The 72,089-nt window shown below is 39.3% G+C and overlaps 1 protein-coding gene across 1 annotated transcript; it reads left to right on the top strand.

Annotated features, from left to right (window-relative positions):
• Positions 1 to 27,957: 27,957 nt before the first annotated feature.
• Positions 27,958 to 64,087, top strand: LAMP2 (lysosomal associated membrane protein 2). The gene is made up of 7 exons (XM_037820890.1): positions 27,958 to 28,227; positions 38,142 to 38,260; positions 39,537 to 39,778; positions 56,233 to 56,344; positions 58,573 to 58,687; positions 59,075 to 59,254; positions 61,671 to 64,087. The coding sequence occupies exons 1-7, from the start codon at positions 28,158 to 28,160 to the stop codon at positions 61,808 to 61,810; spliced, it is 978 nt and encodes a 325-aa protein (XP_037676818.1). The 5' UTR covers positions 27,958 to 28,157; the 3' UTR covers positions 61,811 to 64,087.
• The last annotated feature ends 8,002 nt before the right edge of the window (positions 64,088 to 72,089 follow it).

The raw sequence follows: 72,089 nt of genomic DNA, 5'->3' as shown, positions 1-72,089 counted from the left end.
TGAAGTTGAGCATTTTTTCATATGTTTTTGAGCCATTTGTATTTCCTCTTCAGAAAAGTGTCTGTCCATGTCTTTTGCCCATTTTTTAATTGGGTTGTTCGTCTTTCTGTTGTTGAGTTGTAGGATTGCTTTATATATTTGGGATATTAAACCCTTATCTGATTTATTGTTTCCAAATATTGTCTCCCATTGTGTAGGCTGCCTTTTTACTTTTTCAACAAAGTCCTTTGATTTACAAAACTGTTTAATTTTGAGGAGATCCCATTTGTCTATTTGTTCTTTTGTTGCTTGCGCTTTGGGTGTAAGGTCTATGAAACCATCTCCTATCACAAGATCTTTGAGATATTGCCCTATGTTTTCTTCTCAGAGTCTTATGGTCTTAGCACTTATGTTTAGGTCTTTGATCCACTTGGAGTCCTCTTTCATTCTTTTGGAAATGGATATCCAGTTCTCCAAGCAACATTTATTGAAGAGGCTGCTCTGTCCCAGTTGCTTTGGCTTGACTGCCTTAACAAAGATCAATTGTCTGTAGATGTGGTAGTCTATTTCTGAAAACTGAATTTGATTCCATTGGTTGATGTCTCTGTCCTTATGCCAGTACCATGCTGTTTTGAGAACTGTAGCTTTGTAATATTCTTCAAAGTCAGGTAGTGTGAGACCTCCCACTTCGTTCCTCTTTCTCAAGATATTTTTGGCTATTCAGGGCACCTTGCCCTTTCAAATAAATTTGGTTACTGGTTTTTCTATTTCTGCAAAGCAAGTTGTTGGGATTTTAATTGTTATTGCATTGAATCTATAAATCAGTTTAGGTAGAGTTGACATCTTAATTATTTTTAGTCTTCCAATCCATGAACATGGTATGTTCTTCCATTTCTTTTTTTTTAGGTCCTGTTCTATTTCTTTTAGCAGTTTCTTATAGTTTTCTTTGTATAGGTCTTTTGTGGCCTTCGTTAAGTTCATTCCTAAATACTTGATTCTTTTGGTTGCTATTGTAAATGGAATTTCTAAAAAAATTTCTTCCTCTTGTTGCACATTACTTGTGTATAAGAACACTACAAGTGTTGCATGTTGATCTTGTAGCCTGCCACTTTGCAGTATTCATAGATTAGCTCTAATAGCTTTGCTGTAGATTTTTGTGGATTTTCTACATATAGAATCATGTCATCTGCAAAGAGTGAAAGTTTTACTTCTTCCTCTCCCATTTGGATGAATTTTATTTCTTTTTCTTGCCTAATTGCTCTAGCTAGAACTTCCAGCACAATGGTAAATAACAGTAGTGACAGTGGGCATCCCCGTCTTGTTCCTGATCTTAGAGGGAAAGCTTTCAGTCTCTCCCCATTGAGTATGATGTTAGCTGTGGGTTTTTCATATATGGCCTTTATCATATTGAGAAAATTCCCCTCTATTCCTATCCTTTGAAGTGTTTTCATCAAGAAAGGATGTTGAATTTTGTCAAATGCCTTTTCTGCATCAATCAAGATGATCAAGTGGTTCTTTTTCTTTGATTGATTGATGTCTATTACATTAATTGATTTTCTTGTGTTGAACCAGCCTTGCATACCTGGGATAAACCCCACTTAGTTGTGGTGTACAATTCTTTTAATGTGCTGCTGGATTTGATTTGCAAGTATTTTGTTGAGGATTTTTGCATCTATATTCATTAAAGAGATTGGTCTACAATTTTTTTTTTTTTGTAGTATCTGTCTGATTTTGGAGTTAGGTTGGTGTTGGCTTCATAGAATGAGTTGGGTAGTTTTCCCTCCTCTTCAATCTTTTTCAAGCGTTTGAGCAGGATTGGTATTAATTCTTTCTTGAATGCTTGGTAGAATTCACATGTGATGCCATCTGGTCCTGGGCTTTTCTTTTTTGGGAGCTTTTTGATGACTGACTCAATCTCTTTGTTTGTGATTGGTTTGTTGAGGTCATCTATTTCTTCTCATGTCAATGTTGGTGGTTTATGCTTTTCTAGGAAGTTGTCCATTTCATGTAAGTTTCCAGTTTATTAGCATATAGTTATTCATAGTATCTTCCCATTATCTCTTTTATTTCTGCAGGGTTAGTAGTTATGTTTCCTTTCCCATTTCTGATTGCATTTATTTGCATCTGCTTTTATTTTTTGTTAGCCTATGTAGGGGTCCATCAATTTTATTGGTTTTCTCAAAGAACCAGCTTCTGATTTTGTTGATTCTCTCCATTGTTTTCCTGTTCTCAGTTTCATATATTTCTGCTCTAATCTTTGTTATTTCTTCCCTTTTGTTTGCTTTGGAGTTTATTTGCTGTTCTTTCTCTAGTTCCTCCAGGTGGATAGTTAATTCCTCAATTTTTCCTCTCTCTTCTCTTTTAATATAGGCATTTAGGGCAATAAATTTCCCTCTCAGCCTTGCCTTTGCTGCCTCCCATAAGTTTTGATATGTTGTGTTTTCATTGTCATTTGCCTCGAGGTATTTACTAATTTCTCTTTTAATTTCTTCCTTTACCCACTGGTTTTCAAAGAGTGTGTTGTTTACTCTCCATATATTTGTGAATTTTACAATCTTCTGCCTGTTATTTATTTCTAACTTCATTCCATTATGATCTGAGATAGTGCTTTTTATAATAGCAATATTTTTAAATTTGTTGAGACTTGCTTTGTGACCCAGCATGTGGTCTATCCTAGAGAATGTTCCATGAGCACTTGAGAAAAAATGTGTATCCTGCTGTTGTGGGGTGTAGTGTCCAATAAATGTCTCATAAGTCTAGTTCATTTATCATACAATTCAACATCTCTGTTTCCTTCTTGATCCTCTGTCTAGATGTTCTGTCCATTTATTTGAGTGGTGTATTGAAGTCTCCAACTATTATTGTGGAGTTATCTACTTCTCCTTTCAGTGTTCTCAGTGTTTTCCTCATGAATTTTGGGGCACTCCGGCTTGGTGCATAAATATTTATATTGTTATGTTTTCTGGATGAATTGACCCTTTTGTTAATATATATTGTCCTTCTTTGTCTCTTTTAATTGTTTTACCTTTGAAGTCTAGTTTGTCTGATATTAATATAGCTTCTCCTGCTTTTTTCTGGTTGCTGTTTGCATGAAGTATCTTTTTCCAACCTTTCACTTTCAGCCTATGTTTGTCCTTGTGTCTAAGGTGACTTTCTTGTAGACAGCATATAGATGGGTCCTGTTTTTTAATCCATTTTGCCAGTCTGTGTCTTTTTATTGGGGAGTTTAATCCATTAACATTTAGTGTTATTACTGTAAGGGCAGTACTTTCTTCTATCATTTTGTCTTTTGGATTTTATACATCATGCCTTATTTTTTTCTCTCTCCCTTTTTAGCCTTCTTGATAAATCTTCATTTCTACACTCTTCTCCAAACCTCTTTCTCCTGTCTTTTCCTATCAGCCTATAGCACTCCCTTTCATATTTCTTGTAGCGCCAGTCTCTTATTCATGAACTCTCTCAATGTGGGTTTGCCTGGAAATATTTTAATCTCTCCCTCAATTTTTTAATATTCAGCTTTATTGAGATATATTCACATACTAGACAATCATCCATGGTGTACAATAAACTGTTAACAGTACCATCATATAGTTTTGCATTCATCACCCCAATCTATTTTTAAATATTTTCCTTACACCAGAAAGAATCAGAATAAGAGTAAAAAATAAAAGTAAAAAAGAACACCCAAATCATCCCCCCATCCCACCCTATTTTTCATTTAGTTTTTGTCCCTATTTGTCTACTCATCCATCCATACACTGGATAAAGGGAGTGTGATCCACATGGTTTTCACAGTCACACTGTCATCCCCTGTAATCTACATTATTATACAATCATCTTCAAGAGTCAAGGTCACTGAGTTGGAATTTGGTAGTTTCAGGTATTTACTTCTAGCTCTTCCAATACATTAAAACCTAAAAAGTGTTATCTATATAGTGCATAAAAATGTCCACCAGAGTGACCTCTCAACCCCATTTGAAATCTCTCAGCCACTGAAGCTTTATTTCATTTCACTTTGCATCTTCTTTTTGGTCAAGAAGATGTTCTCAGTCCCACAATGCTGGGTCCAGATTCATCCCCGGGAGTCATATCCTGTGTTGCCAGGGAGATTTATACCCCCGAGAGTCAGGTCCCATGTAGTGGGGAGAGATGAGAGATCACCTGCCAAGGTGGCTTAGTTAGAGAGAGAGAGGACCACATCTGAGCAACAAAGAGGCACTCAAGGGGATCTTTCCCTCATTTTTGAAGGACAGTTTTGCCGGATATAGAATTCTTGGTTGGCAGTTCTTCTCTTTCAGTATCTTAAATATATCATACTACTGTCTTCTCACCTCCATGGTTTCTGCAGATAAATCTGTATATAGTCTTATCATGCTTCCCTTGTATGTGATGGATTGCTTTTCTCTTGCTGATTTCAGAATTCTCTCTTTGTCTTTGACGTTAGACAATCTGATCAGTAAGTGTCCTGGAGTAGGTCTATTGGAGTCTATTCTGTTTGGGGTGTGCTGTACTTCTTGAATCTCTAATTTTTTGTCTTTATAAGAGTTGGGAAATTTTCAGTGATTATTTCTTCTATTATTCTTTCTGCCCACTTTCGCCTCTGTTCTCCCCTGGGACACCCATAACATGTATATTTGTGCATTTCACGTTGTCACTCAGGTCCCTAAGATCTTTGTCATATTTTTCCATTCTTTTCACAATCTGTTCTTTCATGTGTGTGAATTCAGATGTCTGGTCTTGCAATGCACTGATCCTTTCTTCTGCCTGTTGAAATCCACTCTTGTATCCCTCCCTTGTCTTTTTCATCTCCTCCATTATGCCCTTCATTCCCATAAGTTCTGCCATTTTGCTTTTCAAGTTTATGAATTGTTCCTTATGTTCATCCAGTGTCCTCCTTATATCCTTCATCTCTTTTATGTCTTCTCTCAGTTCATTGACTTGATTTTTAAAATGATTTAGCTTTGTTTGAACATCTCCAATTAGTTCTTCCTTTGTTCATTGAATTGATTTAGCAATAATTGCTTCAACTCCTGTGTCTCAGTTGAACTATTAGTTTGTTCCTTTGGTTGGTCCATATTTTTGTGTTTCCTAGTATGGCTCATTATCTTAGCTGTCAAGGCATCTGACTTTCTTGATTAGTTTATTCTGGAGCTTGTTTTTACTCTTTTACCTAAGGTTTTCTTGTTGGTTGCCTTTGTTCTCTAACCTTTGGTGTTCAGTTCATCCTATTCTAGGCCTTTAACTTAGATTTTGTTTAGTTGGTCAGAGTTTTTCAACTCTTGTTTTTCTGTTTCTTGCCCTGCTTCTATGTAGCCTTCTTGTGTGACGGTCTCCTCAGATAGGGTCAATCCCAGTCAGGTTTTCCTAGTCCAGAGAGGCTCATGTCTCAGGAGGAGGGTATGGAGTTTCCTTGAGAATGAGTCCCTCTTGTGAGGCCTTTAGAGTCTCTGCTTCTCCTATGCTGTCCAGCAGGTGGCATTTGCCAGCCTGCAATTACCCCACCAGTGTAAGGAGCCATAGAGCCTTTAGTTCTCCAGATGATCCTGACCCTGTCAGGGGTGTGATTGACTGCAGCTGGTTTCTGAATTCCAGCCCCTGGGATCTGAGTTCCCCAAAGGAGGGCTACCACTGAAGCTGGGCCACACTCCCCTCTTCTTGGTAAGTTATGGTGTTTAGTGAATTTTCTCCACCATTAGACTTACTGCTTTGTCTCTCAGAGCTATCTTAGATCTGCTCTTGCCTGGGCCCAAACTGCAAGTCTTTGAGGCTTTCTATAGTGGGTTTCTTAGAATAATTATTTTAGAAAAAGAGAAAAATACATAAAAAAACAAAAAAACAAAAAAAAAGAGAAAGAGAAAGAAAATGAAGGGCCCAGTATGGACTATTTGCAGTCCTTGCAGATCTAATGGGCTATTGAAATGCTAAAAGACAAGGAGTTGAGGGCGATTAAGGAATAGTCAAGAAAGCAGAGAAACCAACTTTCAGACAAGGGTCCTCACCCCCTGGATTTGCATATGCACCTGATTCTGTTTGAGTGCTGCCCTTCTCTGTATTATGTTCACCTGAACTCCAAAAAGTCTCTGTTTTTATTTTTGGGTTTTCTTTGCTGTCTTTACCAGCCCTATCACCTCTCTGCCGGGCAGACTGCCCCCAGATTCTCTGGTGTCTGGTCTCAGTCTATCTATGTTTGGAGTTTTTGATCAGCAGTCTGAGTTTTCAATCAGAGATGCAACTGCAGTTCTCCCCCCTTGTTCCCAGCACCGATGGCCCCACCTCCCACAGGACTGTGCCTGGCAGGGAGGGGCGTGTGCCCCCTGACCAGGAGAACTTACAAATTTCATGGATCTCAGCTGTTCCACGCATTTGTGTTTTATGAAGTATGTCTAATGTCAAATTGCTCTGTGGTGTCTCATCCACACAGTTCCTGGATTTCTACCAACTGCCCTGGAGGAGTAACAAAAACACACACCTCAACACTCCACCATCTTGCCCTGCCCTCTAGCCAGAGGTTTTTAAATTTTTTCTGCCATGGACCCCTTTAAGAGTTTGATGAAGCCTATATAGCCTGACTTTGAATTGCATTTTATTAATGCATAAAATATATATGATTACAAAGAAAACAAATTATATCAAAATACAGTTATGAAAATATTTAATAAGAAATGTGTGTTACAATAAAACATGTGCTGTTCTACCAACACATTAAACATCAAGATGTGGAGGTAGATCTAAAAAGCAACATAATTTTGAAGTACTGATGAGCATAAACCATATTTCAAGATATTCACATTAACAATAATGTGATAGTGGAGAACCTAAGATGGCGGCTAGGAGAGACAGAGCAAAAAAACATCTCCATGAAAAATACTAGATAAAAGCCAGAAAGTGACCCAGAACACCAGTTCCAGTGAAGCACCAGCTGGACAATGTCTGCTAAATCCACAGAGACTGTGCACTTAGTGAAACCGGGAGTCTGTATTCTGCAATGAGTAAGCTGCTGAATATCTGGCAGCCACTCTGTGGTGTGGAGAAACTGAGGGTTAGTGTTTGGAGGTGGACTAGTTCTTTTTTTAAAAAAAAAACAAAAGCGGCTGCAGATACGGCAGCGAGAATCGCACAGTGAAACATGGCAGGAATGAGCTGTGCAAACACCTCAATATCTGGTGCGGAAGATAGCCTTTTGCGCACCCACTGCTAACTGTCTCAGAGTGAGGAAGGCAGAGGTTAGCCAAAAGGGGAAAAATACCACGCCCCTTGCAGCATTTTCCCGGTGGGCTGGGAATGCTTCTGCCCAGTGCTGGGGCCACAGCCCAGAGCCGTGCCAAGAAACCCAGTGTGATGGGGGTGTTTCCAGTGGCACATGGACACACCACAATGTTGGGCATGGACAATACCCTTTTGCACACCCACAACTAATTGTTCTGGAGCTGGGAAGGCAGAGCTGTGCCAAAAGGGGGAAATTGGCATGCCCCATACAGCCATCCTTACAGCAGGCTGGGAATGCACCTACACAGCCCGGTGGCCCAGAACTTCCCTTGAGGGATGGCATGCACTTGTGATGTAGCACAACCTTCCCTCAGCAGAGGCCCTAGAAGGGCATGGCTTGGAAGAGGGACCCACTTGGAAATCCCAGGGACCATGCACCAATACCAAAGACTTGTGGGTCAGTGGCAGAGACAATCTGTGGGGAGACTGAAATGAAGGTTTAGACTCTTGAAACAGCCTTGAATCTTCAGGAACACCTGCAAGGTTTGATTATTAAAGCTGCCCTCCCTCCCTAACCACTCAGACACATGCCCCACATTCAGGGCGGACAGCACCAACAACATACCCAAACTTGGTGCACCAATTGGACCCCACAAGAATCAGACCCCCACACACTACAAAGACAAAGTTGGGGAAAACTGACTTGAGGGAAATAGGTGACTTGCAGATGCCAAAGTGTACGCCACCAAGCTGTAGATCTGACAAATCAGAGATTCATCTTTTAATAATCCTACATATCCTAAAAGAACCCTATCAATTAAGCAAATGCCAAGAGGCCAAAAACAACAGAAAATTTTAAAGTATATGATAAAACCAGGTGATATGGATAACCCCAAACCCAAACACCCAAATCAAAAGATCAGAGGAGACACAGTACTTGGAGCAATTAATCAAAGAACTAAAGATGAACAATGAGACCATGGGACAGGATATAAAGGGCATGAAGAAGACACTAGAAGAGCATAAAGAAGAAATTGGAAGAGTAAATAAAAAAATAGCTGATCTTATGGAAATAAAAGCAAACTGTTGACCAAATTAAAAAGATTCTGGATACTCATAGTACAAGACTAGTGAAAGCTGAACAACAAATCAGCGACCTTGAGGACCACAGAAGGGAAAATGAAAGAACAAAAGAAAGAATGGGGAAAAAATTGAAAAAATCAAAATGGACCTAAGGGATATGATAGATAAAATAAAACACCCAAATATAGGACTCACTGGTGTCCCAGAAGGGGAAGAGAAGGGTGAAGTTCTAGAAAGTGTATTCAAAGAAATGGTTGGGGAAAACTTTTCAAATCTTCTACACAATAAAAATACACAAAGCATAAATGCCCAGCAAACTACAAATAGAATAAATCCAAATAAACCCACTCCAAGACATATTCTGATCAGACTCTCAAATACTGAAGAGAAGGAGCAAGTTCTGAAAGCAGCAAGAGAAAAGCAATTCACTACATACAAAGGAAATAACGTAAGACTAAGTAGTGACTTCTCAGCAGCCACCATGGAGGCGAGAAGGCAGTGGTATGACATATTTAAAATTCTGAGAGAGAAAAATTTCCAACAAAGAATACTTTATCTAGCAAAACTCTCCTTCAAATTTGAGGGAGAACTTTAATTTTTCACATGCAAACAAATGCTGAGAGAATTTTCTAATAAAAGTCCTGCCTTACTTCAGATACTAAAAGGAGCCCTACAGACAAAGAAACAAAGAAAGGAGAGAGAGATATGGAGAAAAGTTCAGTACCAAGGAGATTCAATGTTGGTTCAATAAAGGACATTATACACATTCTTCTCTAGTGATTATGGAACTTTCTCCAGAATAGACTATTTGCTGGGACATAAAACAAGCCTCAATAAATTTAAAAAATTGAAATTATTCAAAGCACATTCTCCAACCACAGTGTAATACATTTGGAAATCAACAACCATCAGAGACTTAGAAAATTCACAAACAGAGGTTAAACAACACACTCCTAAAATAAACGGTTTATAATGTAGAATGTAGGGGAACTAGCGATAGAGATCAATTAATGAAGGGGGCACAATAACCCAATAAGAACAGATAAGCTACCATGTGTAAATTTAACTTTCTGGAAATGCCCAGGAAGGACTATGGTTTGTTAATTTCTGATAGGTATGTAGGAACAAGTTCACAGAAATGTTTCTATATTAGGTTATTTTCTTGGGGTAGAGTAGGAACATGTTCGAAGTAGTTATTTTAGGTTGGTTGTCTTTTTCTTACTCCCTTGTTATGGTTTGTTTGAAATGTTTTTTTACTGTGTATCTTTTTAAAAAAAAATTTTTATATAGTTAATTTAAAAAAAGAGTTAAGAGTTAATGACAATCAATGCAATATATGATGCTGGAGAGGAACTAAGAATGGAGGAGAAAAGCTCAAAGGGGGCATAAGGAAAAATTGGAACATAGAATTTAAGCTTTATATCCATATTAATTTTCTTGAATTGACTGCAGTTAAGTGATGACATAAGTGAATATCCTTGTTCATAGGAAATGTACATGGAAGTGTTATGAGTTCAAGGAGTATGATATATGCAACCTGCTCTCAAATGTTCAGAAGATGATAAATGGGTAGATAGATAATTGATAGAAAGATAATAGATATAGTTGAAAGAGGGGAGAGGGAGGGAGGGAGGGAGGGAGGGAGGAAGGAAGGAAAGAAGGAAGGTAGGAAGGAAGGAAGGAAGGAAGGAAAGAGAAAGAATGGTACTGCAAAGGCAGCAAAATGTAAAATTGGTAGATACGGATATCTGGGGTTGGGGGTTGTTGGTGTTCTCTGTATGGGGTTTGTATTGTATTTGCAGCTGTCCTATACGTTTGAAATTATTTCAAAATAAAAATTAAAAAAAACATTAATGTGATAGAAAATACATCCATGGTTTCTAGTGGTGTCTAAGTCATAGATATTGCTACTTCTTCTGTGGTTTATTGTCTATATCCATGATTTAAGGAAAGCCTAAATTTCTGTAAGATAAAATTGCTAAATTTTTTCAGATAAAGATACTAAATTTTTCCCATGTCAGTTCATTCTGTTACACTGTTCAAGATCCCACTCAGACTGGTCTTCACATCTCCTCAACACTTAACAGATGATTTACTTTATGTGATAATAATTCATTGATATACTTAATAACAATCTTCTATATGCCCTAATGAGCTGTGCAATTGGTTGTTTTCCTAATGGATTTGCCATGTCTGCCATTAGAGCCTCTTGAGTGAGTGTGCTTACTGCATCATCTCTTCCTACACAGTCTGTAACAGTGAGGGTGCCGTATGCAGCTTCATTGGATATAATCCATGGTGCTGACTGATCTATCCATTGCAGGGTTCTCAAACTGCAGCTTGCAGAAGCAGCAACAGGGTTGCCTATTAAACATGCTACTTCCTAGATCTAACTCCAGAGATACTGATTCAGAAGATTGATGGGAGAGGTGGGTCTAGGAATTTAAGAAGCATAAACAAGTACCATAAGTGAGGTGGAACATTGCTGACAAGGCCAAATAGATTTCAGGGACAGACCTGGGCTAAGACTTGTCGTATTTCTGTCCCTTGCCCCTCCTCATGTGTCACTACCAACTCTCTTCTCATATCCTAATTTCTCTCTGCCTCCTTGCTATATAAAACTCTACCAATTGCACATGATCAATTTGGTAATAGTCTGGTCTCCTTTTCTCTTCCGCAAGGCAAACTTTTCTCAGTGGCGGCTACTCTTACTGCACATGTACAGTTGTCTGCTGCACAGACATTCCATTGCACTTCTACAATCCTCTGTTGAGATGGCTGCCAATCCTTTTCTTTATTATGTTGAGATATGGTTGGAATTCACTATTCTGAACAATCAACAGGTTTGATATGTGTTTCTACATTGTTGGGCTACCCCAGTGTGGGGAACACAGAATGCACCATCCTGAACCTCCTTCAAGGAAGGACTTGCTGCCCAGCTGTAAGGTATATGGTCAGATGCCAGTTGTCAGCTTCTTCAGGGTCTGCCTCCACTTTGGATCACAAGGTCACACTCTTCCTGGGAAAGCCTGCATCTGGTGACTGAGAGAGGCAGGGGTATAAAAGGCAGGCCACATCAGCCCAGTGTGGGACACTCTGATGGGCAATACTCATTCCAGAGCTCCCCAAGGGGTTGACCAAGGCTTTGTTGTGTTGCTTGACTTTTCCCTCTGCCCAATCCTTCCCCTTGCCCTTTCCTTTCACAAGTATTGATTTCTAAACACATTACACTTCAAATTGCACCTCAGTGTCTGCTTCTGGAGAACCCAACCTGTGACACCAAGCTTCCTGCACTTATTGCATCTACAACTGAAGTATACAAATTCCAGGGCCACTCTTCAGTGAAAACTTAGATGCTTCCCTGCATCTCAGTTCCAAGTGACCCACCACAGGCCCTCCACACTTGCTTACACTCAGTAGGAGGACACACAGCCCAGAGGTCAGGATGATTCCTCATATCCTGCTCCTTAGCCAGAGGAAAGGCCACATGAATTGAGCTGGGGGACATGAAGCAGGGAAAGCTTTATGAAGGAGGCTGAATTTGAGCTGAACATTTCAAAGTAAGGGAGAGGAAAGGGGGAAGAGAATTAACACCAACTGAGCACCTCTCATGTCTCTGACTCTCCGCTAAATACTCTACTTGTTTTATTTTATTAGCAATACTACAAAACAGGAGGTTTCCCCACCAATAGTAACAGAGTAAAAACAGGCACCATTGACTGGGTGCAGTACTTACTGTGTATCAGGTACTGTTTTGAGCCTTCACATTCATTATTATTTCATTTAATCCTTAAAGGTCCTCAAGGCCTGGAAAGCTTTCAGACTTTGAGGACACTCACCAACGTTCCACCCTCTTGGACCAGGGTTTGATGGATTTCACTTGGGATCAACTTTTGTGATAACCCTTCTCTCAGCAATCCCACGTGAACCTACTACCAGGCAGAAGCCCATACTTGAGGCCCACATTGAGTTGAGGCTCAGCCAGATGATTCCTCTTTCTGTTCCCTCTTTGCTGACCCTGATTCACTCAGGAACTCTGTAAGGAAGCTGAGGCTCAGAGAAAATAAGGGACTCACTTCAACTTCAGACCTAGGCTAACGTGTCTCTGTAGCCAGGGCTCTTGACCTCTGGGCTGTTTCCTCCTACTGGGCTGTGATGTGGTGTTTTTGTTTTTTTTTTCCCCTATCAGTTTTCTTTTCTTTTCTTTCTTTCTTTTTTTGAGGCTTGGTGGCTTTGAGTTTTCCTTTCTTAGGTGCCACAGCAATCATACATAAAGAATTAATGAAATATCCTCTTTCAGGAAAAAAAAACTTTGTAAATAAAACCAGGTACTGAATTTCAAACAAAGAAACCAAAAACAAAACAAAACAAAACAAAAACAGGTACCTACGTTTACTCAGGTAATTTAATGTTTTAAAATAAATAAGTCAACTCACAAAAAGGGCAATAGATGTGATTATTTTCACTTCTCAGTGATGTAAATAAAAGAAATATATTTGTGTATTTTATCATTACTTAATCTTGGTTACCATTTATTACTTAATCCTCTATTTTTCTTAACAGGTTTATTGAGGTATAATTTACATTCAATAAACTGCAAGATTAAAGTGCAAAACTTTGATACATCTTGACATGTGTATATGTGTGAAACAACTGTGGTGTCTCCTTAGGAAGGAATCCTCTATAGCCAAAGCAATACTAGTAGCCCACAGACATGCCAACCCAGTGGTTAGTGACCAGTAGATGCTAGGTTTTGGTGTCAGTTCAAACGACACCAGTATGGCTGGAGAAAGACTTCAAAGCAACTACTCCAGTAAAGTGAGGAGCAACAACCTTAGACACAAAGGGCAGCACTTTATTGTTCTTTTCTCAAAGAGGCCATAATTAACTGGTAAGAGTTGTATGCTACCCTTGGTGCTAAAGTCAAGAATAAAGCATCACACTGCAAAAACAAGCTGCCTTTAAAGCCTAGGCCTGCAGGGGGAGAAAGCTCCTGGAGGAATGCCTAGAAAGCGGCAAAGCCTCCGGAGTCACTACCACAAAACACAATAGTTGCAATGCTGAGCAAGGTCGCCTTGACCGCTAAGGCCCGTGCTGGCAGCGAGCACGGCCTCCCACAGCTGCTACCAGCTCTCCAAACGTACCAAACGCAAGGAGCACAAAGGACCAATGTTTCGTCCAGATCGACGTGTCTCTGTTTCCGCAACCCTGACCCGCAGGCCAGAGGCGTCTGGCCCGGCCGCCGGCAGCCTTCGGGGCCGGGACACCACACCCTTGGAAGCCAGGGCGCGGCCGAGGGCTGTGGCCCAGATCCCCCCTCCTTTCTCCATCCTCTTTCCCTCTGGCCTGCCCAAGGTTCCGCCTAGTCGAGACACCAAAGGATAGATTAAAACCGACACTCCTCATTGATCTCAGTTTTAACAATTCCGAGAGGGGGTGGAGAGGAGGGGGAAGGCTAACCACATCTGTGTAAGTTTCCTTTTTATTAAAATCTTCATGTGATTGCCCGGCTTTTGACTCAGCGATTTCTCCAAGCAGCCTCCTTTAATTTATTGGTTTGTCATCACCGCCGTCACCTTTTCTTGTACAGTCTTACCAGTTTTGACCATTTGAACGCATTCTCCCGTTTGATACAAAGAACAAATAAATCAGCTGTTGTGTTTCACTTCAGAACAGCATAATGATTAAACAGGGGATTTAAGTAAACACTTGACACAGACTCTTCCCTCGTTCTCCACTGATGTAACTGCCACATACCTTCTGTAAAGGATCATTGGGTTTTCTCTTCTACCTTAGTTCTGAATTATTATAGACCCGTTTCTTAAGCAAATAGGAGAGTTAGATAAAGAGTAGATAAACGGTTGTCCTGGAAATTTTTTTCTTCCTCCTTCACGGAGAACCCCCAATAATTGCAGTTCTGAAAAGTTTTGGCAAATTGAATTTTTAGAAATCAAATTTTGATTTTTGTTTTCAGAAGTTCATTTTAATTGTTGTGATAAAAATAATACAAAAAATCATTGTAGAAAATGTGGGTAGTCAGACAATTTGAAAGACAAAAAGGTAGTTGTTTACAACCTCAACACTTGGAAAAAATCCCTGTTAATAATTTGGTGTCTTTCCTTGCAGTATTTTTATAATGGATTTTTAAAAAACAGTTGTAATAATACAATTTTGTTTCCAACTTTTCCCCCCATTACAATGTTAGCATTTTCCCATTTTATTAAGAACATAATCTATCATATGAATACAATATGGATCACTTCATCCTTCCTCCATTTGGGGACGTTTGGGTTCAATTTTTTTTTTAATTGCACAAACTAAATTAACCCTGTAGTAAATTCTATGAACCCTCTAGTAAATTCAAATTCCTTTGAAATGGAAATAGCCAGCCACTCCCAGACCCAATCTATGTGTATAAGTTTGAGTTCTTTTTTATTGGAATTGCTTAAGGCAAGACACACCTGAACTTTTTAAATCTGGGAGAAGTAGGAGGTTTTTGTGATGGTTAGGTTCATGTGTCAACTTGGTCAGGTGATAGTACCCAGCTGTCTGGTCAAGCAAACACTGGCCTGACAATTGCTGTGAGGACGTTTGTGGCTGGTTTATAAACCAACAGGCTGGTTGATTAAATCATCAGTCAATTGACTGCAGCTGTGACTGATGACTCACCAAAGGGCGTGTCTTCCACAATGAGAGAATGCAATTAGCTGTATTTAATCCAATTAATCAGTTGAAGACTTATAATGAGACAGTTAGAGGACCTTCACCACTTCTTCGGCTGCCCAGTGAAGTGTTTCCTGAGGAGTTCGTCAAAGTTGCTGGTTCGTTTTCTGAGGCATTCATAGGACATCTTCCTTGGAATTGACAGTCTGCTGACATGCTCTACAGAATTTGCACTCATGCATACCCACAGCTGCGTGAGTCACTTTTGTAAATTTTATAGTCATAGATACCTCTCATTGATTATGCTTCCCTAGAGAACCCTAATACAATTTTCCTACAAACTGAATGCTAAAACAACAGTAACAAAACCCCACCTATTGTTCTAAGCATCTTTTGTGTTTTTCCCAAAGCTCTTCCACACCATGCATATCCATAAATAGGCAGATTCAGTTAAAGGAGTAATTTCATTTCCTTCCCACTTATTCTTTCCCACTGAGTAGAGGAGAGAAACTTGGAGAGAAGTGGCAACCATTAGAACAGCAATTAGAATTGAGGAGCAGGAGGAGAAAGGGACTAACATCAGGGGAATCGAGAGAAATGAGAGAGACTGTACATGCCCTTAAGTGTTTATAGCCCAGTCAGCTCAAACTAAACCAAATGTGTGCAAGATTTGGACAGGCAGACTCAAAGTCACACAGTGTCTTATTCTTTTATTAGTCTACCCCAGGATCTGGCCTATTATTTTCACAGAGAAGATAAATTCATTCATTCACTAATAGCCACTAAGTGTCTACTATTTACCAGGCACTATTCTTGGTGCTTGGAATAAATCAGTGAACATAAAAGATAAAAATCCCTGTACTTTATGGCATTAACATTTTAATGGGGGAAGACTGACACTAAACCATAAACATAACCAATTACATTTTGTGTTAGAAGGAGGTAAGTGCAATGAAAAAAAATGGGCAGGGAAAGGGGGGCTTGGAAGTATGGGTGTGTGGGGGGTGGACTCCAGTATAGAGTAGGGTAGTCAGGGTAGGCCTCATTGACAAAATGACAGTTAAGCAGAGACTTGGAGGAAGTGAGAGAGTTAGCCATGTGAATATCTGAAGGAAAATGTTCCAGATGGAGGAAACAGCCAGTGTACAGGCCCTGGGATAGGAGCATACTTGAAGAATAGTATGGAGGCTAATGTGGATAAAGAGGAACAAAGCTAATTGCCTAGATGAATGGATGGCTAGGTGGGTAATTACAAAGCAAGACACTAGCAAATATGAAAAAACAAATTGAAACACTCACCCATACTGCAAATTGAAGGTATGAGTGCTTGACTTGGAAAGAAGTCATCAGATGAAAATGGTTCTAGGCAAGCTTCTTGAAACTTAAGATGTGGAAGTGGGTGCAGAGGATGGAGAGGGGATATAAACTGGAGCCAGGGCCTCAAACAGCACCATAAGTCATTGTTCAGACTTCTAAGTTTCTGGAGGCCTAGATGAAAAACCTAAGTCTTGAGACCATTGAAAACTGACACGTGCTCTTATTCTGGGACTTTTGTTAAGTGGCAAAGAAAACAAGCACACTAACCAAAACCCAAAACCAAAGAATCAAAAAATCCTGGATTTTCCATCCAAATTTCCTAAATGCTAATTTCAGGGACAAAATGCACAAGAGCCCCCTCCCCTAAAACTTGCCAGTCTTTCATACAGAGATTGTTGTATTACTTTTCTATTGCTGCTTTAACAAATTATCACAAACTTGATGACTTAAAACAACACACATTTACTACCTTACACTTCTGTAGGTCAGAAGTCCAGGACAGGTTTCACTGGGCAAAAAAACCAAGGCATCAAAAGGCCTGCATTCCTTTCTGGAGGCTCTAGGGAAGAAATGTTTCTTTGCCTTTTCTAGTTTCCATAGTCTTCCCACATTACTTGGCTCATGGCCCCTTCCTCCATCTTCAAAGGCAACAATGGCTGGCAAGTGTTTCTTACATCAAATCACTCAGACCTTTGTTTCTGTTGTTGCGTCTCCTTCTTTGGCCTGACATCTCCTCTTTCACTTGTAAGGACACCTGTGATTACATTGGGCCCACTCAGATAACCTAGTATAATCTCCCTATTTAATAGTCAGCTGATTAGCAACCTGAATTCTATCCAAGACCTTGTCCTGTGGATTAGGATGTGGACATTTTGGGGGAGGGGAGGTGGCATTATTCTGACTACCAAATCAAGTAACTTCTGAGTAAAGGATGAGAGTCCATCTCCTCTAGTTGTTTTGTAACTAATAAAAGTTCAGAGTTTTCCTGAAATATTTGTCAAATTTTTTTGATGATACTGAATGTGCCTTTCTTTTTATAATACCATGTTGAATGCCATTTGTGTTTTCATTCATTGTAAACTTCCTCTTCTAACAACTACTGAGGCACAAGGAATTCCAGAAAGCTCTGGGAACCAGGTTGGTAGAGCACTTCAAGGTCATTTTATCTAACTTTCTTTCTGATGTTGAAACTCATTCTACATTTTTTTCTGGACAAGTGCTCATATGGCTTCTCTTTAAACATTTCCATTGACTTGGAAAAAGTTTCAGAGAGTTACTACTTTTCAGGGTCTCATTGTTGTAAACATCTCCCTCCTATTCAGGTAAACCCTGGCTCCTTGTAACTTCAAACTCTTCCTACTTTTCTCTCTGGAGCACTGTAGAATAGCTTCTTCTCTCTTTCTTGTGATGTCTCTTTAGGTACTTGAAGACTACTGCCCCACTAAGACTTCTGATCTCCAGCCTAAGCATGTCTCATGGGAAGATTTTCCAGACTCTCCCCACACGTTTCTCCCTTTCCTGGAGGCTCTCTAGTTTGTTAATGTTCTTCTGAAACTGTGGCACCCAGAAATATGACACCCTGGCAAAATATGCTGGGATGTCATCTCCTTTGACTTGAATTCTCTACCTAAGAGACCAAAACTTGCACTTTTCATTTTCTTTTTTTAAAGGAGTCACGCTATTGACCCATATTGAATTTGTCAGTAATGAAAACCTGCCAGCCTTTTTCACATGAGAATTTGCCAAGTGGGGTTTCTTCCATCTTGTACTTGTGAATTAAAATTAAAAAAAAAACTGTAAACTACTTTATGTTTATCTCTGTTCAGTTTAACCTCACTGATTTGGACATACTCTTTCAGTCTGTTCCACATCATTGGAAATCTTGATGAATCAGAACCTGAATCATCAGACTAGCTCATGCTCCTAGACTTGGGTCATTTGCAAAAATGCTTACTCAATTTCAGGAAAATGTTCCTGTCCTTGAAATAACAATTTTCTTTCTCTTTTCTGTACTTATACTCACTTATAACACATTGGAAATTAGCATTATCCTTCACCTTAACTCATCTATTTGACACTGAGAAAAATCTTGTTTTCTCCGTTCTTTAAGCAGAGAACCATAGTTGCTTTCCCCATATCTGACTCTAATAGCTACAGATTAATTTTCTGTAAAAAAGTATATTTTTAATCAAGTAAAAAAGTAGACCACAGAATTTTCTAGATATAAATTCATTTAGAACAGAATTTCACAAAGTGTGGCCTACAGAACACATACATCTGAATCATATGGTTGTTTTCTAAAAATGCAGATTCCTGGGCCCAACTCAACCTTTTAGATTCTCTAGTCTGGGGCTCAGTAATCAATTTAGCAAGAACTATAGGTGTTTATTGTGGAAATTAGAGTTCTAGTACTCTGCTTTAGTATTTCAACACAATTATCTATAGCAGTGGAATCCGCAGAGACCCCTTAAAAACACTGATGCCCAGACCACATCTCAGAATCTCTGGGTGTGGGACCCTGGAATCTGTACATTTAAAAAAGTTCCCCAGGTGATTCTAATGTGCCTCCAGCACTGAGAAACACTGATTTGTATGTTCTGTAATACTGATTTGAGGGTTAAATAACATGTTGGTAATCAGTTAATTCTGGCATAATGTCCAAAGTAAGTATTTAAATAACAGAGTGCATTTAAAAACTAGAAAGAACTTCCTCCTAAGTGGACATGACTTCCAGGGGTGTAAATCCCCCTGGCAATGTGGGACATGACTCCAGGGGATGAGCCTGGACCCGGTGTCATAGGATTGAAAAAGCCTTCTTGACAAAAAGGTAGGAGAAATTAAAAAAAAAAATAAAGTTTTAGTGGCTGAGAGATTTCAAATAGTCAAGAGGTCATTTTGGAGGTTTTTCTTATGCCTTTCATAGATAATCCTTTTTAGTTTTTAGTGTATTGGAATAGCTAGAAGGAAATACCTGAAACTGTTGAACTGTAACCCAGTAGCCTTGATTCTTGAGGATGATTGTATAATTATATAGCTTGCACTGTGTGACCATGTGATTGTGAAAACCTTGTGGCTCCTACTCCCTTTATCCAATGTATGGACAGATGAGTAGGAAAATGGGGACAAAAATAAATGAATAATATGTGTAAATAGGGTAGATGGGTTGTTTTGTGTGTTTTTTCTACTTTTATTTTTATTCTTATTTTTATTATTTTGGAGTAATGAAGATGTTCAAAAATTGATTGTGGTGATGAATGCACAACTATATGGTGACACTGAACAACTGTACACTTTGGGTGACTGTATCGTATGTGAATATATTGAATAAAATTGCATAAAAACAGGCAGAACCATTTAAAAGAAAAATAAATATGAATAAAATTGAAGCTAATAAAATTAGCTTTCATTTAAGCACTATGATTTTTCCAGTTTATTCTCATAAGATAAAGGGAAAAAGGGATTTAACAACTTCTCAAGTCTCATAAAACCCTTTGAATTCATAAAATGTCACTTGTTTACCTTGGACTTTGGGTCACTTGTCCTAGAGTAAAAACTAAATTATCATTGTGAGAGGAGACATGAAATGCCTCTTGTTCAGCACTACAAGTTCCACCAGTAACTGATGTCATCATTATTCAGGCAAGGAGGGTAGAGGGATTACTATACGTGCAGCACAGTGTTAAGCACAGCTGGCAGAATCAGGAATAAATAAGTTAGTAGAAGTCATGGTCCTCAAGAAACATAGTGTATTTGGAGAATCAAAATGAACATGGGAGAAACCAGAGTGAAAAGTTATACAAAATGAAGTACTAAACTGTAGGGCATATGTGGAATGCTACTTTAGAAGTTCAGCAGGGAAGGAGATCAGTGAGGTCTGCAGTGGTCAGGGAAAGATTTGTCAGCAGTAGAGTTTGAGCTGTGTCTTGACGACCTTTTAGAATTTCAATTGATGTTGGACCAAATGGGCAGCTTACTGGGTGAAGGGTGTTTTATCAGTTCAGATGACTTCAAATGCAAGTAACAAAACTTACCCATTAACATTATACAGACATTTTTTATCCCAGTTAACAAGAAGCTGGGATGTGGGCAGTCCCAGGGTTTGTGCAGCCACTCAATGATATCATTGAGGACTCAGAATCTTTGTCTTTTTGCTCTGGCATCCTCAGTACAACAGTGATGTCTTACCTCATGGTTTCAAAATGGCTGCCACAATACCAAGCATCATACCCTCACTCTAGTTTCTCAAGCAAGAGATTGAAGAAGGCCTTTTCTATGTTCATCTCTTTTTCACAGAGGAAAATATTTCCCAGAAGCTTGCTCAGAGTGCTCCTCATGTCTCATTAGCTATAACTAGTCACCTGATCATCCTTGTACCATCACTAGCAGAGGTTTTTATGATTGGCTTAAAACAATTGTGATTCATCTCTTGGGGCTGATCACATTGTCGCCAAACATGATCAAGATTTTCTTACCAAGGAAGTAAGGGAGATGACTCATTGGTAGGCAACCAACCATGTCTGCCACAAATGTAATGAGAAAGAAAACTTATGTAGCTATAGAGAGACCAGCTACATTAGAACAGGTTGTGCAAAATGGGAAAATAAGATTGGCCTTGTAAAGAGGAACCAGATTGCAGAGGCCTTAGAAGCCAGGCAGAAGAATCTAGCCTTAATATAGTAGGAAAAAGTGCTATTGAAGGGTTTCAAGTAGGAGGATGATGTAGTAAAAACAATATTTGAGGAAGATCAGTGTGACATTGGTGTGTAGGCTGATTTGGAATCAAGGAGATCAGCTAGATGATGAGGGCCCAGTCTAGGATGGGAATAGATTGGTAAGGATGATTGAAGAGAAAGTAAAAGAAAGATCAATAGAAGCTGGTGAGTGGCTAATTTGGGGGTTGAAAGAATTGGATTAAAGATAATATCAAAATTTCCAGTCTAGGTGACTGGGAGAATGGCAGGGACAAAGGAAATTGGGAGGGACACCTGGCTTGGAGAACAAAAAAAATTATTAGTTTGGTTTAAGATACATTGTTTGAGGTGACAGTGAGCTATTTGAATGGACATGCTCAACGGGCAGATGTATTTCCAGAGATTAGAAATAGCACCTGGTGCTAGAGACTGCACAATAGTGTAGGGGTTAGGAACATGGACACCGGAGTTAGACTGCCAGGATTTGGAGTCTGGATCTACCACTTACTAGGCACGTGACCACAGACAAGTTATTTAACCATTCTGTACTTCAGTTTCCTCATCTGTAAAACAGAGACAATAATCCCCATCTCATAGAGTTGTTGAGAGAATTAAAAGGCAAAACGCTTAGAACAGTGCCTGGCACAAAGGAAGAGCTAGCTCTTATTACTTTTTCCAGTGTCATCAGTTTAGAAATGGTCCAGGAGCACTGCCTATGGATGTGCTCTTCACATGTTCTCATTTGAGCCTTCTACAATGGGACTTGCCCTTGGGAAGACGGTTGCTGTAAAGGAGAGGCTAGGCCTGCCTATAATTGTGCCTAAGAGCCTCCTCCCGAATGCCTCTTTGTTGCTCAGATGTGGCCCTCTCTCTCTACCTAACCCAACTTGGCAGGTGAAATCACTGCCCTCCCCCCATGTGGGATCTGACACCCAGAGGAGTGAATCTCCCTGGAAAGATGGAATATGACTCCCAGGGAGGAATCTAGACCCAGCATCGTGGGATGGAGAACATCTTCTTGCCTGAAACGGGGATGTGAAAGGAAATGAAATAAATTTCTGTGGCTGAGAGATTTCAAAAGGAGCCGAGAGGTCACTCTGGTGGGCACTCTTATGCACAATATAGACAGACAACCCTTTTTAGGTTCTAATGAATTGGAATAGCTAGCAGTAAATACCTGAAACTATCAAACTACAACCCAGAACCCTTGAATCCTGAAGATGATTGTATACACATGTAGCTTATGAGGGGTGACACTGTGATTGGGAAAGCCATATGGACCATGCTCCCCTCTGTCTAGTTTATGGATGGATGAGTAGAAAAACAGGGGCAAAAAAAAAAAGGCATCCAGTGTTCTTTTTCCTTTAATTGTTCTTTTTCACTTCAATTTTTATTCTTATTATTTTTGTGTATGTGGTAATAAAAATGTTCAAAAATTAATTTTGGTGATGAACACACAACTATATAATGGTACTATGAACAATTGAATGTTCGCTTTGCATGACTGCATGATATATGAATATATTTCAATAAAATTGAATAAAAAAAAACAGGCCCATCTTGGACACCCAGGAAGAAGCTAGGATCTTTGACTGTTACAGCTGAAAGTAACTATGGTGATTTACTGGTCCAGTGTTTCTTGCAATTTTTTTTTTTACCACAGAATGCTTTGTTCAAATGGAATTTCATGCAAAACAAAACAAAACAAAACAAAACATTATCTAAAACAGAATATTGGATCTGTTCTGGTTGATGTGGAGTGAAAGGCAAGATGTCCTGTCCACCCAATCTCTTCCTCACCCCTTCTAAGATAACTTCCTTGAACTCAAGTTCTCCATGGAGCACACTTTGAGAACCACCAATGTAGTCCAAACCCTTAGACAGTGGAGGAAACTGTGCTCCAATAAGGTTAAGTGGCCCAAACAGGCCACAGAGGGATTAGTAGCCAAATTGGGATTAGAAACCAGGTCTCCTACTTTCCAGGCTGAGGATAGTGAGAGACTGTTAGGTGTGAGCACAATGCTAGATGTGATGTTATGGTGAAGACTCAGCAGGACCCTGTGAGACCCATCAGTTAGGTTTCACCTGGATGGTTGTTATCTCTGTCTTGGTTTGTAGGTCTTCAAGTAGGTATGTCCGCTCCTGGAAGCCACCCTTACTCTCAGAAATTGCTGTGTCTGGAATGAAATGGTTGCGAAACATGGTCTGGAAAGGGATGGAATCAAGTGAGCTGTACTTATTTTTCTTGACTTCTAGTAAATCCCTAATGAATGGCTTGGCTGGATGGGCCATCTTCTTTAAAACCCATTGTGAAGCCAGCAAATACTTATGTGAACAGTCAGCTGGAAAAGGGAATAAATAACATCTGGATGAGTGAAGTTGCTAGGAAACTAACACATTTCAGTTCATAAGAGTGCTAAGGACTCCACCGAATAAATTCTGCACCAGAATTGAACAGGGCCCTCACTGTTTTCCTGGCATTTCTAGCTGACATGAAACTTTAATGAGGGGGGCCTTTAAAGCACAGGGTTTGAGACAACGGAGAACCGAGCACTAGACAAGGAATACAGCTATAAGAGCTCTATTCCTAGCTCTGCTGCCTACTTGAGCAGGTAACTTGAGCTGTCTGAGCAAAATGAAGGAATTGGAGCAGACAAGTGCCATTCTGGTTTTAAAATGTCTATCAGTCCATGTCAAGAGTCTGCAACAAGTGGCTGCCATCTTATGCCAAAGTGCTAACTGTAGCCTTTTCAGGCCCACTTGCAGAGTCTTCATCAAAAGTGTCATAAAAGGAAGTATGAATTTCTGGATCTTAGGCCACACCCTCTACCCCAAACCCCAGTTGCAAAGGATGAGTACAACAGGACTTTATTTCTTAAGCGATGCATCATCTCAGAGTTTGGCAGGTCATAATGTCCTGGGCTCATTGTTCTTCATAATCTATTGCATTGGAAAAGAGGGTGGAGATCATAGTGGAGAGATAAGTAAGGCTGGCATGCATGAATGCACATGTGTGAGTGAGAGAGAGACGGAGATGGAGACAGAGACAGAAACAAAGAAAGACTCAGAAAGAAAGAGTGAGACAAAGAGTTAAAGAGAAACATACACACAGGAAGAAAGTGGTAGAGGTGGAAGTCAGAGATTTGAAGACAGTTAGCAAGCCAGTTCTAGTGGGAAAAAAGGGCAAATATCCTGCCATTTTTCTTGATGTGACTCACTTGGAAAAAATATAGGAAATACTATGGTGAGGAGATCATGCCACCAACTTGGTGCCTAGGTCATAGGTTCTGCAAAGCCAGAACCTATTCTTGTATTCTCCATTCATTCATTAATGAAATGAACGTTTACTGAGAATTTACTACGAGATTAGATTGGCAAAAAAGCTGGCCATGTTCCCTGCTCTAAAGAAGCTCACAGGCTGCTACAGGGACTGGGCTAGTGAACAATTACAGTGTAACGAATGCCATGATGAGGGAAGTCCAGGGTGTTTGGGAAGCACATAGGCAAGTTTAGCCTTGACTGGTTAGGGCATATTTCTTTGAAGAAAGTCATATCACCAAAGGAGGAACAGGAACCAGCCTGGTGGGGAGGCGGTAAGGGAGGAGAAGGAGTGTTCTGGTCAGAAGGAGGATGAGGGGGAAAGGAAAGATTGGAGCAGAAAGAGAATGCAAATCAAAAAATAAGAAGGTCATGTGGTGGTGAGTAGATGACACTAATACCTCAGGGACACTCATTCATTTATTCAATAAGCACTTATCATTTTCTTGTTCTAAACCTCTGACATTTAAGTCCATTTCATTTCCCCCAATCCCCACATTTCGTTGTCTATCATTTACTATTTCTGATAGTATCATTCTTTCTTAAACCATTCAGTGTGTTAACTATTAGGGAAGCGTTTGCCAACGATTCTCCTGCTCTTAGGCCCCAAAGCCATTAGATCTCAGAGCTGCTCAAAAGAGTCATTATCTATGGTGGTTGTGGGGGGTGAGGAAGTGGGGCTGAGGAGTTTTGCCCGCTGGGGAGGTATGAGCTACGGTCAGGAGAAGAAATGTGCATAAAAGTGCTCTGGACCCAAAAATCAAGTCAACAGATGTGAAGCATAGATCCCATGGGATCTCACGGAGTTCCTCAAACACCAACCCTACTATCACATGTATATTTGCCTCTGTTAAAAAGTCTAGAAAGAGCTCCTTCAACCTGGGAGGGGGTAATAGGAGACAGTGCATAAAAAGGGATTAGTTCTCACAGTGTTTTTTTCTTGGGGTGGGGGTGGGGGAACCATTAAACAATTGTTAGAATGGAAACTCAGGCCAAACAAAGATTTGAGAATTTTCAGTCTGTTTATTCTGACAAAATATGCACCATTTACTGACCACTTCCAAAATACTGTTCTGTCTCACGAAGGTGCCTGTCCCAGCCAAGGAACCAACATTTGTTTTGGTCAGGGGGAAAGGCTGTGAGGGGAAGGATTCGACCTATAAGGTTACTCAAATTTCATTGTGTTCTTTTTTTTTTTTTAATTATTCGATGATACCTGCAAGAGGTAAAAGGCAGCAATTTATTAAGCCAATAATTGACTAGTTGGGACCCCACTTTGTTTCCTCACTTACCATTTAAAACACATCAGCATTTACTCATATATAGTCCTAGAAATGTAAAGTGAGAAGCCACCTTAGAGATCATCTCTAGGCGTATTGTTATTGCCCATAGGAGTTTTGTGAAAAATTCTATTCCTCAGACAAACTGAATCAGAATATCTGGAGGTGTGACCAAGGGGCTTCTCTATTTTAAAAACTCCCCATCATTCCAATGTGTAGCAAGTATTGAGAAACACAGCTCTAGTCCCACAACTTCATTTTATGCAGAAGGAACAGGAAGCTTACAAAGTTGAAGTGACTTGCTCAGGTCACAGTGCATGTGACTGGTGTCTTGCCTCCAACTCCCCTGACTGCCAATCCAATGTTCTTCCACTATTGTCTTTCGTCTCTTCTAGAAATTAGGGTTTTGCTAAGCATTGAAGTTATGCAATTTACAGATGAGGGAGAAGGGACAGAGCCCATCAGTAAAGATTTGTGGGGCAACTTCCGAGGGCTCAACTCAATGATACGTTCTCTGGAGACTGGATATTCCCATCTTATCGATGGTGGGACAGGAAAATGGCTTGTTTTGCTGAAGACAATGCCTAATAATGTAGTATATTTGGCCCTCCATTGGGCAAGTCATTCATTCATGACTCAGTTTCCCTCATTATAGAAGACGTTCATCACAGCGTTCTCACTTTCAGGAATTAATCACATTAATGTAAGTGATATTGAGGGTAGATCAGTGGTTCTTAATATTTGAGGGCAATCTTTGTGCTTAGATGTGGCCTTGTCTCTCTAGCTAAGCCAACTTGGCAGGTGAAATCACTGCCTTCCCCTGCTATGTGTGATTTGATACCTAGGGGAGTAAATCTCCCTGGCAATGTGGAATATGACTCCCGGGGAGGAATATAGCCTAGCAGTGTGGGATGGAGAACATCTTCTTGACCAAAAGCGGGATATGAAAGGAAATGAAATAAGCTTCATTGGCAGAGAGATTCCAAAAGGAGCTGAGAGGTCACTCTGGTGGGCACTCTTATGCACAATATAGATGACCCTTTTAAGGTTCTAATGAATTGGAATAGCTAGCAGTAAATACCTGAAACTATCAAACTACAACCCAGAACCCATGTATCTTGAAGACAATTGTATAAAAATGTAGCTTATGAGGGGTGACAAGTGACTGGGAAAGCCATGTGGATCACGCTCCCCTTTGTCCAGTGTATGGATGGATGAGTAGAAAAATGGGGGCAAAAAAAAGCACCCAGTGTTCTTTTTTACTTTAATTATTCTTTTTCACTTTAATTTTTATTCTTATTATTTTGGGGTGTGTGGTAACGAAAATGTCAAAAATTAATTTTGGTGATGAATGCACAATTATATAACGGTATGCTTTGTTTTGTATGACTGTATGTGAATGTATCTCAATAAAAATGAATTAAAAAAAATATTTGAGGGCAAAGGAGTCACAGGTGCCATTTGAAAACTAGTGAAAGCTATAAGCCTCCTATGAAAAATGCACATACATAAACATTGCATACAATTTCTGGGGATTCATTGACCACCCACTCAAGCCCATCCATAGACCACATCAAGATCTCCTGGACTGGATGATTTTGAAGTTCTACTTTAATGTTTCTCAAAGTGTGGTCCATGGACCACAGGAATCAGAATCGCTTGGGGTGCTGTTAAAAAAACTGATTCCTAGGATTACCACAGACCTACTGTTTCAGAATCTCTGGGGAATGAGGTCTAGGAATCTGTATGTTTTAAAAAATCTCCAGGTGATTCTTTTGGAAACTAACATTTGAGAATCAAATCTATATATTATATCTCTATCTATCTATGTCTATCGACCTATCTATCTATATAAAGACGTTCACCACGCATCTCTCTGGGTAATGGGATTATGAATGATCTCTATTTTCCCCACTTTTCTTTTTATTTTATTTCTCTTTCTCATTTCCTTTCTCTCTGTAGTTAAAAAATACCCTTCCTCTTTCTGAGTGCAATTTCCGCATCTGTAAAACACTGTGTTACAACTAGGTGAACCGCACAGGCCACGTACTGCTTCAGTGGTCAGTGACTCCATACTACCCCCTAGCTTTCTTGTCCATGAATAGCATAAACTGCAACGGCAATAATGTGTACAGAAGAATCCTGTATTATTTTGTATGTGTTATATAGAGATGCCTAGCAACCGTTTTAACTCTAGCAGAATTACTCTTCTTCTTTAAGGAGCCAAAATCGAAATAAACTCTACTATCTGTATACCTCCTCCGCCTGCCGCCGGAAAAGTTCATCCTTGCTCTCATTTAGCCTTAGAAAAGGCCGCCCGCGCCTATGTCTCAGGAGGGTAAAGGTTGTGAACCAAAAAGCCAGGGCGTGGTCGCCCGGTCCTCCAGCCCCTACATCACACCCCTCTCGCAGCTTTCAAGCGTGAGAATTGGCTGAAGAGAGGAAAGCGCTCCGCCCCTAGTCTTATAACTCGCACTGAAGCGCGGATTCCCGGTTCTCTCTGCGTTGTGGTCGGTGGTCGCAAGCATGTAAGCTTAGCCTGGTCCCGGCGAACCCTTCCCCTCGTGTTGCCGCTCTCGTTGCCCAGTGCCGCCTCTGCCGCCTCCTGCTTTGCGGGATCATGGTGTCCCGAGGCCCCCGCTTCTTACTGGTTCCGGGCTCGGGGCTCGTTCTTATCGGACTCCTACTGGGTGAGTTGTTGGGCGCAACGGCTTAGTCTGTGAGTCTGGGCCCGGGGCGCCAGTTCAAAGGCCACAACCTGAAGGACAGGTCCGGGGGCTGGGGGTTGAGAGGCCGAGTGGCTGATTCTGGGCGGCGGCGGTTGGCCCGGGGAGGCGAGCCCTGACCTAGAGAAGGCCTGATCGAGGGATGGCGGGGAAGAAGGGCCCATGAGAGTAAGAAGATGCAAGTAAGGGCGGCGGATGCCGAGAGAGTAGGTAGGGAAGAGTGAGGTAGGGAGGAGGACGGGATAGGACGAGTAACTGGGGGAAAATACTAAGGAGTGAGCGTAGGAGGGCGGTGCATGCAGATTTGGGGACGGCAGAGACTGTTCAGGGGAAGAGAGTCCTGGTTCCCTAGTGTCAGGGAAGAGTTTTGAAGATGGTGGAAAAACTATGGAGTGCGGGAGAAAATTGGGGAGGGAAGAGACTGCTTGAGGGAAGAGTGCGGCTTGAGTGACGGCTGAGGCGGGGTGGTGAGTGGTGTTTGTAGGTAGGAGTTTGAGACTCTGGAGGACTCTGGAGGAAGCGTGATGAGGGAGATGAGGAATGATGTTGGAATAGAATTTGGTAGCCAGAGTTTGGAGGGGAAAGGAGCCTGAAGTGGTTAGGACAGTTTTGAGACGAGAAAAGTTGGACACAACCTTTGTAGACTAAAGGAATGAGCGGAAACTCCCGTGGAAGTGAATACTGACCTGAAGGTGATGAGAATATTGTTTTTCTACCAATTTTGCTGCTTTCTCCCAGTCAGACCCTGACGAATCCCCAGATGCTTCAGTTTGGAGGGCCTTTCAGGAGGTATCTGCCTCCTTGTCTTCTGAGTCTCTTTTGTCTTCTCCCAGATCACACAACTGGCTTGTTATTCTGTTTTCTGACTGTGCTGTGACCCAAGTAAGCAGTGGGTTCTAAAAGTTCTAATGCTTGAAGGGTGAACTTTAACCAGAATGTTTTTTCCCGACCCAGTTCATCCTGTATTGCTACCCACTGGCTCGTGCGGTTTGCGACCTAATAAAAGAACAGAAGGAACAGACACAGATAGGGGTGGGGAGGTAATGAAATAGACATATTAGGGGTGTGAGAGGGAAGTGAGAGGGATACATTTTTTATAATTCACATTTCATTAGAATCAAATCAACACCCTAGAACAGTGGTTCTTAAACAGGCGACATTTGGCAGTAACTGGAGACATTTTTGGTTGTCACAACTAAGATTGCTTCTGGCATCTAGTGGGTAGAGGCCAGGGATGCTGCTAAGCATCCTCCAGTGCACAAGACTGACCCCCACAGAAAAGAATTATCTGGCTCAAAATGTGCTGAGGTTGAGAAGCTCTGCCCTAGAACCATAGCATTGGGGGTGGGGTGGGGTGGTTCTGTTTAATCCACTGATTTTCAAAGACCTTTTCAGGGGATATGTGAGATCAAAACTATTTTCAGAATAATACCAAAAAGTTATTTGTCTTTTTTACTCTCATCTCACTAGTGTACACTGGAGTTTTCCAGAAGCTGCATAATGTGGGATGACATCACCATTGAGATGGTTCTGATGTTCATCTCTTAGTTTTAATTTCTGATATGGTAAATATCAATAGCTATAAACTCACACGGACCATAGCTCTTTTTTTAATTGCAATTTGATCAAGAAACCATAGCTCTTTGAGGTCCCCAGTGGATAAGAGTATAAGCGGGTACTGACACTAAAACTTTTGGGAACCTTTGATATAGTCCAGCTGACCACACAGTACAGGAAACTACTGAAAGGGGTCGTTGAGGCTTTGCTTGAACACTTCATTTGAAGCCTTAACTCTACGGTAAAGCACTTACTGAGGCCTGAGTGACCCCAAGAGAGGACTGTTTACAACGGAAAGCACCTTATCAATGACTAGAACACACCTAACCAAGGCATTTGTTAATCAGTAGTTCACTGCCAATTGAATCTGTGCAAAAAATACAGTATTATTGTTTAGAGAAAGTAAAAAAAAATATTAATAATTGTCCCACTTGGCTTTCATAGCATTAATTTTGTTTTGTTTTTAGATGAAAGCTTTTTTGTTTTGTTTTTACAAAAGCAATGCATACTCACTGCAGAAAATAAATAGACAAAAATAAGTACATGAAAGAAACCATCAGCTCATCTGCTAGTTTGCCATTTATTGATTGGGACTAACTAGATTCATCCTTTTGGAAGATTTCCAAGATTGATTGCTTCCACCTCCAAGTTCAGAACAGGATTTGGAGGAGTAAAAGTTAATAGTGTATTTAGATCAGATTGTAGAATGAAATAGAGACCATAGGGCTACTTTTACTGACAGCTGCTGGTTCACTGTGGAACTCAAAGTCCTCCCATGTGACTTTTTCTTTTAAGAATTTAGCAGCTCTTCTGTTGCTTGGTGAGTTTTGCATGTTACTTTAATATATCAAAATAGATAAGAATACATTTTTGAAAACTCAAAATATTTGTAAAGTACCTTCTGTGTGTCTAGTACTGTGCCTGGGTAATGTAGAGGCTACCAATGAAGCGATTCTATTCTGAATTTATAGTCTCAGCAACTTGTGCTTTAGCTGTGCCAGTTTCCACTTTGTAACTATGTAACTGTATCCCAGATCCATTGATAACTTTTTAAAAATAGCTGCCTTAGAGTAAGTTTAGAAAAGAATTCTCAGAGTCTGTGTACTGGCCCTTTTCACAGAGATTAAATTATGTCGGTGCATTTATTTGAATGGATTATAACTGACTGAAGAACTTCCTGAAGAAAAGCTATATGATTTAGAGGCATTATAAAGAGGGTAGTGGTGAAAGTCTTTTCCTAACATTATTGCCTAACTATGTTCCCTTTGCAAAATCATTGATGTCAGAATTCTTATAACTAGTTTCATTTCAGTTTTTTTAGGGTTGGGGCTTTTTTTTTTTAATTTTAGGACTGAAGCTTTTCTGGGTGGGAAAAACCTCATATTAAATATCCTTTGAGAGTTCTTCACTGGTAGGATTCCCTCCTTTCCACAAATGTTTATTGAATGCCTCTTGTGTACTAGACCAGGTAATAAGGATAGAGTGATGGACAAGACAGATGAGGTCCCTGCTCATTTTAGTGGAGGAAGACAGTCCAAGGAAACATTGTAATAATCTAATATAATAATATAAACATACATTATATGTTGTATGAATTAAATATATATTATATATAAAAATATGATTTCAGATAGTGACAAATGCTGTAAAGAAAATAACACAGGTAAAGAGGAAGGAGAATGACCAGAAAGTAGGGGCAAGTGATGGGGCATGACCATCCTTTACATTATGTGGTCAGAGTTTCTTTCTTTGTTGGATGACATTTGAACAGAGACCTGAATGTACGAAGGAGGCCAGCCATGTGGCCATCTGGGGAAAGAGGAGTAAATCTCTTCTTTCCCAAACTCCTCAATTATTTTACTAGCCTATTTTCCACCCATTTTTTTTCTTAGTTCTAGTCAGGTCGCCTCCATGATGTTAATCTGTGAGAGCAGAGACTATATTATGTACTCTTATTTTCCCTTGCCTATCTACAGGGCCTGGTACATGGTTAGCCCTCAGTAAATTTTTGTTGAGAGCATTCATTGGTGGGCACTGGGCATATTATGGTGAACTAGACCAGTTTGGTTTCCTTTTTCTTCTGTGAACCTTAATTATGTTTTGCAATAAATTTTATTGAGTCATTTGTGAGCTTCAAGATCATTGCTAAGCAGTACAGATAATTTACTAAAGTATAATCCCATATTATAATGCTAGCATTTTACCTGCACCCCTTCAGCTATACCTACATAGTAGTGAAGGATTAACATGGAGAACAAGGAAGTCCTTGGTAAGAAGAAGAATAAGATTTTCACAAAGAACAAATATCTCCTCTTTGGAGGTGATCTAAAAGAGAGAAAATAAGTGTTGAGATTTTTCTATAGCCTTCATAAGTTTGATTTCAAGTTTCTACCAAAATTCTAGCTACAATAGAGATACTTGAAAGAATGGGCTTATCAATAGTGCATTAGTCATGGGTTCTCACCTGATAGGATTATAGATATTCAGATATTTCCCATGAGTACAGCTTTCTTCGCTCATCTCCTTGAGTGGATTTTGTCTATAATCAAGGATTATTTCACAGCACCATAGCTGACTTAAGTGACCCTTGGTGCAGGAGAGCTGCTCTTCCTCCTGTGGTAACAAAAGCATTCCAATTATAATCTCATATTAAAGTGATCAGAGATCACCTCAGATCCACAAGTGTACTTTATAAGTACTTGTTGGTATCCTGCTGTGCACTAGAAAAGAATTCTGGAGGACTGCCAAACACTGCTCAGCAATAAGCACTTTCCATTAGTTGAATAGTGTTGAATGTCATTTCCTTTCCCACTCTAACTTTAAAAAATATTTTGTAGCTTAAAATCATATTATTACTTTTCTATTTTAAGAGATTTTACTAAAAGTAGGAACACAGGCAGCTGAATACAGTGATTGTACATGTTTTAGTAATTGTAAAAGAGGATCATTTAATCTGACTTGACAAACCTATGGGAAAGTCATCATTCTGAACAGAATATATAAAGAGTAAATAGGTATTATATACCTATGTCCTGTTTTAGGAGTTTGAGTGCAACAGTCCATAATTTAGTATGATGAAAGTAAACATCCACTTGAAAGTTGGAAAGGATTCCTTTAGGTGCTGTATATACTGGAAGAAAGGCTTATAAGCTGGAATCTCTAACTTGCTTGACAGAGAGTTCTTTTAGAGCTGAAGGGTTTACCTGTTTTAGAATAACCTCTATTAGAGAAATGCACACTACAGTTCTTAGCAAGGTTAACTTTCCCAAAGTCTCACAGCTGGTAATTTGGACTGCCTGGTTTGAATTCTAGCTTGGGCTGGAATTCTAGCTTGAATTGGACTCTTAATCACCTCACTATATTGCCTCCCAGATCACTGTCTTTTAAAAATTGTGGTAACATATATAAAACGCAGTTCACAAACTGAACTCACTTGTGTAATCTGTACTCAAATCAAGAAAATGGAGCATTATGAGTATTCCCCAAGCCCCCTTGTAACCTCTTTCAGTTACTATCGCCCACGCTGGCCCCCAACTGAACTCACTTGGGTAATCTGTACAGTTTACATTAAAAAATGTACAATTCAGGGATTGATTACATTACAATGTTGTGCTACCATCACCACTATCCATTACTTTTTTATCATCCCAAACAAATTCTGTTTCCAGTCAGCAATACTCCCCATAACTACCCCCTTCCCCCTTCACGTGGTAACTTCTAATTTACTTTCTGTCTCTTTCTCTGGATTTGTTTTCTCCCTAGTATTGTGTTCTGCCACCCCCACCCCCACCCCACTGTTTGCAAATGTATTTTTTTCTTTTCAGTTACAGTTTAGGTCAAGTAGACTTGTAAAAACCTAGCCACTTTTTGCAGTATCATCCTTGGGGAAGTAAGTTTTTGAGTTCTAAAAGAACCTGTAAATTACTTTTGGAAATGGGATTGAGAGGACATTTGAATTCGAGAAAGTTGATTTTGTGGCATGCCCTTCTTTTTTTTCTTTGGAGAAAAAACTGTCAGCTCTGTAACACTCTTGGATGTATTAAGCTATGGAATTTTTAATGTCACAAAGCCTTTTTGGCAAAATGGTTGGCTATTCCAAAATTAAACAGCAATGAGGATAGAGATTGCTTGCTAGAGACTTTTTACCAAATCGTAAATATTTGATCTGTAAACTTATGGAAAAAGCGTTATTTCCTAGGTTGAGATCAATGTCTAAAATTGATTGAGGAGAAAGCTGGCATGGGTTTTGAGGGAGTATCCAGAAGACTGCTAGATTTAGAAGGGCTAAAGGTTTGGCCTTTCTGTAATTACATGAAGCTGTATTTCAGGTCCTTACTGCAGTATTGCTACCTTGATATAGTCAAGCAGTATGTATTCAGAATCTACTGTGTATTTAGCACTATGAGGAATGACAGGAGATACAGGAAAAGTCATAGATGTGGTCTCTTCCACTGTGACACCTGTGATGGATGATAGTCATATTAAAGACACACTCTTAGGGGCTGTGGCATAGGTATGATCAGCTGCTTAAGAGAGCATATTGGAATCCAAATGAACGGGGAGAGATACCAAAAGAAAATCTTGAATCTGTCCATATCTATCACTCATTCACAGACCTTGGTCCTTTTTTATTAGTAACAAATTACTTGCCATACACTATACTTTGCCATGGCACACCAGTTTTTTTGTGTAGCAACAGTTAAAAACTGCTGTTTTGTAGCTTATAATAACAATAGGGGAGACAGGATTTACAGGCATAAAATAACCTTGAATAATTCAGGATAGTATAAAATATATTGAAATGTAGGGATATGCACTATGACTTCTCCTCAAGAGTTTTGATGGTCGAGGAAATCTTTCTGGAGAAATGGCTCCTGAAACATGGGTAGTGTATCAGTGCAGGTTCTTAATGGCAAGCAACAGAAATAAAATCTGATTTTAAACAGAAAAGAAATTTATTAAAAAGATATATGCAAGCCCTTTAACCCCATGGTTTCCTTCCTAAATTTATACCCAACAGACACACATGCACGTGTGTTCACCAACATGTGCAAGAATATTATTCACAGCAGCTCTATTACTTGTAATAGAGGCAAACTGGAAACTATCCAAATGCCTAACAGCATTAACACAGATAAGTAGTGGTGCATTCACCCAATAAAAGAAAGCAATGCGGCAGTGAGAATTAACAAGCTGCAGCTGCACACAATAACATGGATAAATTTCACAAACAATATTGAGTGAAAAAAGCCAGACCCAAAAGAGAGCATAGTGAATGCTTCCAATTATATCAAATTGAAAAACAGGCAAAATAATTTATGCTGTTAGAAGTCAGGGTAGTGGTTACTCTTGGGGACCAGAGTGGGAGACAGTAACTGAAAGGGGTTACAAGGGAGCTTGGGGAATACTCATAATGTTCCGTTTACTTGATTTGAGTACAGATTACACAAGTGAGTTCAGTTTGTGAAAATTCTTTGAGCTTGTGTAAGTGATGTTATGTGCACTTCTCTTGACATAAATTATACTGTCTAGTTTTCTGTGTGTTACACATCAATAAAATGTTTAATTTATGAAAGAGGTATATTGGGTAACAATCACTGGAGCCCCTGGTTGCATGTCCCCAAACCTGATTCAATGCCCTGTATCATGCTACTGAGCTACACTACCACTGCTAAACATTAAACTGCCACTTGCACCACTGCCCACTGCCACTAGCTCTGCTGACCTTGTGGCCTGAGAGCTTGATCCTACTGCAGCTACTTCCACCTGAGGGCACTTGTTCACTCCTGGCTCCATTCTTGGCTTCTTTGAGTCCAAGCCCTCCTATTCAAAGTCTGGGTGTATGTGTTTGTTAGGCATAGACTAATTGCTGATCCTTAGGATCTGACATTTTCAGCTTTTATGGTAGGTGGTGATATCTGATAATTTCTAATAGTTTTGAATGCTTAGAATACAAAGTGAAGAATATGTTAAAGCTAGGGACACTAACAGGACCAAGACCCAGCCTATAAAAAGTAGACCTTCAGTTGATTAAAAAAATTATAAGCTGGAGTTCTCAGCACCCACTAAAGGGTTGCCTTGAATCAATGATGACAGCTCCATTCCATATTTTACTTGGAAAAGAATCGTTGTAAAACCTACTTAGGCCTCACAATATCTTTTAGAGCCCTAGCCAATGCATTTAGTCACTGTCAGTAAACACAAGCCTTAGTGAATTATTCAGTCTTGGAAAGGCAGCCAGATCTCCAGAGCATGATAGGCTTTTGTGTACGACTTGAAAGCTGTTGCTGAGGCACTCCTTGGTATTCCTCTTAGGCCTTTATTCTCTATAGTCTATAGCATGTTCCTACCTGTCGATGACACTGGATTGCTTAGATTTCATTAAAGGATATGCAGCTATCTTAACAGGAAACAGATCAACCCTTTGGTAGTATATGAGACTGAATAAAATTCTTAGATGGTTGCCCATTATTTATTTGGCTGGTGTATTAGCTGGCATATTTTTTTCCCACTGAATTAGTATTTTGAGTCCTTGGGCTCTTTGGTTTATTAGGTAATGTCTCTATGTTTACCCTGGTGAAGAAGATCAGAGTTAAATTAGCTGAAAAGTCTCAAGGTTTTTCTGTTTCTGTATGGTTTTTCTGCCTATTGAGCCAGGGAGGTTGAGAACTTAGGAAGTGACATTGAGCCCATATCAAAATATTCTTCAATCCTTCTAATCAACTGGATTTTGAAGTGGAATAAAGTGATGAGATTTGCATTTATAAAAATTAACCTTTTGCTTATGGATCTAACAATCTTCTGTAACTCCGCTTCTTTGGTCATATGATACACATGCTTATAAAGAGCTGTCTCGCATCTGATCACATTAGAATAAACTAGTTTGGGAGTCAACAAAAAAGACAAAACACCCAATTAAAAAATGTGCCATGGACTTGAATGGACATTTCTCCTAAGCAGATACACAAATGGCCAATAAACACATGAGAAGATGCTCAAAGTCATTAGCTGTTAAGGAAATGCAAATCAAATCCACAATGAGATGCCACTTCACAGCCACTAGAATGGCTATTATTTTAAAAAAAGCCAAAATAACAGGTGCTGGTGAGGATGTGGAGAAATAGGAAAACTTGTGCATTGTTAGTGGGAATGTAAAATGGTGCAGCCACTATGTAAAACAGCTTGGCAGTTCCTTGAAAAGTTAAGTATAGAATTACCACCTGATCCAGTAATCCCACTTCTAGGTATATACCTAAAAGAATTGAAAGCAGGGACTCAAACAGATACTTGCATGCCAGTATTCATAGCAGCATTATTCACAATAGCCAAAAAGTGGAAGCAACTCAAGTGTCGGTCAGTAGAGGAAGGGATAAACAAAATGTGGTGAATATATACACACATACAGTAGAATATCATTCAACGGTAAAAAGGAATGATGTTCCCATACATGCGACAACATGGATGAACCTTGAAATCACATTAAGTGAAATAAGCTAGGCACAAAAGGACAAATATTGTTTGATTCCACTTATATGAAATGTCCAGAATAAGCAAGTTTACAGAGACAGAAAGTAGATTACAGGGTGCCAGGGGTGGGGCTGGAGTGGGGAATGGGAAGTTAATGCTTAATGGCACAGGATTTGTGTTTGGGGTAATGGAAAAATATTGGTAATGTATGGTGGTGATGGTAACACAACATTATGAATGTCATTAGTACCACTGAATTTTATATTTGAACGTGGTTAAAGGGGGAAATTTTAGGTTGTATATATGTTACCACAAAAAAAAATGTTTGGAAGGACATCTGTGTGTCATAGAACAAGTAGCTAGTGACAGGATTTAAAGCAGCAAGACTACAGAACATTAATCTCGCTCTCTCTGTCTCTTTTTCTTTTTTGTAAAGAAAGTTCCACTAACTGGTTTGAGAGAAGCAGGAGTTTAATATCTCTCCCAGGTTTCTCCCTACCTCATTTGTCTTAAGAAACAAAAGTCCTAACAGGACTATAATTTCCTAAAACAAAACTAGCAAGGCACAGATGAATGTGAAATGATTATTAAGGGGCAAAAGGCAAATGTCACCAGTCTGCCATCATTACCTAAGCATCTAGGTCTATAAGTGTTCTTTTGGGACAGGATAATGCTTTTTTTTGATAGTATTCCCTTGAAAATACTAAGAAAAATAGTCACCAGGAGGTCACGTGTTAAAAATACTTTGTTTAATTTTAGAGCTGGTTAAACTTCAATGGTGGATAGAGCTTATTTTTATTTTATATATATTTTTGTGGTACAACTTTAAAATCTCATTTTTTTAATAAATCCAGGAGCTGTCCAGTCTAATGCATTAGAACTTAATTTGACAGATTCAGAAAATGTGACTTGCCTTTATGCAAAATGGCAGATGAATTTCACAATTTGTTATGAAACTACAAGCAGAAACAATGTAAGTAATGTCTTAATTTTTCTTTGGGTTTTATAAATAAGAATTTAATTCTGATTCTGTTTTTTAATCCTCCACACATTTATACAAATAAGATTTCGTATGTTGACTGAGTTAGTGCTTAAAACCTGTGGTTTTTATTTAACCTATACACTTAAAGGTATTCTGGTTAATTTTGGAAGGAATATTTTCTAATTCATTGGTTCTTTGGAGTTTTTCTTGGAGTTGGTTAAAGGCAAACAACCTGAAGTCTACTGTGTTCAGGTCTAACTGCTTCTGTAATGTTTTAAAAAGTAGCATCAAAGCTTGCCCTTTTTTTAGTAGCTTGCTAGAAAAATCTCCCCTGTTTTGGGTCTCCTGTCAATTTCTTTTTGTTAAGGTCCTCTGTACTTACAAACTAATTTTTAAAATCAATTTAAGAATAGCAATTCAGGCCAGTTTTTCATCTTCCTAGATGTTCCTGTTTGCTAAAGCTGCCATTATGCAAGATACCAGAAATGGATTGGCTTTTATAAAGGGGATTTATTAGGTTACAAATTTACGGTTCTGAGGACATAAAAATTTCCAAACTAAGGCATCAACAAGAGGATACCTTCGTGAAGAAAGGCCAATGGCTTCCAGAACACCTGTGTCAGCTGGGAAGGCATGTGGCTGGCATCTGCTGGTCCTTTGCTCCTGGGTTCTGGTTTCAAAGTGGCTTTCTCCAAAATGTCTCTGGGCTTCATTCCTCTCTCTCTCAGCTCCTGTGTGTCTTTGCTTCTTCCTCCCAGGGCATTTTTCTCTAAGCATTTGGGGGTCCTCTCTTTGCTTCTCTGGGGCAAACTCTGGGCTTCATCTCTTAGCTTAGCATCTCCAAACGTCCTTCTGTTTGCATCTCCAAGCGTCAGCATCTGTGTCGGCTCTTGAGCTCTCTTAAGTACTCCAGTGAACCAATCAAGCCCCACCCTGAATGGGTGAGTCCACACCTCCATGGAAATAACCCAATCAAAAGTTCTACCCTAATCAACAGACTAAGTCTGCCCCCACAAGATTGCATTAAAGAACATGGCTTTTCGGGGGAACATAGTAGATTCAGACCTGCACAAGACATATATGAATTTGTCCAGAGGATTGGCATGTAGCTGAAGAATCTGAGACTGATTACACAGCAAACCAGGCTAAGGGCAACCCTGGCCATCAGGGATGTGTGATTTAGTCTGAAATGGCACACCCTCCATAAATGCTTGGTGCTCATTACTGTCTGTTTTGTTCCCCACTCCCAAACTTGTTTTTCTTTTAGAGAACTGTAACCGCATCAGACCTTGGCACAGCAACATATAATGGAAGCACTTGTGGGGTTGACCAGAATGGTCCTAAAATCACAGTGCAATTTGGATCTGGTTTTTCCTGGATTGTGCTTTTTATGAAGGAGGCGTCTACTTATTCAATTAACAACATCTCATTTTCCTGCAACACTAGTGATAACACAACATCTCCTGATGCGAAAGATAAAGGTAACCTTGAGAAATGGATTGAAGTTATGTTCTTTTGCTCTTATTAATAATACAAAATATTAATAATTTAAAATCTTCATTATACATATCTGCTTCCTAACTAAATTGGAAACTTCATGCTTTTATAAACCCCTTCCATGCAGAGCACAGTATTTGACCTAGTGATAATATTTATTGCCATTGCTTGAGTGCTTTACTCTGTATCGTAAGTGTCTCAGTCCTTAACAGCAACTGTGGGAAATAGATATTATCTTAGTTTTATGGTAAAGGAACTGAGGCATGATGAGATTAAATTACTTCCCAAAGTGGGTGAGCTGGTGTTGGAATCAAAGTCCACTGAGCTACGGAGTTCATGCACTTAACCATTGTTATTTATTTCTTTCAATAGTGGGCACTCAATAAATGTTGAATGAATGAAAAAAAATCCTTTACTAATACCTTTTTATTTTTATTTTTATTATTATTTTTTAATCATCATTTTATTGAGATATATTCACATACCATGCAGTCATACAAAGCAAATCGTACTTTCGATTGTTTACAGTACCATTACATAGTTGTACATTCATCACCTAAATCAATCCCTGACACCTTCATTAACACACACACAAAAATAACAAGAATAATAATTAGAGTGAAAAAGAGCAACTGAAGTAAAAAAGAACACTGGGTATCTTTGTCTGTTTCCTTCCTTCCCCTATTTTTCTACACATCCATCCATAAACTAGACAAAGTGGAGTGTGGTCCTTATGGCTTTCCCAATCCCATTGTCACCCCTCATAAGCTACATTTTTATACAACTGTCTTCGAGGTTAATGGGTTCTGGGTTGTAGTTTGATAGTTTCAGGTATCCACCACCAGCTACCCCAATTCTTTAGAACCTAAAAAGGGTTGTCTAAAGTGTGTGTAAGAGTGCCCACCAGAGTGACCTCTCGGCTCGTTTTGGAATCTCTCTGCCACTGAAGCTTATTTCATTTCCTTTCACATCCCCCTTTTGGTCAAGAAGATGTTCTCCGTCCCACGATGCCGGGTCTACATTCCTCCCCGGGAGTCATATTCCACGTTGCCAGGGAGATTCACTCCCCTGGGTGTCTGATCCCACGTAGGGGGGAGGGTAGTGATTTCACCTTTCAAGTTGGCTTAGCCAGAGAGAGAGGGCCACATCTGAGCAACAAAGAGGCATTCAGGAGGAGACTCTTAGGCACAAATATAGGGAGGCCTAGCCTCTCCTTTGCAGCAACTGTCTTCCCAAGGGTAAAACTTAGGTAGAGGGCTGAACCCATCAAACCACCAGTCCCCTATGTCTGTGGTCATGTTAGCAACCATGGAGGTGGGGTAGGCGAATACCCCTGCATTCTCCACAGGCTCCTCAAGGGGGCACTACATCTTTTTTTTTCCCTTGTTTTTCTTTTTTTTTTTTTATAACTTTCCCTTCTTTTTTAAATCAACTGTATGAAAAAAAAAGTTAAAAAGAAAACAAACATACAATAAAAGAACATTTCAAAGAGAACATAACAAGGGAGTAAGAAAAAGACAACTAGCCTAAGATAACTGCTTAACTTCCAACATGTTCCTACTTTACCCCAAGAAAGTTACATAATATAGCAACATTTCTGTGAACTTGTTCTATATCCATCAGAAATTAACAGACCGTAGTCATTTCTGGGCATCCCCAGAACGTTAAATAGCTTATCTGTTCTTCTTGGATTATTGTTCCCCCTTCCTTAATTGCTCTCTACTGCTAGTTCCCCTACATTCTACATTATAAACCATTTGTTTTACATTTTTCAAAGTTCACATTAGTGGTAGCATATAATATTTCTCTTTTTGTGCCTGGCTTATTTCGCTCAGCATTATGTCTTCAAGGTTCATCCATGTTGTCATATGTTTCACCAGATCGTTCCTTCTTACTGCCGCGTAGTATTCCATCGTGTGTATATACCACATTTTATTTATCCACTCATCTGTTGAAGGACATTTGGGTTGTTTCCATCTCTTGGCAATTGTGAATAATGCTGCTATGAACATTGGCGTGCAGATATCTGTTCGTGTCACTGCTTTCCGATCTTCCGGGTATATACCGAGAAGTGCAATCGCTGGATCGAATGGTAGCTCTATATCTAGTTTTCTAAGGAACTGCCAGACTGACTTCCAGAGTGGCTGAACCATTATACAGTCCCACCAACAATGAATAAGAGTTCCAATTTCTCCACATCCCCTCCAGCATTTGTAGTTTCCTGTTTTTTTAATGGCAGCCATTCTAATCAGTGTTAGATGGTATCTCATTGTGGTCTTAATTTGCATCTCTCTAATAGCTAGTGAAGCTGAACATTTTTTCATGTGTTTCTTGGCCATTTGTATTTCCTCTTCAGAGAACTGTCTTTTCATATCTTTTGCCCATTTTATAATTGGGCTGTCTGTACTATTGTCATTGAGTTGTAGGATTTCTTTGTATATGCAAGATATCAGTCTTTTGTCAGATACATGGTTTTCAAAAATTTTTTCCCATTGAGTTGGCTGCCTCTTTACCTTTTTGAAAAATTCCTTTGAGGTGCAGAAACTTCTAAGCTTGAGGAGTTCCCATTTATCTATTTTCTCTTTTGTTGCTTGTGCTTTGGGTGTAAAGTCTAGGAAGTGGCCGCCTAATACAAGGTCTTGAAGATGGTTTCCTACATAATCTTCTAGGAGTTTTATGGTACTTTCTTTTATATTGAGATCTTTGGTCCATTTTGAGTTAATTTTTGTGTAGGGGGTGAGGTAGGGGTCCTCTTTCATTCTTTTGGATATGGATATCCAACTCTCCCAGCCCCATTTGTTGAAAAGACCATTATGGCTCAGTTCGGTGACTTTGGGGGCCTTATCAAAGATCAGTCGGCCATAGATCTGAGGGTCTATCTCTGAATTTTCAATATGATTCCATTGATCTATATGTCTGTCTTTGTGCCAGTACCATGCTGTTTTGGAAACTGTGGCTTTATAATAAGCTTCAAAGTCAGGGAGTGTAAGTCCTCCCACTTCGTTTTTCTTTTTTAGAGTGTCTTTAGCAATTCGAGGCATCTTCTCTTTCCAAATAAATTTGATAACTAGCTTTTCCAAGTCTGCAAAGTAGGTTGTTGGAATTTTGATTGGGATTGCATTGAATCTGTAGATGAGTTTGGGTATAATTGACATCTTAATGACATTTAGCCTTCCTATCCATGAACATGGAATATTTTTCCATCTTTTAAGGTCCCCTTCTATTTCTTTTAGTAGAGTTATGTAGTTTTCTTTGTATATCTTTTACATCTTTGGTTAAGTTTATTCCTAGGTACTTGATTTTTTTAGTTGCTATTGAAAATGGTATCTTTTTCTTGAGTGTCTCTTCAGTTTGTTCATTTCTAGCATATAGAAACATTACTGACTTATGTGCATTAACCTTGTATCCCGCTACTTTGCTAAATTTGTTTATTAGCTCTAGTAGCTGTATCGTCGATTTCTCAGGGTTTTCTAGATATAAGATCATATCATCTGCAAACAATGACAGTTTTACTTCTTCTTTTCCAATTTGGATGCCTTTTATTTCTTTGTCTTGCCGGATTGCCCTGGCTAGCACTTCCAGCACAATGTTGAATAACAGTGGTGACAGTGGGCATCCTTGTCTCGTTCCTGATCTTAGAGGGAAGGCTTTCAGTCTCTCACCATTGAGTACTATGCTGGCTGTGGGTTTTTCATATATGCTCTTTATCATGTTGAGGAAGTTTCCTTCAATTCCTACCTTTTGAAGTGTTTTTATCAAAAAGGGATGTTGGATTTTGTCAAATGCTTTTTCAGCATCTATTGAGATGATCAATTGATTTTTCCCTTTCGAGTTTTTAATGTGTTGTAATACATTGATTGTTTTTCTTATGTTGAACCATCCTTGCATGCCTGGAATAAACCCCACTTGGTCATGGTGTATGATTTTTTTAATGTGTCTTTGGATTCGATTTGCAAGTATTTTGTTGAGGATTTTTGCATCTATATTCATTAGGGAGATTAGCTGGTAGTTTTCCTTTTTTGTAGCATCTTTGCCTGGTTTTGGTATTAGATTGATGTTAGCTTCATAAAATGAGTTAGGTAGTGTTCCATTTTTTTCAATGTTTTGAAAGAGTTTGAATAGGATTGGTGTCAGTTCTTTCTGGAAAGTTTGGTAGAATTCCCCTGTGAAGCCATCTGGCCCTGGGCATTTATTTGTGGGAAGATTTTTGATGACTGATTGGATCTCTTTGCTTGTGATGGGTTGGTTGAGGTCTTCTATTTCTTCTCTGGTCAGTCTAGGTTGTTCATATGTTTCCAGGAAATTGTCCATTTCTTCTACATTATCCAGTTTGTTGCCATACAGTTGTTCATAATATCCTCTTATTTTTTTTTAATTTCTTCAGGATCTGCAGTTATGTCACCTTTTTCATTCATTATTTTGTTTATATGGGTCTTCTCTCTTTTTGATTTTGTCAGTCTAGCTAGGGGCTTGTCAATCTTGTTGATCTTCTCAAAGAACCAACTTTTGGTGAGATTTATCCTCTCTATTGTTTTTTTGTTCTCTATGTCATTTATTTCTGCTTTAATCCTTCTTATTTCTTTTCTTCTACTTGGTTTAGGATTGGTTTGCTGTTCATTTTCTAGCTTCTTCAGTTGATCCATTAGTTCTTTGATTTTGGCTCTTTCTTCCTTTTTAATATATGCGTTTAGTTCTATAAATTTCCCCCTTAGCACTGCTTTTGCTGCATCCCATAGGTTTTGGTATGTTGTGTTCTCATTTTCATTCGTCTCTATATATTTAGCAATTTCTCTTTCTATTTCTTCTTTAACCCACTGATTGTTTAGGAGTGTGTTGTTTAACCTCCAGGTATTTGTGAATTTTCTAAGTCTCTGATGGTTATTGACTTCTAATTGTATTCCATTGTGGTCAGAGAATGTGCTTTGAATAATTTCAATCTTTTTAAATTTATTGAGGCTTGTTTGATGTCCCAGCATATGATCTATTCTGGAGAAAGTTCCATGAGCACTAGAAAAGTATGTGTATCCTGGTGATTTGGGATGTAATGTCCTGTATATGTCTGTTAAATCTAATTCATTTATCAGATTGTTTAGGTTTTCAATTTCCTTATTGGTCTTCTGTCTGGTTGATCTATCTATAGGAGAGAGTGATGTGTTGAAGTCTCCCACAATTATTGTGGAAACATCAATTGCTTCCTTTAGTTTTGCCAGTGTTTCTCTCATGTATTTTGTGGCACCTTGATTGTGTGTATAGACATTTACGATTGTTATTTCTTCTTGCTGAATTGCCCCTTTTATTAGTATGTAGTGGCCTTCTTTGTCTCTCAAAACATCCCTGCATTTGAAGTCTATTTTATCTGCGATTAATATTGCTACACCTGCTTTCTTTTGGCTGTAGCTTGCATGAAATATTTTTTTCCATCCTTTCACTTTCAGTTTCTTTGTGTCCCTGTGTCTAAGATGAGTCTCTTGTATGCAACATATTGATGGTTCATTTTTTTTATCCATTCTGCGAATCTATATCTTTTAATTGGGGAGTTTAATCCATTTACATTCAACGTTATAACTGTGAAGGCATTTCTTGAATCGGCCATCTTATCCTTTGGTTTATGTTTGCCATATTTTTCCCTCTCTCTATTAATATCCTTTATTGTACCCATACCGAATCTCTTTAGTACTGAACCTTTCTCCAAGTCTCTCTGTCCTTTCTTTGTTTCTCTGTCTGTAGGGCTCCCTTTAGTATCCCCAGTAGGGCAGGTCTCTTGTTAGCAAATTCTCTCAGCATTTGTTTGTCTGTGAAAAATTTAAGCTCTCCCTCAAATTTGAAGGAGAGCTTTGCTGGATAAAGTATTCTTGGCTGGAAATTTTTCTCACTCAGAATTTTAAATATATCGTGCCACTGCCTTCTTGCCTCCATGGTGGCTGCTGAGTAGTCACTACTTAGTCTTATGCTGTTTCCTTTGTATGTGGTGAATTGCTTTTCTCTTGCTGCTTTCAGAACTTGCTCCTTCTCTTCTGTGTTTGACAGTGTGATCAGTATATATCTCGGAGTGTGTTTATTTGGATTTATTCTATTTGGAGTTCGCTGAGGATTTATGATTTGTGTATTTATGTTGTTTAGAAGATTTGGGAAGTTTTCCCCAACAATTTCTTTGAATACTCTTCCTAGACCTTTACCCTTTTCTTCCCCTTCTGGGACACCAATGAGTCTTATATTTGGACGTTTCATATTATCTATCATATCCCTGAGGTCCATTTCGATTTTTTCAATTTTTTTCCCCATTCTTTCTTTTATACTTTCATTTTCCATTCTGTCATCTTCCAGGTCACTGATTCGTTGTTCAACTTCCTCTAGTCTTGTACTATGAGTGTCCAGAATCTTTTTAATTTGGTCAACAGTTTCTTTAATTTCCATAAGATCATCCATTTTTTTATTTAGTCTTGCAATGTCTTCTTTATGCTCTTCTAGAATCTTCTTGATTTCCTTCATATCCCGTACTATGGTCTCATTGTTCATCTTTAGTTCTTTGAGTAGGTGCTCTAGGTGCTGTGTCTCTTCTGGTCTTTTGATTTGGGTGCTTGGGCTTGGGTTATCCATATCGTCTGTTTTTTTCATATGCTTTATAATTTTCTGTTTTTTTTGGCCTCGTGGCATTTGCTGAACTTGATAGGGTTCTTTTAGGGTTTGTAGACCTATTGAAGTCCTTATCTCTAATTTATCAGATCTACAGCTTCGTGGAGTATACTTTCTCTAACTAACCAGCAGGTGGTGTCCACGAGCCACCTGTTCTCCACAAGCCAGTTCTCCCCTGCTTAGCCTTTTTGGTGAGTGGGGGAGTGAGTCTTGTGGGGCCCAATTGGTGTACCAAGCTTGCGTGTGTAGTTGGTGTTGCCTGCCCTGTACGTGGGGCATGTTTCTGGGCAGTCGGGGAGGGGGGGTGGTCCTAACAATCAAATCTCCCTGATGATCCTAGAGTTTTAAAGCTGCTGCAATAGTCTAATCCTTCAGTTCAGTCCTGCCACAGTTTGTCTCTGCCACTGACACACAAGTCTTTGGTATTGGCGTATGGCTCTTGAGACTTGCAAGTGGGCCCCTCTTCCAGGCTGTGCACCCCGGGTCCTCTGTTGAGGGATGACTGTGCTATGTCACAGGTGAGTGCCGTCCCCTCAGGGCAGTTCTGGGCTGCTGGGCTGTGTAGGGAGGCTCCCAGTCTGCTCAAATGATGGCTGAATGGGGCTTTGTTAATTCACACTGCTCCACCTTCCCAGCTCTGGGACAATCAGCTGAGGTTGCAGGGAAGGCTAATGTCCACGCCCAGTTTTGTGGTGTGTGCCTGTTATTTGAAGCACTTCCGTCACACTGGGTTGTCTGGGGCAGCTCTGGGCTATGGGGCTGGCAATGGGCAGGAGTGTTTCCTGTCCACCAGGATGGTGGCTGTGAGCGGATACCCCCCTTTTCTTGGGAAGTTGTGGTGTTTAGTGAATTTTCTCAGCCACGGGATTACTGCCTTTTGTCTCAGAGCTCTCTTAGTTCTGCTCTTGACTTGACGTGCCCAAATTGCAATTCTTTGAAGCTTTCTGTATTGGGCTTCTTATAGTAATTGTTTTAGAAAAAGAAAAAAGGATTAAAAAAAAAAAAGGGCCCTCCTCAGAGATATAATGGGTTATTGAAATGCTAATAGACAAAGCAACCAGGGCCATTAAGGAAAGGTCCACAGGGCAGAGAGATCAGCTTTTCTTCGGGATTTGCATATGCGCCTCAAGGCCTGAGCTCCGCCCTTCCCCTTTCTGTGTTCACCAGAACTCCAAAAATCCTCTGCTTTTATTTTGGAGTTTTTTGTGTTATTTTTTTTTTTCTATGCCTGTCTCCTCTATGCTGGGCTGGCAGCTCTCAGATTCTGTGGTGTCTGGTCTCAGTCTATCTATGCTTGGAGTATGGATCAGTAGAATGAGTTTCCGAGAAGGGCTACCACTGCAGTTCTCCCTTCTCCTTCCCGGTGCTGGCAGCCCCTCCTCCCACGGGACTGAGCCTGGCAGGGAGGGGCGTGGGTCCCCTGGCCGCAAAAACTTACAGATTTCGCTGATCTCAGCAGTTCGACATTTTCATGAGTGTTGTATGAAGTATGCCCAAAGACAGATTGCTCTGTGGTGTCCAGTCCACGCAGTTCCTGGCTTTTTACCTACTTTCCTGGAGGAGTAACTAAAACTTACAGCTCACCAGTCTGCCATCTTGCCCCGCCTCCTCTCCCCAGTTTTTGAAGGACAGTTTTGCCAGATATAGAATTCTTGGTTGGCAGTTTTTCTCTTCTAGTATCTTAAATATTTCATGCTTCTGCCTTCTAGTCTCCATGGTTTCTACTGAGAAATCTGCACACAGTCTTATCAAGCTTCCTTTGTATGTGATGGATTGATTTTCTTTTGCTGCTTTCAGAATTCTCTCTTTGTCTTTGAGATTTGATAATCTGTTACATGTATTGGAATAGATCTGTTTGGATCTGTTCTGCTTGGGGTATGCTACAGTTCTTGGATCTGCAATTTTATGTCTTTAAGTAGAGATGGGAAATTTTCAGTGATTTCTTCTTCTATTCTTTCTGTCCCTTTTCCCTTCTCTTCTCCTCTGGGACACCCATGACATGTATATTCGTGCGCTTCATGTTGTCATTCAATTCCCTGAGATCCTGGTCATGGTTTTCCATTCTTTTCCCTATCTGTTCTTTTATATGTAGGATTTCTGATGTCTGTCCTCTAGTTCCTGAATCCTTTCTTCTGCTTCTTCAAATCTGCTGTTATGTCTCCAGTGTGGTTTTTTATCTCTTCTATTGTGCCTTTAATTCCCATAAGTTATGCCAATTGTTTTTTCAAACTTTGAAGTTCTTCTTTATGTTCACCCAATGTCTTCTTTATATTCTTCATCTCTTTCATCATATCTTCCTTCAACTTGAATTGATTTAGCATATTTGTTTGAAGATATTTAATTAGTTGTTTGAATTCCTGTATCTCACTTGAAGTGCAAGTTTGTTCCTTTGAGTGGGTCATATCTTCATTTTTTCTAGTGTGATTTGTAAATTTTTTGGGTCTAGGCATCAGGTTTCCTTGATTACCCAATCAGATTTCCCCAGACCAGATGGACCTAGATCTCAGGAAGAGGATGTAATTCATATCAGGTTTCCCTGAGGATGAGACCCAGCAGGCTGTTAGACTTTCCTATGAGGCCTCTAGATGTTGTGCTTTTCCTATCATGCCCAGCAGGTGTTGCTTCTCAGCCTGCAGCTTCCCACCAGTGTAAAGGGGTGTGTTGCCTTAATTCTCAGTAGACTCCATTCCTTCCAAGGGCTGAGAGTGTCAGAAGCTAAGCTTAATGTTTTTCTTTCCCCTCACCCCCACCCCCACCCCAGGCCCTAGGGTCTGAGTTCTCTGAGGAAGGGCAGCGCTTAAACTGGGCCCTCCTCCCCCCTTTTTTTAGGAAAGATAAGCACTTTAGGGATTTCTCTCCTACATTTGAGTTCCTCCTTTGACTTTCTAACTACCTTAACTCCACCCATGCCTGGTCAGCACTGACAACTGAAAATGCCTGAAGCTTTCTCTAATTAGCTACTTAGAATGGGAGAAAAAAAGTAAAAAAGAAATCCCATTTTCAGAGCAAGCCCCTGCCCCCCCACCCCCAGTTACCAATCAACAACCAGAGTTAGTGCCTGGTTCTGTGTGCCCCTTTTCTTGGGACACTGCCCTTTTCCAGTATTCTGAGCTCAGCAGATTCCAAAAGGCTCTGTTGTTATTTATTTATGTATTTTTTCTGTCAGCATCACCTCCTCTCTGCCAGGAGAAACTTCTGGGCTCCTTTCCTGCTTGCTCCCGGTTTATCTGTGCTTGTAGCTTGTATTCAGTAGTCCAAATTCATTAATTAAAGCCCCAATTGGAGCTTGATTGCGCTAACTTCCCTTTCTCCTAGTAGACTACTTGTTTTTCCCACAGGGAATCCTTCCAACTCAGCCTGTTGTGCCAGTGGGGGAAGGGTGCCAATTCTGCAGTTTGGGAAGCTTTACTTACAGTTCTAATGCTGTGATCTCAGCAGTACCACCCATTCCAGAGTGGTGTACAATGTTTGTTGTCACAGATGTCCCCCAACAGTTGTTCCAGAGTATTTACTAGTTGTTACAGAGGATTAACTAAATCCCACACCTCCCTATGCTGTCATCTTGCCCTGCCCCTCTTCCTCATTTTTGAAAGACAGTTTTGCCAGATATAGAATTCTTGGCTGGCAATTTTTTTATCCTGCTTTTGGCACTTTAAATATGTCTCCCCATTGCCTTCTTGCCTCTGTGGTTTCCAATGAGAAACTGGCACTTAATCTCATTGAGGCTCCCTTGTACATGGCACTTTGCTTCTCCTTTGCAGTTTTCAGAATTTTCTTCATATTTGGCATTCCAGTTTGATTATAATATGCTGTAGTATGGGTTTATTTGGGTTTATCCTGTTCTGAGTTCATCAAGCATCTTGAATGTATATATTCATGTATTTCATTAAATTTGGGAAACTTTTAGCCATTATTTCTTTAGATGTTCTCTCTGCCCCTTTCCCTTTCTTTCTTTTCCTTCTGGGATGCCCACAATGCATATATTGGTGTGCTCGATGATGTCCCACAGGTTCCTCAGGCTCTGTTCACTTTTCTTCATTCTTTCCCCTTTGTGTGCCTGTGACTGAATGCATTCAATTGTCTTATCTTCAAGTTCACTGACTCTCTTCTGTCAGTGCCCATCTGCTGCTGAATCCCTCTATGGAATTTTAAATTTCTGTTACTCTGGTCTTCAGCTGTGTTTGGTTCCTTTTCAGAATTTCTGTCTCTTTGCTGATATTCTCTTTGTGTTCACCTGTTGTGTTCCTGATTTCCATTAGTTCTTTGTCCATGTTTTCCATTAGCTCTTTGAGCATATTTAGGGCCATTTTTTAAAACGTCTTTGGTATGTCACCGATGGTTTCTAATGCTTTAGTCTTCTGCTTTACTGGGCCTTTGCTTCCTTTTTCTTTGCATTTTTTTAACCTTTTGTTGAAACCTCGACATTTTTATATATTAACGTATTATCACTGGAACTTAGACTTTGAGGTGTCTGTTCCTTAAGCTTGTATCCAGCTAGTATTATGACAGTTTTCCTTGAATGCCAGATACTGATATGGCGGCGGCGGCTCTTGATCCAGGTCTGTCCCGTCACCAAAGTTAGCCTGGTCAGACTGAGACTCATGAAGCAGGGAGATGTCATCCGAGGTGGGGGATTTGAGTCAGTTCCCCATCTTCCGGGGCTGGGGTGTGTGATCTGTGCACTGTTCTGACAGTCTCCTCCAAGATATCAGTCTTTTATCAGATACATGGTTTCCAAATATTTTTTTCCCATTGAGTTGGCTGCCTCTTCACCCTTTTGTCAAATTCTCTTGAGGTACAGAAGCTTTTACTTTTGAGGAGTTCCCATTTATGCATTTTTTCTTTCACTGCTTGTGCTTTGGCTGTAAGGTCTAAGAAGTGACCTCCTAATACCAGGTATTGAAGATGTTTCCCTACATTATCTTCTAGGAGTTTTTATGGTACTGTCTCTTATTTTGAGGTTTTTAATCCATTTTGAGTTAATTTTTGTGTAGGGTATGAGGTACAGTTCCTCTCATTTTGGATATGGTTATCCAGCTCTTCCAACCCCATTTGTTGAATAGACTGTTCTGTTCCAGTTCAGTGGTTTAGGTTGCCTTATCAAAGATCAGTTGACTGTAGATCTAGGGGGTCTATCTGCGAATTCTTAATTTGATTCCATTGATCAATATGTCTATCTTTGTGCCAGTACCATACTGTTTTGACTACTGTGGCTTTATAATAAGCTTCAAAGTCAGGGTGTGTTCTGCAAAGTAGGTTGTTGGGACTTTGATTGGAATTGCATTGAATCTGTAGATGAGTTTGGGTAGAATTGACATACTGACATCGTCTTTTCCATGAACACGGAATATTTTTTCATCTTTTTAGGTCCCCTTCTATTTCTTTTAGGAAAATTACGTAGTTTTCTACGTGTAGGTCTTTTACATCCTTGGTTAAGTTTATTTCTATGTACTTCATTTTTTTTAGTTGCCATTGAGAATGGAATCTTTTTTTTGAGTGTCTCTTCAGTTAGGTCATTTACAGTGTATAGGAACATTACTGACTTTCATGCATAAATCTTGTATCTGCTACTTTGCTAAATTTGTTTATTAGCTCAAGTAGCTGTGTTGTTGATTTCTCAGGGTTTCCCAAATATAAGATCATATCATCTGCAAATAATGACATTTCTACTTCTTCCTGTCCAATTTGGATGCCTTTTATTTCCTTGTCTTGCTGGATTGCCCTGGCTAGCACTTCCAGCACAATGTTGAATAACAGTGGTGACAGTGGGCATCCTTGTCCTGTTCATGATCTTAGAGGGAAGGCTTTCAGTCTCTCACCATTCAGGACTATGCTGGCTGTGAGTTTTTCATATATGCCCTTTATTATATTGAGGTAGTTTCCTTCAATTCCTACCATTTGAAGTGTTTTTATCAAAAAAAAGGATGCCGGATTTTGTCCAATGCTTTTTCAGCATCTATTGATAGGATCATTTGATTTTTCCCTTTTGATTTTTTTAATGTGTTGTATTACATTGATTGATTTTCTTATGTTGAACCATCCTTGCATACCTGGAATGAACCCCACTTGGTCATGGTGTATGATTTTTTTAATGTGTCTTTGGATTCGATTAGCAAGTATTTTTTTGAGAATTTTTTTTGTGTATGTTCGTGAGGGAGGTAGGCCTGTAGTTTTCCTTTCTTGTAGCATCTTTACCTGGTTTTGGTATTAGAGTGATGTTAGCTTCATAAAATGAGTTAGGTAGTGTTCCATTTTCTTCAGTGTTTTGAAACAGTTTAAGTAAGATTGGTGTCAGTTCTTTTTGGAAAATTTGGTAGAATTCCCCTGTGAAGCCTTCTGGCCCTGCATCTATATTTGTGGGAAGCTTTTTGATGACTGATTGGATCTCTTTGCTTGTGATTGGTTTGTTGAAGTCTTCTATTTCTTCTCTGGTCAGTCTAGGTTGTTCATATGTTTCCAGGAAATTGTCCGTTTCCTCTACATTAGCTACTTTATTGGTGTACAGTTCATAATATCCTCTTAAAAGTTTTTTTTTTAATTTCTCTGGCATCCGTAGTAATGTTGCCTCTCTCATTTATTATTTTGTTTATTTGGGTCTTCTCTCTTTGATTTTGTCAGTCTAGCTAGGGGCTTGGCAATCTTGTTGATCTTCTCAAAGAACCAACTTCTGGTTTTATTTATTCTCTCTTGTTTTTTTGTTATCTGTGTCATTTATTTCTGCTTTAATCCTTGTTTATTTTCTTCTACTTGGTTTAGGATGATTTTGCTGTTCGTTTTCTAGCTTCTTCAGTTGTTCCATTTGTTCTTTGATTTTAGCTCTTTCTTCCTTTTTAATGTATGCATTTAGAGCTATAAATTTCCCCTTCAATACTGCCTTCCCTGCATCCCATAAGTTTTGATATGTTGTGTTCTCGTTTTCATTCGTCTCTGGATATTTAGCAATTTCTGTTGGTATTTCTTCTTTAACCCACTGATTGTTAAGGAGTGTGTTGTTCAGCCTCCACCTGTTTGTTAATGTTCTAAATCTCTGATGGTTGTTGACTTCTAGTTGTATTCCATTGTGATCAGAGAATATAGTTTGAATAATTTCAATATTTTTAAATTTATTGAGGCTTGTTTTATGGCCCAGCATATGATCTATTCTGGAGAAAGTTCTGTGAGCACTAGAGAAGAATGTGTATCCTGGTGATTTGGGATGTAATGTCTGTGAAGTCAAATTCATTTATCACATTGTTTAGGTTTTCACTTTCCTTATTTGTCCTCTGGTTGATCTATCTATAGGAGAGAGTGATGTATTGAAGTTTTCCACAGTTATTGTGGAAACATATATTGCTTCTTCAGTTTGCCAGTGTTTGTCTCATATACTTTAGTGCACCTTGATTTGGTACGTAGACATTTATGATTGTTACTTCTTGTTGAATTGTCCTTTTTATTAGTATTTAGTGACCTTGTTTGTCTCTTATAACATGCTTGCATTGAAAGTCTATTTTATCTTTGATTAATATTGCTATTTCTGCTTTCTTTTGGCTGTAGCTTGCATGAAATATTTTTTCCATCCTTTCACTTTCAGTTTCTTTGTGTCCCTGTGTCTAAGATGAGTCTCTTGTATGCAACATATTGATGGTTCATATTTTTAATCCATTCTGCCAATCTATATCTATTAATTGGGGAGTTTAATCCATTCACATTCAGTGTTATTACTGTGAAGGCATTTCTAGAATCAGCCATCATATCCTTTGGTTTTTATTTGTCAGATTATTTTTCCCTCTCTCTCTTTATTTTCTTTAATGTACCCTTACTAAAACTCTTTAGTTCTGATCCCTTTTCCATACCTCTCTCTTGTTTCTTTTTTTCTATGCTAGCAGGGCTCCCTTTAGTATCTCTTGTAGGGCAGGTCTCTTGTAGGGCAGGTCTCTTGCTAGCAAATTCTCTCAGCATTTGTTTGTCTGTGAAGATTTTAAGCTCTCCCTCGAATTTGAAGGAGAGCTTTGCTGGATAAGGAATTCTTGGTTAGCAAGTTTTCTCTCTCAGAATTTTAAATATGTCATGCCACTGCCTTCTCGCCTCCATGGTGGCCGCCGAGTAGTCACTACTTAGTCTTAAGTTGTTTCCCTTGTATGTGGTGAATTGCTTCTCTCTTGCTGCTTTCAGAACTTGCTCCTTCTCTTCAGCATTTGACAGTCTGATCAGAGTATGTCTCAAAGTGGGTTTATTTGGATTTATTCTGTTTGGAGTTCGTTGGGCATCTATGATTTGCATATTGATGTTGTTTGGAAGTGTTGGGAAGTTTCCCCAACAATGTCTTTGAATATGCTTCCTAGACCTTTAACCTTCTCTTCCCCTTCTGGAACACCAATGATTCTTATATTTGTGTGTTTCGTGTTGTCCATCATATCCCTGAGATTCATTTCAAATTTTCCTAATTTTTCTCCGTTCATTCTTTTGTACTTTTACTCTCTAGAACATTGTCTTCAAGTTTGCTTATTTGTTCTGCTTTTTTGTTCTGTCTGCTGCTTATTTGTTATTAGCTTATTTGTTCTGTCTGCTGCTGTGTGTTTCCAGGATCTTTTTAATTTGACCATCAGTTTCTTTTATTTTCATAAGCTCATCTGTTTTTATTTACTCTTGCAAAATCTTCTTTATACTCTTCTAGGGTCTTCTTCATGTTGTTTATATCTTGATCCATGATCTTGTTTGTGAGTACTTCTTTGATTAATTCCTACAAGTTCTGTGTCTCCTCTGGTATTTTGATTTGGGCATTTGGGTTATTCGTATCTTCTGGCTTCTTCATATGCTTTAGAATTTTCTGTTGATTTTGGTCTCTTGGCATTTGCTTATCTTGATAGGGTTCTTTTAGGATGTTCCAGTTTGCTAATGCTTCCGTTATGCAAAATACCAGAAATGGATTGGCTTTTATAAGCGGGTTTATTTGTTTACAAGTTACAGCCTGCAGGCCATGAAAATGTCCAAATGAAGGCAACAACAGAAGTATACCTTCACCGAAGGAAGGCCAGTGGCATCCAGAAAACCTCTGTTAGCTGGGAAGGCACATGGCTGGCACCTGCTGATCCCATGTTGTGTTCCAGCTCCACTTGCAGCTCCTATGCATTCTTCAAAGTGTCTGTCTTGGCTGCAGTACCTCCTTCTATCTCTGAACACTTTTATATGGCTCCAGTGATTTAATTAAGACCCACCCTGAATGGATGGGGTAACTCCTCCATGGAAGTTATCCAATCAAAGGTCTTGCCCACAGTTGATTGAGTCACACCTCCATGGAAATACTCAATCAAAGGATTCCAACCTAATCAAGACTAAATATGTCTGTCCCCACAAGATTGCATCAAATAACATGGAGTTTTGGGGGACATAAAACATCCAAACTAGTACATAGGATATGCAGGCTTCTTTGAACAATTATCCATAATTTGACAGAGCTACAACTTGGTGGCATGCACCTACCCTGACCTACCAGGAGATGGCACCCCTGAGCCACCTGTTACCCTCAGGCCAGCTCTTCCCACATTCGTCTGTGCAGCAAGTGGGGGTCCAAACCTTGTGGGGGTCCACTCAGTGCACGGATTTTCTGTGTGCAGTTGGGACTGCCAACCCTGAGGGTGCGGGGTGTGCCCTGTGCAGTTAGGCAGGGAAGACAGCTTTAAGATCCAGAACTCCCAGCTGTTCCTGAGGCTGCGACACAAGTCCGACCCTTCAGCTCAGATTCTCCACAGTCTTTCTTTGCCATGGGTCCACAAATCGCTGGGATTGGTGTAGGGTTCCTGGCACTTCTGTGCGGGACTCTGCGTCTAAGCTGTGCACTCCATGGGCCTCCACAGAGGAAGACTGCACAATGTCACAGGTGATCGGAATCCCCAGGGGAAGCTCTTGGCTGTGGCACCACATCAGGGCATCTCCCAGCCCGCTGAAAACATGGCTGTACAAGGTGTGGTAACTTCCTACTTCCCCAGTCCCTCGCCTGTTGCAGCAGCCTGTTGCTATCTCTGGGACAATTAGCTGTGGAAGTGCAAAAGGCTATCATCCACATGAGATACTAAGGCGGGTTCCCGGGGTGTGGAAGGCACTCACCACCACCTTTGACTGCATGGCTCTCTCTGCCAGATCTGTAGCCACTTTCCAGGTTTTTAACCCATTTCCAGATGCTGACCCCAGGTTTCTCCCCACCTCAGGGTGGCTTGGCTGCTGTTTCCCCAGCAGCCTCAAAAGCTCACTCGATTCTGAACGCAGACTCTCAGTTTCACCAAATGCACAGTCACTGTGGATGTAGCAGACCTTGTCCAGCCAGTAGAACCCTGGAACTGCTATTCTGGAACACTTTCTGTCTTTTATCTGGTGTCTTTCATGGAGAAGTATTTTGCTCTGTCTCTCCTAATCTGCCGTCTTGGATTCCCCTACCCTTATTTTCATTTCCCATTGCCTCTGCCTGGGTTGTAGCCTAAACAACCTCTTGCCTGGATTATTGAAACAACCTGCTGAGGAGTCCCTCTTCTCCTTTCCCTCTTCCCTCCCTCCCCCGGCCTTCTTGTGCCTCAGCTTTAATCTTCCTAAATCATAGCTCTTCCTCAGAAATCTTTGGTGAATTTGAGTTGCCTGCAAGATAACATCTAAACTCTAGGGTGGTTCAAGCCCCCCCCTCAACCTCCACCACACACACACCATGCTTCCAATGTAATCTACATCCTCAGCCTTTGTTTCCTTTTCTCCCTCTTCATGAACCTTTTTTGAGGTTGGTGGTGGTAGTTACATTTCTTTATTGTTAAAAAGTACATGTTTTGGGTGTTATAACAAATCTATCTAGCAGGTAATTATTGCCCCCATTTTTACAAGAATAGCATAGAAGAATATTTATGATTATTCTTACATTTTAGCACATTGTTACGCACACCAGAGATCTGCCTCTTACTAGGACTAAATTATTTAACCTCTATGAGCCTCAGGTTCTTCATCAATGCAATGGGGATAATAATGGTTCTGTCCCCACAGAGTCACTATAAGTATTAAATGAAATAAATAATGTAAAACTGCCACTCACTAGGTTCTTAATAAGCAATAGTTATTATCATTAATATATGCTGGACAGGGCATAATAAATAAACACAGCTTCATTATAGCATCTGTCTACTAAGAATCACAGCTAAGGACACACCCGTCAGCTGGGTTACAAGCACCACCTAAGCAGTTTGTGGGTTTGCTTCTTCCCTATCTTCATGAATCTTAAACTTCCCTCACACTGTCCACTATCCACATCCTATAAGACAAAAGAGCCTAGTGGTAACCAGTACATAGGGTTTTGCAGCCAGACTCCCTCGGTTCAAGTCCCAGCTCACTGTGTACTAACTATAGCTTGGGAGAAGTATCTCTATGCTTTGGCATAGGAATATTATAATAATTCAATGATTACATGTGTAAAGCTTTAAAATCATTGCTTGGTGTTTAGTAAATTCTCAATAACTGCTAGCATCCTTGTGATTATGCGTATTTTCTGACTCTGCCTTTGTTCATGTTGTTGCCTACTGTAATGTCCCTTTTCTGCTCGTTTCCTAACTAAATCCCACTCAGGTCAAAAGTCCCATCCCTAAGCTTGTGTTATTTTTGCTCCTCCCCTAGTTGAAAGTAGTTTCTCTACTGTGAATTTTCATAACTTGTCACTTTCTTCTTTTTTATGGCTATATATTTATGTACAGTATCTTCCCTGGCAGACTGCAAACATGGTGGGGGCAGGATCCAAGTCTGATTCATCTTGGTAGCTCTCTGAAGCACTTAGACATGTTACCTTGTACATAGTAAGCACTCAGATAATTAGAATGACTGGCTGATCAGATGAGTGCTTCAGAAAGATAACAGAAGTGAGAAGGAGAGATTAGAGCTGGAGAGACTAAAAGGTAGGGAGACCAGTTAAGAGACTATTTTGATCCAGGCTGGAGGTAATAAGGGTTCAGCAAGTGACAGGAGGAATAAAACTGAGGGAATGAATTAGAGTGTCCAAGAACCACATAACTACAACCATGGTTTGAAAATTGGAAACTAAATGCAGAGGAAAAGGGTTTCTGTCATAGATTGAGTTATCCTTTACTTAGTTGCTGTTTATTCTACTGGTTTAGATCTAATCCATGGCCTCATATTCTGTGTAATAACATTAGATTGCTTTTCTTCTATAGATGTTAGGCAGTTGTGATATGATGATTAACTGGAAGCTCTTTTTCAAACAGAAAAATGAAAACCGGTTTTATCTGAAGGAAGTGAATGTCAGCTTGAATCTGGTAAATGTCTTTGGTAAGCAAAGCATTGACTGGGGTTGGGTGGGGGAGAAATGTAGGCTAAACTGAAAAAATAGAAACCATAATTGTCTTGTTATCAAGTAGTGCCTTATTTATGGATTTTATTATGACTTTATGTAAAAGTATTGTGTCTTGACCACAACTTAAAATCAGTAACGTAGAAATGTAGTGTTCTATCTTTTGCATTATCCCATCTTTTCGAAGTATGGTGGATAATTGTTATAATTGTTAAGGATGTGACTGATTTTAGACTATAGAAACATCTGTAGAACGATAAAGCCTAGTGAATTGCTCTTTGTAGATAGACCCTAAGCTCTTATACGTCACTCAGAAATCCTGAGATCTGTCTCATTTTTGATGTTTAGAGGAAGTTATTAACTTGTTTCTCTCTTTAAAGTTCTCAGCATCACAAACCACAACCTTAGCTACTGGGATGCCCCCCTGGGAAGTTCTTATATGTGCAACAAAGAGCAGACTGTTTCAGTGTCTGGAACATTTCAGATAAATACCTTTGATCTAAGGGTTCAGCCTTTCAATGTGACGGAAGGAAAGTATTCTACAGGTAAGAATCAAGCACATTTTATTATACTAATAATTTACTCATTTAATTAATAATTTCTGTTCTTATGTTTACTGATAAGGTAGCTTTTCCTTTGAGTCACAGAAATTTAAATATTGAAATAGAGTAATATGAATTCACCTCTCAACTCTATTGTAGAGTTTTCATAGCCTTGGACAAGTTCTGTAACTATTCCTTTATGTCGACAGATAATAGTTAAATCTGGCTCATCATTTTGCTCAGAATGGTATTTTTGTGATCCCCAAACCATTTGCAACAAAGATATTAAAGCTGAAGCCTGATGTTAGCTTTAAGTGAGCTTTACATATGCTCCCTCTAGGTTTTAGTTCATGGTGAGGACAACATTTGAGCCGCAGCTTTGAGTATCTGCCTCTGCCTTACTTGTGCCATTTTCTTGCTGAAACATTTTCAGAACTTACTGAAAGCAGTTTGGTCTTATTTTGTTAAGACTAATGATAGAGTGGTAGCAAAGCCTCCAATTTCATGAACTATATTTTTGCTAGCCAAAATGATCTGGAGAGTTTTAAAAAGCATGTGCCAGTGTTAATGGGCCTTTTTGAAGATCTACTTAGGACTAATGATAGTATTTGTCAGATTTTTGAATGAAACGCTTATTGAAAGGTACATTACAGTGTTTTTATATGAATGTGAAAGATATATTTGGCATTTCAGGATTAGAATTTACATAATGAAATAAAGTACATAGGAATTCCTTAATTGACTTGTTTTAAACCCGTTACTTAAAATTGGGGGCTTGTGGATCACAGCTCTTTAAGTAGAGCTATTCTGGTTGTCCACATACTTTCTAACAATTAACTGTGGCTTAGAAAGAAATGTGGAAACTGTTTAAAAGTAAATGTGCTGTGAGCCATCTGACTGCTTTTTCAGTAGTGCTGAATACCTAGTCTGACTCCGTTAGATTTAGATAAATTGGACTCTTCACCCTATGGTTCTTGTGACTAGAGAGGTTAATCACACTTAAAAATACTTTTCAAGAATTCATTTTCCCTTATGTCAGTTTTGCTTATGTACTTCAATTATTTTGATCCTTTAACAGCTTTATTTTTGGAGTCATTATCTAGCTCCCCTATGTATTATTAACCTAATTTTAGTTCTAGATTTGTGTTTAAAATCATTTGCATGTTAATCTCAACTCAAGCCTGTTTACCTAGTCAGCTATAATAGAGATGAGTGTTCTTGCAATTTGAAACTTGGGTTTTCATGTACATAGAATCAAAAATATCACCCAAAGGGGTATATAAGATTTAATGCTGATAATGAATACACAATGTATTTGTGGAACTAGGTTCTTGGCTGCAGGTACCTATAAATACAACACGCAGGTAATACTTGACTGTAGAGAAGGAGAAAATAAAATTGTAGTAAGGTAAAAGTGTGTTGATTCAATTTTACTGGATCATAGTACTCTCTAGAAATAGAAAAAATAGCTCCTATGGGCTTCCAGCCTTGACCAGATTGATTAAAAAAATGTAGTAAATGCACTCAAATTAGTAAAAGGTCCCAGTTTCTTGACTTTTGCAGCCCCTGCTATCATACACTCTTAAGACAGGATCTGCAAACTTTTTCCGTAAAGGTCCAGACAGTAAATGATTTAGGTAATCTGTCTCTTCACGACTATTCAGCTCAGCATTGTAGCATGAAAACAGTCATAGACAACACATAAACAAATGAGTGCGGCTGTGTTCCAGTAAAACTTTGTGAGTACTGAAATACTAATTTCATATAATTCACGTGCCATGAAATAGTTTTCTTTTGATTTTTTTCAGCCATTTAAAAATGCAAAAACCATTTTTAGCTCTTGGGCCAGACTTGGCCCAGGGGGCTGTAGTTTGCTGACTCCTGCTCTAAAGGAATTTCAAGGCCAGCCTGACTGTTCTAATCCCATGCTGCCTTCCTGATCTGTTCCCAGTCTCCCAAAAGACATTCACCCTACCATGGAGAGGTTAATATGTCTATGCAGATATGGGCTAGATTAGCTTCCTTCATTTCTGATAAAGTTAACACCCCTATTTTGGAAAGGATTTGGAAGATAAATACATATACATAAACACATTTATGTATATATACAATATAATATAAATAGTGTTGTAAATATAGATATATATGAAATATGTGTATTCATATATATGAATATCTGTACATACATATATGTATATACACACACACATATACATGAATGAAAAGACAAACAAGTTTTGGGATTTTAATCCTAGAATAATCCGTAATTTTCTGTAGCTTTATGTAAAAATACACATGTTTTAGTTAAAGTAAATCTTGTAAGAAAATTTCTGATTTTTGAATCAACATCTTTTACTTTTGGACTTTTTTTTTTTTTGCTTATACTCATTATTTGTTACACACTTTTTCTTATCTACAGCCCAGGAGTGTTTGCTGGATGGTGACACCATTCTTATACCAATTATAGTTGGTGCTGGTCTTTCAGGCTTGATTATCGTTATAGTGATTGCTTACCTAATTGGCAGAAGAAGTAGTTATGTTGGATATCAGACTCTGTAACACTAATCCATATGTGATCTCTGTTATAAAATAATAAAGCAAGTACAAGTTCCAACATAAGCTACTATTCAATTTAAGGTATATTTAGTTGTAGTCCTGATCCTGGAATGGATGGTCTGGGGATTTCAAACTTAAACATATTTTTTAAAAATCCCAAAACTATAAACTGCAATTTAGTCATGTGATTTTGGTTTGCCCAACCAAGGGATTTAAAACTTTTATTTCTGTAGCAAAAGGCATGTGCAAAATCACCTGGATTGTAGGTTCTATTTGATTGTCTTAAATTAGCATTTCAGTGTTTTCTGACTAGAAATACATAATTTTAGGAAAAAATTTTTAAAGAGTGATTTTTTTTCTTACATGTAGTTAAGTTGGGACAACATTCTACACTGAATTTGTACTTGCTTCTTTTGCATTTTTTATGATTTTGTTTGCAGGTTAACTTCATTTCTTTGGCATTGCCACATACTTGACCTATGAGAGAGATGCCAGTAGATTTCAACAGGGCCTAGCATCATTATATTCTTAGCAGTTAATGCTTTTCTGATGCTTTTTGAATGCATTTATATTTCATGTGATTGTAATGACAAAAGATATAGAAGTTTTTTAAATTTTAGAATAGGTGTTAATCTTATTATTTAATCCTTTAAAAAATATGGATATTTCAGTCTTTTAAAGTTCAAAACTCAAGACTATTCCAATTGGGCATTTCAATCCAGTTTGTAGATGCTTTGGAGATAATTGCTAGGCAATGCCAATTTAGGGCATTAGTCCTTTGTACCCGTAAATTGACCTGTAGATGCAGTACTAAAATTAATGCAGATTTCTCTTTAGCCTTCCATTATTCTTGTTGGTGGTGGCGTGATTTTTCCTTTTTTTTTCCTTAAAGAAATGCCAATATATTGTGGAACCTACATAAAGAAGTGCACCTTACCCTTATAAGGTAATTTGCACCTAACCCAAAAGTCTTAGTTTTCTCTTAGTAGTAGTGCACATTAAAAAGTTTTTTTGTTTCTAGCTTGCATTGATTGCTACAGCATTCACTAATTTGGCTGTCACATTTAAATGGTTCTCTGCTGATCAAAACTTACATTGTTATTGTTCATTGTGGTAGAATCATTATTAATTCCTATCTTTTATGTTCAGTTTTGTGCTCTGGAGATATGTACCAATTGTCCATTTACTGTGCACCACCTAATGTTTATTTGAGATAGCAAAACATTTTAGCTTGATAGTTAACACATCCATCTAGTATTTCTTGCTGCTTCTAGATTTTTTTTATTATATTGGACTGGCTGAGCAAAGAGTGAAAAACTATCAATGTACAGCTATATATGGAAGATTCTTGTGTGAGTGGTTCTTTTTTTCTTGCGGGGGAAGATTATGTGCCCTCCCCCTGTTCACTAGAAAATGAGGAGCTACCTGGGTTCTAAGCTATTATTGATGTTGAATGAATTTGATATTCCAGCTATAAGTGCATATATATCTGTAATTGTCTTTCAAGTTATATTGAAGTGATAAATATTTTCTTCCACTTAAATTTGGTCTCTGTTTAGAGTAACCTAAAAACCTTACTGGCACAGAATCAGATTTCTGGCTAGCTCCCCTTTTAGAGCTACATTAAGCTGCATTGTCAGGTTAAGACATCTTTTAAAGACTAAATGTAAATCTGATTTTCAAAAATTATTTTTTATTTAAATAGTGTTTTAGTGTAAAATTGTTACCCTTATAAGAATGACTAATGCTCATAAGAACATGGGCCTTAGATATTTCTCATGAGTTAAAACAAAGCTGCTTTGCGGCTTTTTAAAAAACAATAAAAATTGGAAGCACAAGAAGGTAGCGCTGGCTTAAGGCAATTAATGTTACTAAAAGTTTCTATACTTAGATTATATACCTGATCATATTAAAATATCCCTAATAACCCCTGTTTTATAGAAAATCTGACTTCAGTGAATACTTTTGGGTTTTACTTGGGCCAGTTTATATACTGCTATTTACACTATTATTTCCTATAACCACTTATTCTTTGTACCTTTTGAGGTTTTATTTGTTGCACTAGGCATACACCTTGACAGTAACACTGTTTGGTTTAGGATGTTTTTTATGTGTTAGCATTTGTATAAAGAAACTGGTCCATGTAAGTACTTTCCATGTTTTTTTCTCAAATGTTTAAACCGCTAGTGCTGTATGGTATTTCTCTTTAGATATTTGCCTGTCCGTATGCTCAACATATTGCTTCAAAAACAATAAAGATTCTTTTATTTCTTAAGGAAATTTGCTCACATTTTTCCCCCATTGGTTAAAGTTAAGATTTTGTGTGCTACATAATAGTTTCTTTCAAAAGGAAAATTTTTAGATGCTCTTAGATGTAGATGTAGTAAATTTCTAAGATGTCCTGTGTATTACCATCTGGAAGAGTGGTCTCATACATAGATGTTGAATCACCTGGGAAGTTTGTTATAAAAATAGATTCCAGGCTCTATTCAAGAGAATTTAACATAGGTCTGGGTAGGGCCCTTTATGGTGTGCGTATATGCCACGTGTGTGTGTAAGCTCTCCAGTTGAACCTGATGCATAATCAATTAGGGTACCAGTGATCTAGAATATTTATTCCATAGTAAAAGCTTCAGACTATCCCTTGTATACTTTCTTAACTTGTAAATTGATGCTGATACTTAATATCTATTGATAAGCTGCTTTACATTGCCACCATACAAATCAAGCTTTTGATGGGAACCAAAGTAGAATTATGAGAAATCTGTCTCTTCTTAGATCATCCTAAAATACTTGAATCTTAGCAATTTCTAGATAGCTTCCCAGTCATCTAAGTATATCACACACAATAACTTCGCTATCTAACCAGAAACTCTTCTGGATTTACCCAGTTAAGCTATTGTGACTGCCAACTAGTTATCACTGCTCCCAACTCGGCTACTAGCTATCATGTGATCTTGGTCAAGCTGCTTAACTTCTGGGTCTCAGTTTTATCATCAGGGAACTGGGGACTTTAAAATCCTGTTTTATTTCTTTGTATGATCTTTTCATTTCAATGAAGATAAATATACTTTTGAGCATTTTTAGAAGGAATCTGATAAGTAGCTACTTGTTGGGTTGTAAGAATGTACTTTACTCACATGTAAAACACCATCTAAAGTCTCCTGCATTATTTTCCAGGAAGAATTCTTGTAAGACTTGGCTGCTTTTAAGATTATAGCATTTTGTCTCTGTTTAGTTAGGTAGGTAATTTTAAATTGTCTTGGGCTTGTTTCCTTCCCACCCATCTTTTCTTTTCCCCTGGTAGCCAACTTTATGCATCACGCATTCCTTAACACTGATTCTTCCAAAGAGAAATTTTGATACAGTTGTTTTTTTTTTTTTAAATGCAATTTTATTGAGATATATTCACACACCATACAAACCATCTGAAGTATACAATCACTGGCTCATAGTATCATCACATAGTTGTGCATATATCCCTATGATCAATTTTAGAACATTTTCACTACTCCAGAATACAATTGGTTTTTTTTAAATTGTTTTTTAAGAGGAGTCTTTGTTTTATATTTTGTTGTAAATGTATGTCTCAGCTTTCCAACTCTCTCAATGAAAATTGAATTTGGAAACTTCCTAAATGAACAGAAATTTAAAAATTAACAGTTATTGTTTAATCTACATGAAACTCATTGATATATCAGCAACTGTGAAATTGTTTTTAATCTTCAGAAATATTTACTGCTACTGTGATTATTAAACTCTTCCACAAATACCCTTTTCCTTCCTCCAGAAATATTTTTATTACTTTCTTCAGTGTACATCAGGCAAAAAGATCAGATCAAAACGACTTACAGAATGAGATTTTCTTTTACTCAGGGCCTATTAAAATTAATGTTTTACCAAAATTTTGTTCCATTACCTAAATAATTTTTTTTTCATTGAACAAATATTTACTGAATAGGCACTCTGCTAAGGTGTTAGTAATACAGCAGTAACAAAACAAAGTCCCTGCCCTTGTGCAATTTACATTCTAGTAATAATAGATAAAATCAATATTATATAATAACCAAATAATAAATATCTAGTATGTCAGATGTTGATTTGTGCCATGGAAAAACATACAGCAGAGTAAGGGAATAGGGAGAGCCTGAGGGGTAGTGGTAAGGGAGTTCCTGATGAGCTTGGCATTTGAGCAAAGATGAGGGAACCAGCCATGAAGTACTGCAGAAGAGCATTCTAGTCTGTACAGTCCTTGAGGCTTGTTTGGTCTGAAGGCCAAAGAAGAAAATGGTAGAAAATTGAGAGAGAGAGTAGGAGGCCCCAAACACACCAACACTTAATGTGAGACCACCATCATGAAACAAATCTCAGCTGAAATATGCCTGTTTGTCATTTTTGCCTTGTACGGACTCAGGTTCATTTATTATAATGAAAAATACAGTGGGATGGGGGTGATGATTTGGGTGTTCTTTTTTTTTTTTTTTAATCTTCATTTTATTGAGATATATTCACATACCACGCAGTCATACAAAACAAATCGTACTTTCGATTGTTTACAGTACTATTACATAGTGGTACATTCATCACCCAAATCAATCCCTGACACCTTCATTAGCACACACACAAAAATAACAAGAATAATAATTAGAGTGAAAAAGAGCAATTGAAGTAAAAAAGAACACTGGGTACCTTTGTCTGTCTGTTTCCTTCCCCTATTTTTCTACTCATCCATCCATAAACTAGACAAAGTGGAGTGTGGTCCTTATGGCTTTCCCAATCCCATTGTCACCCCTCATAAGCTACATTTTTATACAACTGTCTTCGAGATTCATGGGTTCTGGGTTGTAGTTTGATAGTTTCAGGTATCTACCACCAGCTACCCCAGTTCTTTAGAACCTAAAAAGGGTTGTCTAAAGTGTGCATAAGAGTGCCCACCAGAGTGACCTCTCGGCTCCTTTTGGAATCTCTCTGCCACTGAAGCTTATTTCATTTCCTTTCACATCCCCCTTTTGGTCAAGAAGATGTTCTCCGTCCCACGATGCCAGGTCTACATTCCTCCCCGGGAGTCATATTTCATGTTGTCAGGGAGATTCACTCCCCTGGGTGTCTGATCCCACGTAGGGGGGAGGGCAGTGATTTCACCTTTCAAGTTGGCTTAGCCAGAGAGAGAGGGCCACATCTGAGCAACAAAGAGGCATTCAGGAGGAGACTCTTAGGCACAAATATAGGGAGGCCTAGCCTCTCCTTTGCAGCAACCATCTTCCCAAGGGTCAAACTTATGGTAGAGGGCTCAACCCATCAAACCACCAGTCCCCTATGTCTGTGGTCATGTTAGCAACCAGCAAATGGTCTGCAGCATCCAGTGTCTCTGTCTCTGCAGGGTTCACTTAGGAACAATGCCCACATTGCCCTCGTTCTTCCACCACCCTCTTTTCCAGCCTTAACACTGTCCACGTTGACCAAGTCTGACTCTCATGCCACCTACACCCTCTTCCCTCTCCACCACACTGCATCTATGATTAAAAATCCTATTTTACTCAATTCAGTGAGTCCAGGTACCAACAGTCTGTGTTAACTGCGACTACATGGTAAGGTATAAGGTAAAAGCGGTGTGATACAGAGGAAACAGATCCTAGTTTGGGGTGTGAGGCAGATTGGAGCATGAACGCAGGCTTCTCCAACTCCCAAATGAATGACTTGGATAAGCTATTGGGTTGCTGCTTCTGTAAAATAGGAGTAAAAAAGACCTTTCATGAATAACTATTAATAGGGGCATCTTTTTTTAATTAAATTCAGTTTTACTGAAATATATTCACAGACCATACAATCATCCATGGTGTACAATCAGCTGTTCACAGTACCATCATATAGTTATACATTCATCACCCCAATCTATTTTTGAATATTTTCCTTACACCAGAAAGGATAAAAATAAGAATAAAAAATAAGAGTAAAAAAAGAACACCCAAATCATCCCACTCATCCCACCCTATTTTTCATTTAGTTTTTGTCCCCATTTTTCTACTCATCCATCCATACACCAAATAAAGGGAGTGCAATCCACAAGGTTTTCACAATCACACTGTCACCCCTTGTAAGCTACGTTGTTATACAGTCATCTTCAAGAGTCCAGACTACTGGGTAGGAGTTTGGTAGTTTCAGGTATTTACTTCTAACTATTCCAATACATTAAAACCTAAGAGGTGTTATCTACATAGTGCATAAGAATGTCCACCAGAGTGACCTCTCAACTCCATTTGACATCTCTCAGCCACTGAAAGTATTTCATCTCATTTTGCATCCCCCTTTAGGTCAAGAAGATATTCTCAATCCCACGATGCCGGGTCCAGATTCATCCCCAGGAATCATAGCCTATGTTGCTGGGGAGATTTGCACCCCTGGGAGTCAGGTCCCATGTAGAGGGGAGGGCAGTGAGTTCACCCGCCAAGTTGGGTTAGCTAGAGAGAGAGGGCCACATGGGAGCAACAAAGAGGTACTCAGGGGGACAATCTTAGGTACAATTATAAGCAGGTTTAGCCTCTCCTTTGCAGTAACAAGTTTCATAAGGGCAAGTCCCATGATAGAGGGCTTGGCTCATCAAACCCCTCGTCCTAATGTTTGTGACAACATCAGCATCACTCCAGGTGAGGAAGTCCAACACTTCCACATTTTCCCCCAGCTCCTCAGGGGTCCCTGCAAATATGTTTTTACTCTGTGCCCAAATTACTTTGGGATGTGTCACTATTTCACTCTAACCTCTACTAATGTACAATATCTCACTTCCTATTCAAAGTTCCATGTAATTGTGTTTGAACAAGCTGACTGTAGTTATAATGTTTAGAAAATATAGATCCTGCACCAAATAGACATCTCTTCCAATAGGGGCATCTTTGATATCTACACCTTACAGAGCTGTCATTGGCAACAAAAGGGATAATGGCCTAAAAGTGTGAAGCACATATTGGCACTCTATAGTAGCTCTTACCATTAAAATCCCTTAAACCCATTACTCCATCATCACAGAACTAACCCTGACGGGAAGGGGAAAGGAACCAACACTTGCTTGAGAAGAAAGAAAGTAATTTGAGGTCACAGAGCTAGCAAATGTCAGAGCAAGTATTCAGACCTAGGTCCCTCGGGCTCTAAAGCCAAGGCTCCTCCCACAGGTAACTTACTGCCTTCACTGGCCTGTGTCAGACCCTAGCAATGGGAGAATTGAGAGCCAACAAAACATGCGAACTGCTGTGAAAAGTCAGTCTCGAAATACTGAGTAATCCCATTCAGTGACATAAAAGCCTTGCACAGGCATTCTTATGCACTATATAGATAACACCTCTTAGGCTTTAATGTACTGGAATAGCTAGAACTAAATACCTGAAACTACCAAACTCTAACCCAGCAGTCTGGACTCCTGAAGACAATTATATAATAATGTAGAGTACAAGGGGTGACAGTGTGATTGTGAAGACCTTGTGGATCACGCCCCCTTTATCTAGTGTATGGATGAGTGGAGGAATGGGGACAAAAACTAAAGGACAAATGGGGTGGGATGGGGATGATTTGGGTGTTTTTTTTTCACTTTTATTTTTTATTCTTGTTGTGGTTCTTTCTGATGTAAGGAAAATGTTCAGAGATAGATTGTGGTGATGAATGCATAACTGTTATCATACTGTGGACAGTGGATTGTATATCATGGATGATTGTATGGTGTGTGAATGTATTTCAATAAAACTGAATTTAATTTAAAAAAAACAAACAAAAAAAAAAAAACAAAAAAACTAACCATATCTTTAACAGGGGGTTGAAGGGTAAGAAGTGAATGAGAACAGCACTAGAGTAAAAAAAGACTTTAAAAGAAATCACCTGGGGACCCTGGAGACAATCAAGACATCAGAATGAGAAGCTTCAGGGTTCCATCACCTACCTCCTTGACTCATGAAGACAACTGTATAACAATGTAGCTTACAACGGGTGACAGTGTGATTGTGAAAGCTCTGTGGATCACACTCCCTTTATCCAGTGTATGCATGGATGAGTAAAAAAATAGGGACGAAAACTAAATGAAAAATAGGGTGGGATGGGGGGGGATGATTTGGGTGTTGTTTTTTTCTTTCATTTTTTATTCCTATTTTTTCTGGTGTTAAAGAAAATGTTCAAAAATAGATTGGGGTGATGAATGCACAACTATATGATGGTACTTGGAACAGTTGATTTTACACCATGGATGACTGTATGGTATGTGAATACATCTTAATAAAGCCAAATTTAATTATAAAAAAATTAAATAAATAACAAAGGGTATGGGTGGATGGGATGTTTTGGGTGTTCTTGTATTGTATTATTATTCTTGTTTCTATTTACTTACTTATCTATTTTGGAGTAATAAAAATGTGCAAAGGTTTAAAAAAAAAAAAAGCCTTGCACAGGGATGTGTTTGCATTCCTGCAGCTCTACAGACTGCCTCTGGACAGCCGAGTGTACTGCCAAGCCCCATCTGAACCAACCTCGGTGAGATCTAGGTTGTTTGTTCACATTAGGCTATGAATTAAAGCAAAGGACTTCAACCTTCAGCGTGAATCAGAAACACGTGCTGCTCCCTCTCCACCCCCAAAAACTTGAGATTCTGAAACTCTGAGATAGGCCCTGAGAATTCACATTTCTAACAAGTTCCTAGGCGATCCCTGATGCTGCTGGCCCAGGAACCACACACTGAGAACAGCCGGATTAAAATGTAGTATAATTTTGGATGGATTGTGCGGTTTGTGAATATATGTGAATAACATTGCATTAAAATAAAAAAGAAAATAGAAATAAAAATGTTACATAACAATCAAAATTTCAGCAAACTATCAGCACACACAACAGTCTCACAAAACCTTCCCTCAACCCAGAAAAATCTTTGGTTTTGACATCCCTGATGGCCCCTTCTCTCCCAAGTTCCCCTCCTGTGTAACTACGGCCCTCATAGCAATTATGACTCTAAGGGAGGAAAGAATGCTGCTGAGGCAGGAACACTTTTCCCCTCTGTCCCATCCCTGTTGTTGTAAGAAGCAGGTAGCCAGTCTCCAAAATCCTTTACCTCATGGAACATTTGTCTTCTTAGTCAAGAGTCTTCAGCCCAGCTGTATTTCAGAATCCTGATCACCTTGATGGGATTATACATGGGAGAGAGGGGAGAGTGCCTTGGAGGGCAGAAGGCTAGGAGGGAAATTTCTACTCATGGGACCTTGGGAGACCTCACGGAGAGAGGGCCTCAGGGAAATGGCTTCTTGTTGCATGTAGGGAGGCACAACCTCAAGCTTTAGGGCTACCAATCTGGACAGAGACCCACATGCTCCACTGGCCATGGAGCAGTAGAGATGTCCACTTTCAAGGGACCATGTATACCTGGACAGTGAGGGTAGCAGTGGCAAATGTGATGAGCTGAAGGCTCCAAGGAGACCCCCCCACCTTGGGTAACCAGTGGGAAGAGAAGCCCTTTCCCCCAAGTGAATGTGATTGAGCTTTCTCTCACTTCAGTGGGACGTAGGTGAGATGAAGATGTAAGCTGTCACCTCTGAGCAAACCTGCCCCAAGATACACACTACACAGAAGACACAGCAGGTAAGTGCACGCATTTTATTGTTAGTTAGAGCTTTGGTCCAAACTCCTGAAAAAGGTTGAACCTGATGAGCAGAGGGTATCTTGTGGGAGAACTCAAGGACTCCTATTGTCCTGACTGGAGCAGACCCTAACCTCTTATGACCTGGGCTCCACCCTGGGTCCCTCTTCACCTTGTGGAATTGACTCAGGGGAGCAGAGAGCCAGCAGAGAAAGCACCAAGTGGAGGAGAAGGGGCCCAGAAGCATTCTCAAGAGTGCTTGCCCTAGTCCTGGTCTATTTTCAAACTAATTACTCCTCCCAAGAGAAACACCATCTCATAGCACAACATGGGGAGGGGGCCCAATATGTGTCTTTGGAATCCATTTCATTCTTTATCTACCGCTGACCAGAAAGGGGGTTGGGGTGGAGGCAGCCCTAGGACTCCTGCAAGCACTATCCTTCTTCAAGGATTGCCAGTGGTCTTTCAGCCAGGCTGCTGGGCAATTAGGAAAAGAACTGTCCCTCTCAAAGGAGGAAATCAGCAGAGAATATGAAAAGTCCTGCTGTAATTCCACAAGGCCACATTTCTTAGGCACTGCTCATTTGTCTCACCTGGGACCAATGACATGAGTAATTCAGTCTTTTCATGAATCTCTCATTGGCATTGCCCCCAGAACTGCAAAACTCCATCCAGATGTTA

This window comes from Choloepus didactylus, chromosome X (assembly GCF_015220235.1).
Source record: "Choloepus didactylus isolate mChoDid1 chromosome X, mChoDid1.pri, whole genome shotgun sequence".
Taxonomy (NCBI): Eukaryota; Metazoa; Chordata; class Mammalia; order Pilosa; family Megalonychidae; genus Choloepus; species Choloepus didactylus.
The sequence above is the reverse complement of the archived record's forward strand: the minus strand, read 5'-3'. Positions and strand labels throughout refer to the sequence as shown.

What these genes read in the sequence shown, in the direction of transcription:
- LAMP2 (XM_037820890.1), top strand. Translation starts at nt 28,158, where the DNA reads ATGGTGTCCCGAGGCCCCCGCTTCTTACTGGTTCCGGGCTCGGGGCTC. An exon ending in TCTTATCGGACTCCTACTGG is followed by an intron (nt 28,228 to 38,141) that starts GTGAGTTGTTGG and finishes TAATAAATCCAG; the next exon opens with GAGCTGTCCAGTCTAATGCA. An exon ending in GGAAGGAAAGTATTCTACAG is followed by an intron (nt 59,255 to 61,670) that starts GTAAGAATCAAG and finishes TCTTATCTACAG; the next exon opens with CCCAGGAGTGTTTGCTGGAT.